This window comes from Mangifera indica, chromosome 1, assembly GCF_011075055.1.
Source record: "Mangifera indica cultivar Alphonso chromosome 1, CATAS_Mindica_2.1, whole genome shotgun sequence".
NCBI classification, from domain to species: domain Eukaryota; kingdom Viridiplantae; phylum Streptophyta; class Magnoliopsida; order Sapindales; family Anacardiaceae; genus Mangifera; species Mangifera indica.
In genome coordinates, this window is record NC_058137.1 from 14,104,985 (window position 1) to 14,177,073 (window position 72,089).

The 72,089-nt window shown below is 33.3% G+C and overlaps 1 pseudogene; it reads right to left on the bottom strand.

The window, feature by feature from the left end:
• Positions 1-11,495: 11,495 nt before the first annotated feature.
• Positions 11,496-46,437, bottom strand: LOC123217743 (annotated as a pseudogene).
• Positions 46,438-72,089: the final 25,652 nt, after the last annotated feature.

Consider the following 72,089-nt stretch of genomic DNA (forward strand, 5'->3'; position numbering starts at 1 on the left):
ATATACATGTGCCATGAATGTTTAATGCATGATTTAGTCGAATGTGATTAAATGATCAATTATGCATATATGTCAATTAGCATTTAATTGTGATTAAGTGTAAAATATGATTTTAAGTTGACATGAGATAAATATATTCATATAATATAAATAAGACATATAAAATGTTGCATGTAGCCTTATGTGAACATGGCGCAATTAAAATGTTTGATTTAAAATTGACATGATAAGAAATATGTTCATATAATATGAATTAGGCATATAAAATGTTGCATGTATGCTTTTTCAATCATAGACTAAAATTAAGTAAAAGTTACCTAAAATATATATTAGGAATATTTATATTATATACATTATGTCATTTGTGCTTGAATCAATGCATTTTATTATATTTATATTTGATTTGATCAAATTTAGTTGATTAATACTACAAAACCATGAATGAGACACATAGTGACTAACTGAGCAATCTTTATATTAACTAAAGTTTTCACTACGAACAGTCAGTAAATATAGATAAGTAGTTAGTACAATAATGTTGACTCTTGTTTACTTGGCACTTGACTTTGATCGAGTTGACTTGATGTGAGTAAGCACTATACCTAACATCTATCTCTTTCCATGCATAAAAATAGGTACCAAATGAGTGGTACAATTTTAATATTGGTTGTTCCTGTCCAAATGAAATTGTTCTAGAATTCTAGAAGCGTGAGTGATGAACGACTTAGTTATCGATTAAATATTTTCTTGGTACCAATTGCTCACCTTTGACTACTAATAATTTCTCATTCAATTCCTACATTTATCATATTTTGTCCAATTTGTAATGTTTTTCCATATTATTTGGGCTAGTTAGTATTTGTAACTTACGTTTTTATCATTATCAAAACAATAAGGGGTCTAACACCTGATATGAATCTAATCACTACCTATTTAGTAGAGAGTCTATAGGTCACACATTAAAACAGTTGATAAACTTTAGAGACATGGGATTGTCTAAGTCATATCCAATTTAAGTTCTAGATAGAGGATTTAAAGCCTTAGATAGATCTATGGGCCTAAAATTATATTTTGTAATACTTAGCGACCTTAGTGTAATAATCCTAAAAGGCTAGGGCATTTGTGAGAATTGATAAGATTGAATTTATCCAACAGGATAAATCCAAACCTAATTCAATTAATTTAAATTTTAAAATTTTTTTTGGAGAAATTAAAAGTTTTATAGAAAGAAAAAATATAAGATAAAAAAATACGAGGGGCATACCTCAAGCATAGTCAATTAAGTCTCAAACAAGACACAAAGAGAGCACATGCTCTCAAAAACAACAATACAAACAAACCATAAAATGACAAAGAGTCTAAGTGTAAGACAAGTGCTAGATAGCCTTATACTATGGCGAAATCATGAATCTGTGCTCCATGGAAGAGATCCTGGCTTGAACAATATCGCAGATATCTGAAACAACCTCTTTGCAGTACCTACGAGTCTAATAAAATGCTCGGTTATTCCTCTCATACCACAAAAAGTAGACAGTGGTAGACAAGGACAACCGAGAAAGAAAGTGCCCAAAGTCCCTCCTCTATCTAAGGTGTAAAGAAGCCCAATGTACAAGGGAAGACCAAGAGACATTTGGCCAAACTTGGAAAGTCCTAGCATTGATTTCCCCCCAAACTATAGTAGAGAAATCGCAACTGAAAAGAAGATGGTCATAGGTCTCTATAGCTGACTCGCATAGAACACAAACTGTTAATCCCCTAAAATTAGAGGTGATCCAAGGTACGAAGACTTCCCATAGTGGCAAGTCAAAGAATAAAAGAGTGTCATAGAACGTGACCAGGCAACCATAGCAAATAGTGCATAAAAGTAACATCTCTCTAAGCTTGTAGCATATTCCACGCTGAGTCTACTAAAAATCGACTAGAAGAATGCCCTTTCCAAATAAGGTGATCAAAGACCCCAAGATACGGATGAATACAGATGGAATCCTAGATCTGCTAAAGCTTCAAACTACTCAGTAGGAAAACCCATAATTCATTATAGATGATATCAGATACCTTAGCATCCCAAGGATGACTAGTGGTCGATAAGACCCAAAAAGAGAAAAGATCATATAAGTGGCCTTGCAAGAGCTAACAATTAAGCCAAAGAAAAGTGTCTCGACCATCACCAATGCAATTGACAAAAAGGCCTCTATACTAATCCCTACTCATAAGTATATTCCTCCATGCCTAAGAAGCCCTAGAGTTAACTTTGAAATGCCAAAATGAGCGACCTCTCAGAAGGACCTTGTGAACCCAAGAAGGCTAGATGAAGGTGTTATCTAATAGGAGCCTCTATATGTGTTTCAAAACTGTTGTCTTGTTCTAGTCCTTACAACTCTTTATCCCCAGACCTTTTTCCCTCAGAGGGTAACAAACAGATGCCCAGACTACCTTGGCTCCTAACGACGAGAAGAAGATGCCTCTCTATAAGACCCTCGAAGAATATCCTCAATCTTCATCATGGTAGTTATCAGGAGGATGAAGATAGATAACCAGTAAACTTGATTAGAAAACAAAACTAATTTGATCAATTGTAATCGTCCAGCATACGTGAGCGAAGCTGAAGTCCATAGTCTGATCCTAGCAAGAATTTGCTTAATCAAAGGCTGGCAATTAGAATGTGTAAGACGAGTGGTCACTAATAGTACCTTCAAATATCGGATAAGGAGAACACCTAATTGAAACCCCAGAATTGATTGAATCTACATCTGAACCTCTTCTGAAACCTCTGATATGAAAAATTGACTCTTTTTTGAACTAGTGACAAAGCTAGATACTCTAAAAAGGTAAACTCATCCAAAGCGGACTTGATAACTCCCACTAAAAAGGCATATGCGTGACAAAACACCATAAGATCATCAACAAAACAAAGGTAAGTGATATCTATTTGGCTGTAAAGCTAATGATACTAGAAAGTTGGATCGAAGGTTGCCTTCCGAAGAATACCACTAAGACCCTTCATGACCAGTACAAAAAGGTATGGTGATAATGGGTCCCCCTACTTACCCTTCGGGATGAAGAGAAAAATCATGTAACTCTCTATTTAAAGCCACTGAGAAATATGACATAGTCATGCAGTTCTCAAAACATTTAACTATCATCTCTAGAATACCTACAGTCCATAATGCTAATAATATGAAGTCTTAACTAACCATGTCAAAAGTCGTACGAATGTCCACCTTTGAAGCACACCAAGCTGGAGAACCCCTGGCGTGATAATTATGCAAAAGCTATTGAGTTAATAATATATTATTTGTAATCTCTCCCTAGAACAAAAGCTGATTGAGAGTTCCCAATGATATCTGGGAAAACACACTAACCAATTTACAATCACCTTTGAGATACACTTGTAAAGCACATTGCAACATTATATTGGTCTGAAGTCCCTTATGCTCCTAGGACTCTCCACTTTTGGAACCATAACAATTCGTGTGGCGTTGACATATCTAAGAAGTCTGCTAGTAGCAAAAAAATACCTCACTGTTGTGTTAAAATCAACCCCAATAATGTCTCATGACCTTTTAAAAAATAAATGCGTAAGATAAGATTTTATCTTATCTCTATCCATGTCCATGATTTAGGTTAATTGCTTGAAATCATGGAAGGGATTTAATTGGTGTACACTCGGTCCAAGCACCATGGACTTGACATATCAAACATGCCCAAGCATGATCGAATTCATGCACATGTATAAGTGAGAGATAAAAACAAAGATGTAAACTCAGGCTTGGTATAAAGACCGAGTGTATATGAGATGTATACCTAGGCTTGGTGCATGGACTAAGTGTACATGGTGATATACACCTAATTTTTGCACCTATACCAAGTGTACAATGCAGTGTACACCCGACCTTGCACTTGGACTAGGTGTACATTTGTGTATATTATAAATACATTTTTATCTCTCACTTTTCTCATGCATTCATATAACATACACAAACACTAATCATTCAAAAAGACTATCACCCTTTTTTCATAAACCATAAACCATTCTCAGGTTCTAGCAAGGCTCAAGCATAGTTCCAACCTTTATTGGAGTTGTTTTTTTGTCTGGACATGAAAGAGCAAATATATGCTTGGTTTTGAAAGCGTGACTTCACAACCTCTTGCCTTCAACAAAAGATGAAAGATCCACTAATGAAGGTATAAACAAATAAACAACCTATTTGTAAAATTTGTATGTTATGAAATAATTATACTAAAAGGGTGATCCAAAGTAAGATTTGTGGTGTTGTTTGAAAAAAATTTTGTAATTAATTCCACTGGCGAATGCAGCAAATTCCTACATCAATTTACATTGTTTGGTATAAGTCATTTGGGATGACATCACCAATAGAGTTATAACATAAGTATGCTGAAATAATTTAGATAGGTATTTGGGATGTCGGGAAAGCATTCAAGAATACTACATTGAGAATAAGTATTGGAACATAATGATTATGGTTTATGTTGTGTGCAAGGTGACGCAGGACAAACGCTAAAGGGGTTATGATATCATTCACAAAGACGTTTAGGGTTGATATCGTTCAGCAAATGTAAAGAGATATAAAAAATTCTTGCAAGTTGTGCGAAGGAACTCTTAAGTAAACTCAAATAAGAAGTTTTATTAATAACTTGAATTAAATAATTGAATGATTGAAAAACTACAAAGACTTGAGCTTTTTATTTACGCTAATAACACTCCTAATTAAAATATAAATCTTAACTCTACTAAAATAAAAAATTATTGAATTAGGATATTAGTTTAACTAGAATTAGGAATATTAATTAATTTCAAATTCTAAGAAATTATTATTATAGAAAATAATATTAATAGAGTCCTAATTTAAAATTGAGCTTTCCTAAACAATAAAGTCATAAAAGCTCTTTATTACCTAAATTAAAATAGGATACTTAAAATATTAGGAAAATTAAAATTAGTAAAAGACTTAATTAATTACATTGGATTAGGAAATTTGTTTTAAACCAAACTCCATAAGGAAACTTGATTTAAACCAAATTTCACTCAATTAGGAATCTTTATTCCACATGTATTAAGCTAAGACATTCAATTCGTGGAAGGAAAACAAGGCTGAAACATGGAGAGAAAAGATGTTGAAGGATAAGTTGAGGCAAGAGGGAGGTTGGGTGGAAGAGGTGAATGAAGAGGAGATGAATGGAGAACCACGCCAAGAGAGTGGTAGGGTGGAAAACATTAAACATGATAAAGAAACAAGCCAAAGTAAAGATGATAATGTTGCACATGATGTGGTAACTAAGGATGACATGGCATGTGGCATGACAATGTATTTGGAAACATGGCATGATGATATGGATATGCATGATGATGTGGAAGACATGTAAGAAGCTTAATACATGTGGAATAAGGATTCCTAATTGAGTGGAAGTTTGTTTAAATCAAGTTTCCTTATAGAGTTTGGTTTAAAACAATAATTGAGTCTTTTATTAATTTTAGTTTTCCTAATATTTTAAGTATCATATTTTAATTTAGGTAATAAAGAGCTTTTAAGACTTTATTGTTTTGTAAAGCTTAATTTTAAATTAGGTGTATAAAGGATGGTCTCAATTCTTCCTAAGCAAATGCAACCAAAAAGAGAAAACATTTCTATACAACCCGGGCAAGGAGTTGATGAATAATCGAAAAGTCATTTCCCGAAGCCACAATTAAAAGGGAAGAGAGCCTATCAAAATCATGAACCCTACAAAATCAAGGTTAATCTTCCTAGTTTTAATGGTGTAATGGATATTGAGCAATTTCTTGATTGGTTGTATAAAATGGAGCAATTTTTTGATATTATGCATATCGAGCTAGCACAAGTATGTTTGATAGCTTATAAATTAAAATGAGGAACTGGTGTGTAGTGGTAACAACATCAAGAACAACTGAGGATGAATGGGCAACCAATTGTGAGAGATTAGGAGCCAATGAAAGCTTTGTTGAAGTCTCGTTTTCTACCATTTGATTATAAGCAAACATTGTTCCAACAACTTCAAAATTGCTACCAAGAAACCAAAACTGTGGCTACCTATACGAAAGAGTTTCTACGACTACATTCTTGATGTAACTTGAGTGAGACCGAAGACCAACATGTTGCGAGGTATGTGAATGGGCTAAACTATTCTATTCAAGATCATTTGGCAATGCAAAGCATATGGTCTATAGATTAAGCACGAAGTTTGGCTTTACAGGTTGAAATAATTTTAAAGAATAGAAGGCTTCTGAGGAGTAACATAAATAGTCGACAAGAGATTGAAGTAAAGAACCCTATAATTCGAAGTGATGTGAAAACACAAGAAACCAAGCCTAAACCAATATAATTAAAGGAAAAAAAAAAGATACAACCAAACAAGGGTTTGAAGTGTAATGAAATTGGGCATAAATCAAGCAGTTAACCTAGAAGAAAATTCTTTAACATGTCACAACAAGAAAAGGATTGAGAAGAATTTGAGGAAGATAGTAGTGAAGAGGAAGAATAGATAAAGGAAGTTACAGAAAAGCAAGGTGAACACTTGGTATACATGGTAAGACAAATCTTATACTTTACTACTAAAACTAATGATTCACAACGTAAAAGAATAATTGAAGGGCAATGCTCTATTAATTCAAAGGTGTGCAAACTATGGATTTATAGGTGTAATAGTGAGAACTTAGTTGCATAGGGTGTTAGAAACCACCTAAAATTAAAAACTGAGCCACACCCTCACCTTTATAATATTGGTTGGATTAAAAAGGGTCGTAATATGAGAGTAGAGGAGCAATGTAGACTACTTTTGGCTTTGGGAAAAACTTATTAATTTGAGATCTTATACGATCTTATGGAGATGGATGCTTGTCAAGTGCTTCTAGAGAGACCATGACAATATAATATGGATGTTACATATAAGGGTGGAGATAATACTTATTCTTTCATGTAAGGGAAAAAGCGAATCATCGTACATAACAAGGTTGAAGGAAACACTTCAAAGTAAGAAGAGAGTTTTGATTTCTATACCATTGAAGAAAGATGAATTCAAACTTAGAGATGACAAAGAAGTTGAAAAATTGGAGGAAATTTCATGTCAAAAATATGTTCTCATCAATATAAAAAATTATAAAATCAAAGAAGATGATGAGGTCAGAGATATAGTTGCTAATCAAGGAGAAGAAATTGAGGCAAAGAAAGAAAAGTAACTTAAAGATGATGGAAAAATCAAAGAGATGAGTGAAATACCTTTAATTCAAGAAAATCTTCATTCCCTTCATGAGAGTTTTGAAATCAAAGGCATTGCTCCAGAAGATGATTTTAATGTTAATCAATGTAACTTCATGATATTTTTTAAAGACAATTATACGGTTGTCACTCAACTTAAAGAGAAATATTATGGAATAGCTACATCTTTGGAAACAAAATTTTCATCCCCCAATTAAGGTAAGATTCAAACCTTGGTTTGATCTCTTGCCATGGTCTTCTATTAATGTCCTTTTCATTTGCCTCTTCCATCTAACCTTTCTCTTGCCTTGGGTCATCCTTCAACATTTTTTCTCTCCATATTTCAACCTTGTTTTCCTTCCAAAAATCGAATACCTTGGTCCCCCATCACAAGATGTCAAGAAGTTGTCTACTTACTAAGTATTTTCACTCATCCTATTCCTTATTATGGTTTTACAAGTAGGCATATGAACCAATAAGGGTGACAGGGAAACCAACAGGTCAACTTAGGATGTTACATGAGGTAATGGGGCATTTTGGTCATTATGCTTTATGAACCTTATTTATGTATTTATTGATATTATTTTGTACACTATTGGATTGTATGTAGGATTTTCATACACTTAGTTATGTATGGATGATTATGAAGATGTTTATATTTAATGCGTTTATACCTTTTTCCATATTGCTTGATAAGTTAAGTATTTCCATCATGTGTTAATTTTTGTTATTTATCTAGGAAATGTTTTAAGTTAGCACGTCTCTTCAGGTCCAAACATTGGGTAAGGGCATGTATCTAGAAAAGGGTGTTATATGTATGCAACTTAAATTACTTGAACTCTAACTTATTGTCCACAGGTTTGACTACTTGGCCATATTCTTTTGTTGAAAATTAGCTCCTAATGGCTTGTGAAATTCTAAAAGGCAAAAGAATTCTTGTTTCTAAAAGTTAACTCCTTTTTAAATAGCTAGGGCTATGAGCTTACATAAATCTAGGTGTTCTTAGATTTCTTGGATTCTTAAAATCTCACCAAATACATATCTTTCTAGCACTTATACTAGAATCCTTGTAGGATTCAATTCTATATATGCCTAAGACTTTAAGTTTCCTAATCTGTTCCAGTTTACTCCTTATTTAACACTTCTCTTCAAATATATACTTCTATATGGAATATGCACCTAAAGAGATGTGTTCACTAAAACTTTTCCCCCAATCACACACAACGAATACTAAATGCATGGTAAACGCTTAACCATGGAATAACATGCAAAAAGGTGCATCAGATGAATTATCAAATCAAATCCACATAATCTACAATATTTGATGACTAAAATCCACAAATACTTTTCCCAAGTGCAAAATCATAAACATAAACACAATTAATGTCAAATGGTCTAATATGACCAAAATGCCCTTATCCTCATGCAACATCCCAAGCTGACTAGCTCCCTCGTCCATCACCTTGCTACTCTAAAAGCCTACTTATAAAATCACAAAGAAACATAATGAGTGAAAGCATTCAGTAAATAGGTGACCTCGACACCTTGCACACAACATCAAATATAATCATAAACCATATGTGTTCCATTCTTAATTATGTTATTGTATTTTTTTTTAATGTTTCCCCAATATTCCAAATACCCATCTCAATCATTTTGGTACCTAATGCCTCATCTCTAATGATAACATTATCCTGATGACTAATATGCTCAACATTAGTGCGTGTACAAGCATCCTAGATGCTAAGACACCTTATACCAGTGCATAATAAATATACAGGTATCAAGGTCATATAGATTAGCTCTAATGTCTTTACTATCACACTACATATAGCTTGGTGGCTAAAATAAGGATATACATCATTTTTAACTTCAAACTTGCAATTACTTTGGTTAGAGTCTATATCATCATGTACACAGTCAGACATCTTTAAAGTATCCTTCCTACCATCATACACATAGTCAGACACCTCTAAAACATTAACAAACTTATTTTGCTTTTGCTAAGGCTATAATCACTTTATTCCCCTAATTCATATCTCTTTGGGGTGAAATTTGTCATTTCATATCCATAGATGAGTGTGGCTATTCCACACATGCATGCCTCTAAAATCCCTAAAACACATGACTATGTTCCTTGATCAAACAAGCATGTAACCTAAGTTATTACATATAGTTGTGTGTCTCATATCATACAAGCGTGTATGCTTCCTTAATTCTAAACACTCGTTCACCCTAAACACACAAGGATTATTTAAGCGTAAAGATAAATGTGCATGTATCGTCACTCTATAAATATATGACTTTGTTTGAATCTGCATTCTTTGGCTAATACACTACAAGTAGTCCAAGGGTAAATCATCCTAAACTTGTCTCTAAACACTCTGAATTGATTTAACACTAAAAGAATCATCAAAGCATTCCTAATATTCAAGGTTTGATCAAACTTCATTTATACTTAAAGGTAACAATACATGAACATACTATTATGTCAATTCACATGGTTTCAATTCATCTCATGACTATTCAAAAACATATTTTTAGGCTTGGTCCACCCATGATAAATTGACTAGACCTATGCCTAATATAATTACATTTTTATAATACTGCCTATAGTATTTGAGACAGGTTGAGTGTGGTTAGGACTATATTTGAAGTCCCAAAACTGTTATTCTCAACCACTATTTCTTGTAAAAAAAAAAAAAGGAAACCAAAAACTCTCTTGCACTTTTTTATGTTTAGCATTTTTCACAAAATGCAAAATTCATAAGGTATAATGATATATAGTAGCAAATTGTGTTGTGGATACGTTTTGATACACTGTGTCAATTCTAATATAAAGAACAATAATCCAGAATCCATATTCATAGAACTTAAATCGAATATATAAATTTAATCACTGTTCAATCATTGTTTAATGGTCAAAAGTGACTAATTGAACCAACCGAGAGGTTAGGGTTCTTTACATACACGCGAGGTGTAATTGGGTTAAGAAAACTTGATTACCTAACTTACTAGTCAATGGGTTACCTAAACCCATTGGTTAATGGGTTAACCCACTTGGTCAACTAGGTGGCCTAACCTAGGTTAACATTCATGATCAATGACTGACCGGTTGATGGCAAAAAATCTAGCAATGATGTGTGGCTATGGGTTTTACACATATAGCGGCGTGTGAAGATCTTTTCTAACATGTAGGGGCACTTGTGACACTATTTTGACATTTAAAGGTGCATAAGGACACTATTTCGATGTATGAGAGCTTATCCCACATGTGAGAGCATATGGAAACATCCCACCAACATGTGGCAATGGATTAAGTCTCAAATTGGCACATTAACTCGAATCTAGTAGGTGATGCGAACCTTGATGATTTGACACAAGACCCAACACTCAAGAAGATATTTTCCCAGGATTGAATCGGTTTTGCCATGTAATTAAACCTTGACCCGAATCGATATAGAATCGAACGAACCTTGGTATTGAGAATGGTGAATGCCACAAGACAAGCTTGATAAGTTCAAAGATTGTAAACTCAATAGTAAGCAATCTATTTGTGAAAAATCAGCCAAAAAGTTTTTATTCATCATGAAATGTTTTGTTTTTATAGTATAATGCCAACTTAACCCTAAGCTACCCATGACCCAATGGACTTCCAAACTTCCCAAGCCCATTACCTAAGTAACTACCCAAAGCACTAATTAAATTAAAAAAAAGATGTCACTTGGGCTCAATAAAGTCTAGCCCAATCACAAAACTGAAAATCCTAAATTTGGGTAAACAAAAACTATGAAATACGGATTGAAATGACGTTATTTGGGCCTCTAAGTTAGGTGTAACCAGTAAAGCTAGTTGTGTTATAAAGCTCAAAACAAGTTTCGCGTTGATATATTACAGGCCTTGTAACTCCTCCCGGATCAAAAGTTATGGTCGTTCAAAGTTTGCTCGCGCATAAGCTTAGGCCTAAATCAAGTTGATCTCTCTGTTGGCTCCTTCAAGCATCCAATCGTCCTTGAGTGAGCTGATCTTAGTCTCCAAGCCCTCCACGAGTCCAACTAAGGCTTGTTGCATCTTCTTAGCTCTACTTCTCGTAGTTGGCCCAATTAAAATATGTAACAGATCTCTTTGATGGCTTGATACATCTACGATACCTCTATTATCCCCTCTATCTTGAAAAAGATTTGTCCTTAAATCTGCATCATCAAAAGGAGATAAGTCAGAAACATTAAAAGTAGCACTTATATTATACTCACCTGGAAGATCCAATCTATAAGCATTATCATTGATCCATTCGAGTACTTGAAATGGACCATCACCTCTTGGATGCAACTTAGATCTGCGTTGGGATGAAAACCGTTCCTTCTGCATGTGCACCCAAACCCAATCACCAGGTTGGAAGACCACTTTGTGCCTTCCTTTGTTAGCTTGTTTGACATATTGCTCAGTCCTCCTCTCAATATTTTGTCTAACTTTCTCATGAAGCTGGCGAACTAACTCTGCCTTCCTTTTGCCATCTAAACTAGTACGTTCCTCAATAGGCAAAGGTAACAAGTCAAAAGGTGTAAGTGGATTAAAACCATAAACAACTTCAAAAGGTGAATAACCAGTAGCTGTATGCACCACCCTATTATATGCAAATTCTACATGTGGCAAGCTATCCTCCCAAGTTCTCAAATTCTTTTCTAATACAACACACAATAACTGAGATAAAGTTTTATTAACTACCTCTGTCTGCCCATCTGTCTGTGGGTGACAAGTTGTAGAAAATAGTAGTTTAGTACCTAACTTACCCCACAATACCTTCCAGAAATAACTTAAGAACTTCACATCACGATCAAATACAATACTTAAAACTCCATGCAAACGCACGATCTCCCTGAAAAACAAATCAGCAATGTAAGTTGCATTATCAGTTTTACAACATGGAATAAAATGTGCCATTTTTGAAAACCTATCAACTTCGACAAAAACCGAATCACTACCCTTCCTAGACCTAGGTAATCCTAAAACAAAGTCCATAGAAATATCCTCCTAAGGTACAGTAGGAATCGGTAAAGGTGTATATAAACCATGGGGTAAGACTCTAGACTTGGCCTGTTTACACTTAATACAATGAGTGCAAATACGCTCTACATCTTGTTTCATATGTGGCCAAAAAAAATGCTCTTGTAGTATGTGTAAACTCTTAGCTATACCGAAATGACCCATTAATCCACCCCCATGTGCTTCCCTCACAAGCAATTCACGTAAGGAACTCATAGGCACACATAATCTATTTTCACGAAATAAATAACCATCATGCCTATAAAATTTACCAAATGCAGTCTTCTCACAAGTTTCATAAATACTAGAAAAGTCAGAATCATTCACATACAAATCCTTTATGTACTTCAAACCAAGTAATTTAGTATCTAAAGTTGAGATTAGAGTATACCTGCGAGATAATGCATTTGCCACAACATTTTCCTTACCTTGTTTGTAATGAATGACATAAGGAAAAGATTCGATGTATTCAACCCACCTTGCATGTCTTTTGTTCAACTTACCTTGTCCCTTTAAATGTTTTAAGGACTCATGATCTGTCCTGATGACGAACTCACGTGGCCAAAGGTAATGCTGCCATGTCTTTAACGTTCTCACAAAAGCGTACAACTCCTTGTCATAAGTAGGATACTTCAAAGCAGGTCCGTTGAGTTTCTTACTGAAATACACTATGGGTCTATTTTTCTGCATCAAAACAGCTCCAATACCAATACTTGAAGCATTACACTCAAGCTCAAATGGTTTAGAAAAATCAGGTAGCACAAGTAAAGGTACAGAACTTAACTTATCCTTAATTAATGCAAATGCACGCTCTTGATCCTCACCCCACCTAAATCCTACATTCTTTTTAATAACTTCAATTAGTGGTGCTGCTAGTGTACTAAAGTCTCTTACAAATCTCCTATAAAAACTAGCTAAACCATGGAAACTCTTAACCTCAGTCACAGAAGTAGGTGTTGGCCACTCTCGGATAGCTTTGACCTTCTCCTTATCTACCTTAATTCCGTTAGATGAAACCACAAATCCTAGGAACACAACTTGGTTAGTGCAAAAAGAACATTTCTTAAGATTACCAAATAACCTCTTTTTCTTAAGCACAAGCAAAACATCATGCACATCTCTTATATGCTCATCTAGACTACGACTATAAATGAGAATATTATCAAAATAAACAATTACAAACTTGCCAATAAATGCACGCAAGACATGGTTCATTAATCTCATAAACGTACTAGGCACATTAGTAAGCCCAAATGGCATTACCAACCATTCATATAGTCTATGCTTGGTTTTAAAAGCAGTTTTCCATTCATCACCCTCTTTCATCCTAATCTGATGATACCCACTTTTTAAATCAATTTTGGAAAAGATATAAGATCCATGCAACTCATCAAGCATGTCATCTAACCTAGGTATAGGATAGTGATACTTTACAGTGATTTTGTTGATGGCTCGACAATCAATGCACATTCTCCATGTCCCATCCTTCTTAGGTACTAGAATCACTGGTATGGCACACAGACTCATGCTCTCTCTCACGTATCCCTTCTTCATCAACTCCTCCACTTGCCTTCGAAGCTTCTTTGTCTCCTCGGGATTACTTCTATAGGCTAGTCGGTTGGGTATCGTTACTCCAGGTATAAAGTCGATCTGGTGCTTGATCCTATGAATACGTCTTCAAACTCCTATAAAAGAGAAACAAACACACTAGGAAGAGAATTGTCAACATTAGTGAAAAATTCAAAACTTTCCTTGTAAACTAACAATAATGGACATTGTTTAGTTATAAAGGTAGTCCGCACATCACTCATCTTCCTATAAAAACTCCATTTTTTTTGCTCTTTGTTTTCTCTCTTGTTTTTTCTCTCATGGCCAAATTGCTCACCCTTTTTTTCCTCTCCCCTCTTTTCGGCCTTACTTTTTCTTCGCTTATTTTCATTCACATTTTCTCACTTTTTGTTTTCACTCTCACTTTCTTTTCTCCCTTCTTTCATCTTTCTTCTCCTCACTTGATCCTTAAAAACTTGCTTTGGTGACAATGGTACAAATGTGATAAGTTTATGGCTCATCATGAAAGAGTATCTATTCTTAAATCTGTCATGTGTCACCTTTCTATCATATTGCCATGGTCTCCCTAACAAGATATGTCCAGCATGCATGGGTACTACATCACACAACACCTCATCTTAATACCTACCCACAGACAAAGCCACCACTACTTGTTTGTTCACCCTAATTTCTCCACAGTCATTCAACCATTGAAGCTTATAAGGTATAGGGTGTTTGTTTATGGTTAAACTAAGTTTTTCTATAAGTTCGGTATTGGCTACGTTCGTGCAACTACCCCCATCTATAATTAAAGTACACACCTTACCCTTCACATGACATCTAGTATGGAAAATATTTTCTCTTTGCTCATCATTTTCTTCCTTATAGTGTAAACTCAAAGCTCTCATAGACACTAATACCTCACCCTCTACTGTATACTCCAACTCTACATCACTAGCATCCTCTATTAGTGGCATAGACTCATCACTAGACTCTTCCTCTGTCTCATATTCTCCATCCTCTCTTAACACCATGGTTCTTTTGTTAGGACAATGGGAAGCTATGTGACCCCTACCCAAACACTTAAAACATTTTATCTCATTATTCTTCTTTGATGGTTCGGGTTTAATACTAGACTTTTCTCAGCTAGACTCCTCTCTTTTAGGTTTAGAGTACTCAGTTTTTGGCTTAAAAGGTGGCTTATCATCTCTCTTTGACACACTCGGTTTTCTAATACTAGCATAGGAAACTACATCCCTTTTACCCTTACGCTGTAATTGTCTTTCTACCTTCATCGTCATATGTACCAAATCCTCTAGCTCTACATAGTGTTGGAGCTCTACAACATTTGCTATTTCCCTATTCAACCCATTTAAAAACCTAGCCATAGTGGTTTCCCTATCTTCCTCTATATTAGCCCTAATCATGGTTATCTCCATCTCCTTGTGATAGTCCTCCACACTCTTGGTCCCTTGCCTAAGCCTCTGTAACTTCTGAAATAAATCCCTATGGTAGTGACTAGGAACAAAACGCTACCTCATTACACTCTTTATATCATCCCAAGTATCTATGGGTCTACCCAAGCTCCTACATCTACTTTTCAACAACTGGTCCCACCAAATGCTAGCATAATCAGTGAATTCTATAACAGCCAACTTCACCTTTTTCTCCTTGGAATACCTATGTATATCAAAAACCTGATCTACTTTTCGCTCCCAATCTAAATAGGCTTCCAGATCGTTTCTACCCTAAAAAGGTGGAATTTTCATCTTAATGCTACTGAGGTTACTATCACTCTGCCTACCCTCTCTATACATACTATTTATATGACTTCGATGTCCTCCTTTACTCCTTATATTATTCAACCTATCACTTATTCCATCATCCTCACTATCGGTAACTATCCTATCCTCATCCCTCACTACTGGTGCTTTTCTCCTACCTTTAGTTGTACTACTTTCCCCTTTATCAATCTGTTGCTGCTCTAATTTGTCTAATCTATCGTTAACACTCCCTATTACATTAAAAAGTCACTCAAACTGTTGTTGGATTGCTTGCACCGAATTTCTACCATGTTATAATTTTTTAAAACAAAATGTGTTTGTGAACAATAATCCTCACATGCTCCCTCACGTGTTTACACTCGCGCTCATGTTTTCACTCTAATGTTCTCACCAACTCTCTAATCAAAATGGTACTTGTGACAAACGACCACCAGTCAATCTAGGTTATGTTACGATTACTGACAACTAAAAGAAAGAGACTAAGAAGAAAGAAGAAAGAAAATTTTTAGAATCGGAAAAAAAATGAGCACAATTTCAAGAATGAATAGTCAAGGGAAAGAGATTCAAAAGAGATGACAAGAATAAAGGAAATCAAATTCAAAGGAGGTAAGTGTGCTAACTTTCTCCTTGATCTCTCCCTTTTTTTTTTCTTTTTTTTTACGTTTTTTTTTCTTTTTTTTCTATTTTTTTTTAAGCTACTTGGTCGAAAATAGGAAAGAAAATAACTTCTTTAGATCACACAAAATCCCCTCCTAAAAAAAAATTCAAAGCAGTTAAGGGAGTAACTAAGGTCTAATCCCCTAATTTAGGACTACCAAAATTTTCAAGGAAAAATTAAATTTTTAGGAACAAATCAAGAACTCAATCTCCCAACTTAGATAATTACAATGCTTCTCCTAAAGATTAAAGGAAACAAGACAATCCTAATCCAAGATTATTCTCCCCAATTTCGGAATCCCACTGTTTTTTTTTGCTACTTTTTTTTTCTTTTTTATTTTGACAATCAAGGCAATTTAAACCAAGGCAATCAAACAATAATTTCCATCAAGAACTACCTTTGCACTTTCGACAATAACAAAATCTTTCCCAAGAGGTCAAGAATCCCATACAAAGCCAATCCCTAATTCACTCCCCAAAGGATATATATTTTTGGCCTCAACAATATATTTATTTCTTTTTTTTTTTGTTTTTTTTCTTTTTTGGATCAATCAAGATGACAATTAAACACCCACACAACCTAGAATTTGACTATTCCAAGGTTAATCCAAATTCAAGAATTTGATGGAAACAAAGACACTAAAAACACAATCAAGAATTTAAGAATCTGATGAAAACAAGGACACCAAAACACAATCAAGAATTCAAGAATTTGACGAAAACAAGGACACCAAAACACAATAAAAAAACGAAAATGAACTTACCAAGAGAACGAAATCACGACTAATGAAGAAGAGAATTCCTACTCGAAAACATAAGAAAGATAGATACGGAACCTGATTCGACTCGGCTCTGATACCAACTGATGCAAACCTTGACGATTTGACACAAGAGCCAACATTCAAGAAGATATTTTCCCAGGATTGAATCGGTTTTGTCACGTAATTAAACCTTGACCTGAATCGATATAGAATCGAATGAACCTTGGTATTGAGAATGGTGAACGCCACACGACAAGCTTGATAAGTTCAAAGATTGTAAACTCAATAGTAAGTAATCTATTTGTGAAAAATCAGTCAAAAAGTTTTTATTCATCATGAAATGTTTTGTTTTTATAGTATAATGTCAACTTAACCCTAAGCTACCCATGACCCAATGGACTTCCAAACTTCCCAAGCCTATTACCTAAGTAACTACCCAAAGCACTAATTAAATTAAAAGAAAAGATGTCACTTGGGCTCAATAAAGTCTAGCCCAATCACAAACAAGCTCAAAATCATAAAACTGAAAATCCTAAATTTGGGTAAACAAAAACTATAAAATACAGACTGAAATGACGTTATTTGGGCCTCCAAGTTGGGTGTAACCAGCAAAGCTAGTTGCGTTATAAAGCTCAAAACAAGCTTCATGTTGATATATTACAAGCCCTGTAACTCCTCCCGGATCAAAAGTTATGGCCGTTCAAAGTTTGCTCGCGCATAAGCTTGGGCCTGAATCAAGTTGATCTCTCTGTTGGCTTCTTCAAGCATCCAATCGTCCTTGAGTGAGCTGATCTTAGTCTCCAAGCCCTCCACGAGTCCAACTAAGGCTTGTTGCATCTTCTTAGCTCTACTTCTCGTAATTGGCCTAATCGAAATATGTAACCGATCTCTTTGATGGCTCAATGCGTCTACGATGCCTCTATCAGTAGGTCTCATTACATGTAAAAGCTTGTTTAACCTATTTTAATCTTAAGCAAACATGTAATGGTGTTTCAGGGCACATGTTTCAAATTATACAATGTTAAATAACATGTCAACTTACGTTTGTTTATGTTATTGTGCATGTGCAATTTATTTTTATCCATTTTTTATGTATAGGAGGAATTTGTTGACTAAAAACTATTATTTGAACTATAAGATGAGGTTATCCCACAATCAATTAACACACATTGGGACTATAGATGGTAGATATAAAGACTTTAAACATGATCATGTATTCTTAACTAGAAAGTAGCTGATAATTAGTCTTCTTGAGTCAATGTCAAACCATTGACTCCCATAATAATTAATCTTGTTCGGGATAAGAATGTTAAGAGTTTTTGGGATTATGTGAAAGAATTACAACTTTCTAAAAAATGAAGCATTCTAATGAATGTAAGAAAATCCGCAGGTCCATTTATTTTCATAAATCAGTGAAGTGCAAAACATGTGCGCTATCACAAACAACATAGGAACTTTATCATGGATCAAGTTACTCCAAGAATTATAGGGTTAGAAGAAATGGTCTTTCTCGTTCCAAGTGCAGACCAAAAAATAGATATAAAGAACAGTTGACAAGACCACAAAGATTAGCAAAACTGGTGGAGCCTTACAATCCCTAGAGTGGAGGCCCTTGGTTTGAGAACAAAACTATCATTATTAGTAAAGCCTTGACTTACTTGGTGCAATGATTGTAACATCCGAATTTAGGTGTGTCAGTAAACTCCACTTCCAAAATTACCCCTATAGTTGATTTTATAACTTGTTGTGTAAAGAAATTGCAAAAGAATTATAGAAAACTACTAAATGAGCAATATTTTTCAAAGGGGGTAAAATGGTCATTTTATAAAGATTCAAGGGACAAAGTGGGAATTAAAATTGAATGGCACACTTGAAATTATATGGTGGTGCTAAGGGTTTTTGGTAATTGGCTAAGGATAAAATAGTAATTTATGGAAAAGATTAAGGGCAAAATGGTCCAACAGGCTTATAAACTTAAGCCTACTCATTTCCTTCTTCATTTTAGCCGAGAACTCCATGATTTTTGCTAAAGCTTTTTCCCTTAACCAAAATTCACCAAAAAACCTAGCTAAACCACCTAATTTCCAGAGGCTCCAGTTATAAAAAGTGTAGATCTGTTAATTCTAGTCAGTTATAAGATAAGAAATTTAATTTTTAAGCGATGTGAAGTTTAGGGTTTTGATGGATGATTATATTTTTGGTTGATTAAGGTTGCCAGAAAGAAGAAAAGAAGATGAATAAGCTTAAATCATCTATTTAGCAAATAAAATGTAAAAATTTCATACTTTACATACTTGAAGTAAATTTGAGTTAGGTTATTTAAATAACTTTTACTTATATAAGTGTGTAAGGTATTAGAATTAAGGTGATTTATGCTTAAAAGGATAAAGAAATTCATTAGGATTCATGATGTAATTTTTGGCCATAAGGGTAAAAAGGTAATTTTGGCCATAAGGGCAAAAATGTCATTTTATGTGATATAGGTTAATTTTACTTAATTATGTGCATAAAACGTGTGATAACCCTTATATTAAGCCTACATTGTATATTTTGAAATTAATTAAATGTATGAGATATATAAATGCATGAGAGGAGAATATGATGTTTGATAAGGAATGAAAAGAATAAGAGAAAACAATGAATGAGCATATTTCATATTATGATTATATATGTATACATGAGAAATCATAACATATGCATGATTTAGAAAAATATATATATATATAAAGAAAGAGGAAAAATATTTTCTAAGTCATGCATGCTTTCAGAAAATGGAAAACAAGTGTTTTTGGTTTTATAATGACGCATATGATACAGGAAAGCAGAAAACATACTTAAAATCCTTACACGCGAGCTGTACTGTGTGGACAGCAAAGAAAATAATTGGTTGTACTGTGTAGACAACCAACTGTACTGTGTGGACAGCAAAGAAAAATATCAGTTGTACTGTGTGGACAGCCAAAGAAAAAAATATCAGCTGTACTGTGTGGACAGCAAAGAAAAAAAAATATGCGTGTAAGAGAGAATTATACTTTGTATGGTGACTGCAAGTACTGTCATATGTAGTCTAGACCGGTCAATGAGAAAGAGAGAGAAACAAATTAGTAAATATTTTATGAAGGTCATTTACATTAGAATTATGCATACAAGCCTGTGTGGCTGATAAAGAGTTAAGAAAGATGTACGATCAGAAAATAGAAATGTCATGATACTCATACATGCATAAATCATAACGAGTGAATCATATCTGTATAGTAAGGAAATGAATAAATGTGTGAATGAAAAGAATTATGATATGTGTTAAATCGTGTTTTGTGTCAATTATTTTGTTGTAAATAGTTCAGACATGCTGAGTATGGAAAAGATTAGAAAAAGATTAGTACTGGTATAAAATGCTTTAAGTGTTGAGTATGATTTTCTTACTGAGCCATAGTCGCTCACTCTGTTTAATTTAATATTTTACAGGTAAAGAAATGCAGCAAAGGTTCCGGGGGAGCACTAGTGAGACATGAGGCTAAGGGAGGAAGGCACCATAATTTTGTTGATTTAAATGTTATGATGTATATGTAATATATAATATATATATATATATATATATATATATATATATATATATATATATATATATATATATATGACTAGTTTTGAAAATTGGTTATAAAATTTCTGTGGGTGATAATTTTTTTATGATAGTTATTATTATGTACTTATTTTATTTATTATATTATGTGATGAAAATCCAGTCGATTGGTAGGACTGGTTTATGTGAATTGCTAATTGGGAGTGTTACAGGGCATAATAAAAAAAAAAAAATTCCCCGGGCCCTCTAAAATAGGGGAACTCATGCCGTTTTTTTGTAACACACCTATTAGTTGGGAGATGTTACATTTTTGGTATCAGAGCGCGATTTAGGGCGCTTAAAGGAAGATATAATATAATGTGTGGTAATATAATACAATATATCTATGGTTTTGCATTCTAATATTGCACAGGTGCCCCTCATGTCTCACAGATTAGCTCCCGAGAATCGACTGCAGTAAGTTGTTTTCTTTACCTGTATTCAAATAATAGAATATTATGTAATTACACTTATGTAGTTATTAGATGAGGAGTACCACAAGACGAGGACGAGGACAGGGTCGTGGAAGGGGTATTCAGAGAAAGCCGGGAGAACCATGTAACCCTTCCCCGTCAGTTGGTTCAGGATTTGGGCTAGCAAAAATAAGAGATATAGTCCGTTAGGTGTTGACTGGAGTCAAGATAGACCCACACCTGAAAATATAGCCAGAGATGCCATCCGAGATGAGATTAGAAGTGAGATTCGTGAGGAAGTCATAGAAGAAATCAGAAATGAAATGAGGAATGAAGGGAGAGGAGAAATTAGAGCTCAAAGGCGACTTGAGCCCATTTATTCCTTACCTAATCAGCATACCCCTCCTGAATTTAAAGATACTAAAGATCCTTTAATGGCTGATGACTAGATCAAGCAGGTGGAATATACTATGGATTTATTTTCTATGACTGATAGAGAAAAAGTTCGGTATGCCAGTTTCTTGATGAGGGGAGGGGCCCGCGTATGGTGGGATCTAGTTAAAGAAATCAGAAATGTGGATTTGATAACCTGGCAAGACTTTAGAAGGGTATTTGAGGCCCAATACAGAACAGCTAATGTGGTAGCAGTTAAAGTTCAAGAGTTTATTTCTTTACAGCAGGGAGAGGGTTCAGTAAAGGATTACTCTTCCCGTTTTGATGTCTTAGCCAGTTTTCCTCCAGGTATGGTGAGTACACCTAGTCTCCGGTTGGACAGATTTCTTCAAGGCCTTAGACCGGAGATAGCCTTGCATGTGCTAGCTGGACCACAACCTCCTCAAACTTATGAAGAGGCATTGGAGAGAGCATTGAGGTTGGACGTATATGTTAATAAGCTACCCAGGAATACACCTTCCATGTCAACACCTCTATCAGTGACAGTACCCTAGATAGTGATGCCAAGTCAGTCAGCTTTACCTGCTTCATTGACTATTTCAACACCTGTTACAACATCAGGGGGTAGTTCAATTGGCTCCAGTTTCAGAAACAATAAGGGAAAAAGAAAATTCCAGTCAAAAGCAAGTAGAAAAGGCTGGAAGAATGACAAAAAGCCTAGAAAAGAAAATATTCCCTAATGTCAGATTTGTGGGGAATGTTGGTACTAGCACAAACAGGTGATTTGTTATAGATGCCGACAACCAGGGCATATAGCAAAGGATTGTCAGAGTACCGAAGTGCCAGTTCAGATACAGCCACAACAAAGCCTAATTTCGCCAGTGCAACCAGGGAGAGGTACTAATACACGGGTTTATATAGCTACCCATAGTCAGGCGGAGGCTAGTCCATCTGCAGTTACTGGTCAGTTCTTTCTCCACTCTGTTTCCTTATATGCATTGATTGATTCAGGAGTTACACACTCCTTTATTATACCAGGGGTTATTGAAAGGGTAGGTTTAGTGCCTGTTAGATCTACCCATTCCATTAGAATTGAGATGCCAGATGGTTGGAGTGTGATTACTGATAAGATGTTAAAAGACTAGAGGGTAGTGATACATGAGAGAGAGTTAAAGGTGGACTTGATTGTCTTTGATATGCCTGATTTTGATGTTATCCTGGGCATGGATTTCTTAGAAAGATATGGAGTTGAGATTGACTGTAGAAAGAAAAAGGCTCGATTTCAACTTGACAATGGGGATTACTTTAATTTCGGAGAGGGCTATCAACCTAGTATGATGATCAGTAATGTAAAAGCACAAAAATTATTGAAAAAGAGGTGTACAGGATATTTAACTCATGTGGTACATGAGCATGATGTTCAAAGATTGGGTGTTCAAGATGTCCCAATAGTACAAGATTTCCTAGATGTCTTTCTTGATGAGCTACCAGGTTTACCTCCAGAGAGAAAGTTGGAGTTTAGTATCGAGTTAGAACCTGGCTCAACCCCAATTTCAAAAGCCCCTTACCGAATGGCTCCAGCTGAATTACAAGAATTAAAGAAACAGTTGCAAGAACTTTTAGATAAGGGTTTTATTAGACCTAGCCACTCTCCTTGGGGAGCACCCATACTATTTGTCAAAATGAAAGATGGGTCGCTCCGTATGTGCATAGATTATAGAGAGTTGAATAAATTGACAGTGAAGAATAAATACCTGTTGCCTCGAATTAATGATTTATTTGATCAATTGAAAGGAGCTTCTGTGTTTTCCAAAATTGACTTAAGATCAGGTTATCACCAAGTGAGGATTACAGAGCAAGATATTCCAAAGACAGCTTTTCGGACTCGCTACGGGCACTACGAGTTTGTGGTGATGCCCTTTGGATTGACTAATGCCCCAACAATCTTTATGGATTTAATGAATCGAGTATTTCATGATTGCCTTGACAAATTCTAGGTGGTATTTATTGATGATATCTTGATATATTCTAGATCAGAAGAAGAACATGCCGAACACTTGAGATTTGTACTACAAAGATTAAGAGAAAAGGAATTGTATGCCAAATTTTCTAAGTGTGAATTCTGGTTGGATCGAGTAGTATTTTTGGGACATGTGGTTACTAAGGAAGGTATAGCTGTGGACTTTTGTAAAGTAGAAACAATACTTGAATGGGCGAGGCCAAAGACTGTGAAAGAGATCAGAAGCTTTTTAGGGCTAGCCGGCTATTACAGAAGATTTGTTCAAGGTTTTGCCCGGTTGGCCAAGCCACTTACAACTCTCACTAGACAAGGAACTCCTTTTATATGGACTGATGGTTGTGAAAAGAGTTTCCAAGAGTTAAAAAGGCAGTTGACTACAACTCCTATTTTAGTATTACCAGAGGAAGGTGTAGATTATGATATTTATTGTGATGCCTCGCATAATGGCTTGGGAGCCGTGCTGATGCAAAGGGGTAAGGTGATAGCGTATGCCTCTCGGCAGTTAAAAGATTATGAAACATGCTACCCTACCCATGATTTAGAGTTAGCAGCAGTGGTTTTTGCTTTAAAAATTTGGAGGCATTATTTATATGGAGTTAAATGTAATATATACACCGACCATAAAAGTCTAAAATATTTCTTCACTCAGAAAGACTTGAATATGAAACAAAGGAGATGGTTGGAGCTAGTTAAAGATTATGAATGTGATATTAAATATCAGCTGGGTAAAGCAAATGTGGTAGCCGATGCCTTGAGTAGAAAGATTGCCATAGCTCACCTCACTATTCAGATAGAGTTACAAAAAGAGTTTCAGAAGGAACAGATTGAGGTGATAAGAAGTCAAATGGCCAGATTAGAAATTCAACCGAATCTCTTCAATGAAATAAAAGAGAAGCAAGTAGAAGATTTATGGTGCCAGAAAATAAGTCAACAGATATGTGAGGGGAAAGCAATTGAGTTTCAAATGATAGATGGAGTGCTTAAGTTCAGAAACAGGGTATGTATTCCCCAAGATCTGGAATTGAGAAAGAAAATCTTAAATGAAGCACATGATACACTTTACACTGCCCACCCTGGGGGAGTAAAAATGTACCAGGATTTAAAGAAAACTTATTGGTGGATAGGTATGAAGAAAGATATTGGAGACTATGTAGCTAAGTGCTTGGTATGTCAACAGGTCAAGGCCGAGCATCAGAGACCTTCAGGTTTGCTTCACCCACTTAGTATTCCTGAATGGAAGTGGGAAGATATTTCAATGGATTTCATCATTGGCCTACCTCGAGTACAAAAAGGCTATAATGCATTATGGGTGATTGTAGATAGATTGACTAAATCGGCCCATTTTATTCCAGTGAAAGATAGTTTTACTTCAGATCAATTGGCCCAGATTTATATACGAGAGATTGTGAGATTACATGGTGCACCCAAAACTATTGTGTCAGATAGAGACCTTAGATTTGTTTCAGCTTTTTGGGGTAGCTTACAAAGAGCATTGGGTATTAGGCTGGCATTTAGCACAGCATATCATCCTCAAACAGATGGCCAAACAGAAAGGGTGAATCAAATACTAGAGGATATGTTGAGGGCCTGTTGTTTAGATTATAAAATGACCTGGCATGAAATACTTCCATTGATAGAATTTGCATACAATAATAGTTACCAGTCCACCATTAAAATGACACCATATGAGGCTCTTTATGGACGAAAGTGTAGATCTCCATTACATTGGGATGACATAGGAGAGCGAGATGATTTAAGTCAAGTTCTTGGGCCTAAGTTAACCCAAAGGATGGTGGAAGAGATAACGACTATCAAGACTAGAATGAAGCAAGCTCAAGACAGACAAAAGAGCTATGCAGATTTGAAAAGGAAAGAAGTAGAGTTTCAACCGGGTGACAAAGTTTTTGTGAAAATAACCCCTTATAAGCATGTGATGAGATTTGGAAGAAAAGGGAAACTTGCTCCAAGATTTATTGGCCCATTTGAAATTTTAGAAAGAGTGGGCAAGGTGGCTTATAAACTTGCACTTCCACCTAGTATGGATCTAGTTCATAATGTATTTCATATTTCTTTATTGAGAAAGTACATTAGCGATCCTTCACATGTTTTAAAATCAGATGATGTGGAATTAAAAGAAGATTTAACTTATGAGGAGCAACCGATGCAGATATTAGACAGAAAAATAAAAGAGCTCCGAAATAAGACAATTCCATTAGTGAAAGTATTATGGAAGAATCATAAGGTGGAAGAAGCCACATGGGAGGTTGAGCAACAAATGAGAGAGAGATTTCCCAACTTATTTGTTTAAATTTCGAGGACGAAATTCTTTTAAAGGGGAAGAAATGTAACATTCGAATTCAGGTGTGTCAGTAAACTCCACTTCCAAAATTACCCTTACAGTTGATTTTATAACTTGTTGTGTAAAGAAATTGCAAAAGAATTATAGAAAACTACTAAATGAGCAATATTTTTCAAAGGGGGTAAAATGGTCATTTTATAAAGATTCAAGGGACAAAGTGGGAATTAAAATTGAATGGCACACTTGAAATTATATGGTGGTGCTAAGGGTTTTTGGTAATTGGCTAAGGATAAAATAGTAATTTATGGAAAAGATTAAGGGCAAAATGGTCCAATAGGCTTATAAACTTAAGCCTACTCATTTGCTTCTTCATTTTAGCTGAGAACTCCATGATTTTTGCTAAAGCTTTTTCCCTTAACCAAAATTTACCAAAAAACCTAGCTAAACCACCTAATTTCCAGAGGCTCCAGTTATAAAAAGTGTAGATCTGTTAATTCTAGTCAGTTATAAGGTAAGAAATTTAATTTTTAAGCGATGTGAAGTTTAGGGTTTTGATGGATGATTATATTTTTGGTTGATTAAGGTTGCCAGAAAGAAGAAAAGAAGGTGAATAAGCTTAAATCATCTATTTAGCAAATAAAAGGTAAAAATTTTATACTTTACATACTTGAAGTAAATTTGAGTTAGGTTATTTAAATAACCTTTACTTATATAAGTGTGTAAGGTATTAGAATTAATGTGATTTATGCTTAAAAGGATAAAGAAATTCATTAGGATTCATGATGTAATTTTTGGCCATAAGGGTAAAAAGGTAATTTTGGCCATAAGGGCAAAAATGTCATTTTATGTGATATAGGTTAATTTTACTTAATTATGTGCATAAAACGTGTGATAACCCTTATATTAAGCCTACATTGTATATTTTGAAATTAATTAAATGTATGAGATATATAAATGCATGAGAGGAGAATATGATGTTTGATAAGGAATGAAAAGAATAAGAGAAAACAATGAATGAGCATATTTTATATTATGATTATATATGTATACATGAGAAATCATAGCATATGCATGATTTAGAAAAATATATATATATATAAAGAAAGAGGAAAAATATTTTCTAAGTCATGCATGCTTTCAGAAAATGGAAAACAAGTGTTTTTGGTTTTATAATGACGCATATGATACAGGAAAGCAGAAAACATACTTAAAATCCTTACACGCGAGTTGTACTATGTGGACAGCAAAAAAAATAATTGGTTGTACTGTGTGGACAACCAACTGTACTGTGTGGACAGCAAAGAAAAATATCAGTTGTACTGTGTGGACAGCCAAAGAAAAAAATATCAACTGTACTGTGTGGACAGCAAAGAAAAAAAAATATTCGTGTAAAAGAGAATTATACTTTGTATGGTGACTGCAAGTACTGTCATATGTAGTCTAGACCGGTCAATGAGGAAGAGAGAGAAACAAATTAGTAAATATTTTATGAAAGTCATTTGCATTAGAATTATGCATATAAGCCTGTGTGGCTGATAAAGAGTTGAGAAAGATGTACGATCAGAAAATAGAAATGTCATGACACTCATACATGCATAAATCATAACGAGTGAATCATATCTGTATAATAAGGAAATGAATAAATGTGTGAATGAAAAGAATTATGATATGTGTTAAATGCGTGTTTTATGTCAATTATTTTGTTATAAATAGTTCAGACACGCTGAGTATGAAAAAGATTAGAAAAAGATTAGTACTAGTATAAAATGCTTTAAGTGTTGAGTATGATTTTCTTACTGAGCCATAGTCGCTCACTCCGTTTAATTTAATATTTTACAGGTAAAGAAATGCAGCAAAGGTTCCTGGGGAGCACTAGTGAGACATGAGGCTAAGGGAGGAAGACACCATAATTTTGTTGATTTAAATGTTATGATGTATATGTAATATATATATATATATGACTAGTTTTGAAAATTGGTTATAAAGTTTTTGTGGGTGATAATTTTTTTATGATAGTTATTATTATGTACTTATTTTATTTATTATATTATGTGATGAAAATCCAGTCGATTGGTAGGACTGGTTTATGTGAATTGCTAATTGGGAGTGTTACAGGGCATAATGAAAAAAAAAAAATTCCCCGGGCCCTCTAAAATAGGGGAACTCATGCCTTTTTTCTGTAACACACCTATTAGTTGGGAGATATTACAATGATTATAAGTCTAGTCACTATACTCTAGGTTTACTAGCCTAACCAAGTTGGGCTAGGTTTTTTCGGTCTAACCAAGCTAGGCTGGGTTTTCTTAGTTATAAAATAAAAACGAAAAAGTATGGTTGGCAATTAAAATGCCCTCTTTTAGTGATTATAAGTATTAGATTAATAATATTTCATAAGTTAGTCCCAGTCATAATTGAAATGTTTACATTTCATGTGTACAATTCTATACACTAGAAATGCTATTTGTAATGAACGTTATTGAATTTTATATATATATATTGCATCATTATTTTTGTTTGTTCGTTCATTCAACCATTCATATGTTGTTTTATAAGAATTCTGAACATTGTCACAATTGGATTAAATTTTAAAAAAAATTGAACATTTGAATCACAGAAGATGATTAGGAACATAGTAAACTTTTAGTTATATGCCTTATGTAAGATATTTTTTAATTTTAATGAACAAATGTGAGAATCGATATGTATATATCTCCATTTATTAATGTTGTGTTTAATATGTCTCTATAGTCTTATAAACAATAACATCCAAAAAATATTATTGTTGATTTGAACAAGAGAGAGAAATTGAACGACGACAATTATAATATCTAGCATTTGAAATGCATTATGTCTTTGATGAACAAGAGGCCTTAAAAGTTATGAATCAATAGATGGAAGATTTTCAACTAGTTAAGGGGCAACCTCCTAATAATGCCCAACACAAGCGTGATATGGAGGCATATCACACATGGAAAAAGAAAGACTCGATTGCTTGAGGAATTTTAATCAGCTCCATGAATGTCTGACCTATTATATGAGTACGAGTAATATAAGACTATACATGCCATGTGGATGGCATAAAAGAAAAAGTTTAGAGGATCCACTATCTCCAAGCTCAGGTAGTTAATTATCAAATTTGACAGTTACAAAAAGGTTCCCAACAAAACAATGAAGTAACATCTTAGAGAAATATCAAGTATGATAACGAAATTGAAAACTACTAAGCATAACATGATGGATAAGGAGTAAATACAAGCTATTATACGATCCTTTCCTGACAATTGGGTACACATGAAAGTCAACATGACTCATAATGAAACATTAAGAATTTTTCAAACATTTCTCGCCACCTTAAGCTAAAAGATGAGCACTTGAAAGTTGTTAGACTCAGTACTCATGCATATGTTGTTGAGTCTAATTTAATGAAATTCTTTGGCTTTAAGCGAAAATGGATTAAATCCAAGAAAGGGAATAAGATCATTCAAGGACCCGTTAATTAGAACAAGCAATTCAAATGCAAAAGTGATAAGCACACCAAAAAAAGAGATAAGACCAAAATGACCTGTTATAACTGTGGTAAGAAAGGTCACTTCACTCGTAAGTGCACAAAGTTGAAAAAGATATTGTCTTATTCTATCTCAAATTATGAAATTTATGTTTCTAATACTGTTTTATTAAATAAATCTTATGTTATGTGGATGGTAGACTTAAGAGCCACAGACCATGTAGCTTACGATAGAGGAGCTTTTGTAAAGTTTCATTGTATCCTAAAGGAGACATAATGGATTTATGTAGGCAATAATACAAAAGTTGAAGTGAAAAAGGTGGACTACATGAAGTCTTATATGTTTTAGAAATTCTATGAAATTTGCTCTCTGTACTTGTTTTATTAAAGTTGGGATATAATTTACATCTCTCTCAAAACTCTGTTTAAATTTATTATGGTACTACATTTTGTGGATTTGGTTTTCTTTCGAATAGTTTCATGGTGTTAGGCACTTTGTTTTATGATTATGATAATAATGTTTGTTTTTTAATTATTTGTAACTCCTAATAGTATGGATGTAGATGCAAGTACATGATATGTTGTATTAGAGCATATTGGCCAAGATAGAATGAATAGTTTGGCTTGTGAAGCTATTAAACCTGTTGGTTTGTAAGCATTGCCTAATAAGAAAAACTATAAGAAAGCCATTTAGTAAAACTTTAAGAGCTTAATTTCCTTTTCAACTTGTACACTCAAATATTAGTGGTCCTATGAATGCTAAGGTGAGGCATTGTGTCTCATATTTCATTACTTTAATAGATGACTATACATGATTAGGTCATGTCTATTTGATCTCTCATAAGTTAGAAGTAATAGATAGTTTTAGACTTATATAAATGAGGTTGAGAATCAACTAGATAAAAAAATAAAAGCTTTAAGAATTGATTGAGGTTGTGAATATTTATCTACCAAATTCAAGGAATTATATAGTAAAAAAGGAATAGTGAGGCAAATAACAATTTCAAGAACTCTACAATAAAAATGTGTAGTGGAAAAAAGAAATCGAACTCTATTGGAAATAGGTAGGTCGATAATGGTGTAGACAAATCATCCAATATTATTTTGAGGTGATGTGTTATTAATTATTGCCTAGGTACTTAACTAAGTGCCCACTAAATCAATTGCTTTTACTCTTAATGAGTTATGGACAGGTAGAAAACCTGATTTAAATCAATTGCAACCTTGGGGGTTAGCAACATATATCCATGACTCTTTTAGGTCGGGTTATTTTCCTATGCTTTAAGCCAGGTCACCCTAATTGCCACATTTATATTTAATTAACTAAACCACTCACATTTATTCCTAATAAGTTGTTAAATCAATTTAACCATCAAATGCACTTTAAAATTCACGAATCACCAAATATTCAGTTGATTATTTACGTATCATCAATCTTATCAATGAACATATAAATTCATATTGTAAACCAATACATAATCATGGCCTCAAATTATAAAGCCCAAATAGATCGATCACTATCATCATTATTTATCATAATTCACCAAAAAATACCAAACCATTAAGTAGTCAATTCAACCAAGAGTGGACATCGTACTTACCTCTCTTCCGACAAATATGTAAGTGTTTTCATGGCAAAGGAATAGCTTTTAGTAACCTTTGACTCCGTGCTCCTTAAGCTCTCTTAATCTTCTCTTTTATTCTCTAAAAGTATAATGAATGAATATACACACGAGTGTGTAAGTCATTATCCATTAGTGATAGTTTTCTAAAACTGCCATAAAACTACTCTTTATCGAAAATTAAATTTATTGATCACATATCAGCATGTAGTTCCTCATACACAGGTGTGTATTTCTCCCAAACTTTGCCATTTTCATGTACCTTATAAGAAACGACTATTTTGCCCTTACCAACACACAAATGGGTGTATGAAGCCTGTCACATGACTGTGCACATCTAAAATCACAAAAACACAAGCAAGCATAATCATGAGGCAAATGACAAAATTAACCTTGGACGTACCTATAGGTATTACACCTTATTTCTTTAAACTTTTCCATATCACTTACAACAATAGGTATAAGAACTTAAATGAGAAAAATATTATGAAATTAACTTGAAATTATTCATAAACAAAACTAAATCTACCTAAACTGCTCTTAATTTACTAGTCTAGTCCATAAAATGTGTGTAAAATGTGCACATAACAAGTTTATACAAGGCACATTATCAGTGAATTAAGGATATTTTAATCCATTTTCTGACTTTGTCCTCATCCACTAAAAAGAGAGAGTTTTAAGTGATATTTCATTCATTGATTGTAACGAGTTTTGGAAAGGATTGATAACAAATAATGTGTTCCCACCCTCACATACATCTTACTTAACTGATTTGTAGGAGTGGTGTTTTTAATTGGTAGGGAATGCGCCAACTTGGTTGATTTGTCTATAATCACCCATAGTACATTATATCTACCCTAAACTCTTGAGAGCCTATATATGAAATCCATCTAGATATGCTCTTATTTCCATTTTAGTACACTCAGAGGCTGAAACAACCCTGATAGTCCTTGGTGATCAACATTAACCTATTGACAGGTCAGAAACTTAGGTACGTATTCCCCATACCTTTCTTTATACCCAACCACCAAAAACTCCTCCTCAAATCTTGATACATCTTTACACCCTTGATGTGGACAAGTAAAGAGAATTGTGAGCCTTTGATAAAATCTTTTGCCTCAACTCACTGACAAGTGGAACACATACCCTACCTTTGAATCTGACCACACTATCCACTATTTAGACATCTATGTCGAGACCATCTAGAAATTTACGTACCATTTTTTTTTTATAGTAATCATCCTTTAACTATGCAACTTTACTTATCTTCACTAACGTGGATTTTAATTTATAACCTTGACAAAGCCCCAATAATTAACTCTATCTAGATATGCCTGAATCTCCCTTTGAGTTGAAAGTTGTGATAAAAACATCTTTCTACTAAGGGCATATGTGTAACGCCTATAGGTATGCCCAAGCTTATTTTCATCTTTTTCCTCTTAATTTGTATTTGTTAATTTTAGTTTGTGATTTTGGGGTTCACATTCTTGTGAGGGCGTTCCTACATCCGTGTGTGTAGACAAGGATAAAATGGTTATTTCTCATAAAATATATGAAAATTGTAACCTCTTATAACCAATAGGTGTGTTGCAAAAAAAGGGCAAGAGTTCCCTTATTTTAGAGGGACCGAGGAAATTTTTTATTATTATTTTTAATGCCCTATAACACTCTTAATTAGCAATTCACACAAACCAGTCCTACCAACCGACTAGATTTTTATCAACCTAATCACAATTAACAAAATAAATACCTAATAATAACCATCATAAAAATTACCACCCACAAAAACTTTATAACCAATTTCAATGACTAGTTATATATATATATACATATATAGATATAGATATACATAATCACATATATACATATAGGAAACAAAATATATACATATCCACCAATATCTATATTAAGTATGTTTATATATATATATATTCACATATACATCAAAAACATATAAATCAATAAAAATATGGTGTCTTCCTCCCTCAGCCTCACGTCTCACTAGTGCTCCCCGGGAACCTTTACTGCAACTCTTTACCTATAAAATATTAAATTAAACAGAGTGAGCGACCATGGCTCAATAAGAAGATTATACTTAATACTTAAAGAATTTCATACCAGTACTAATCTTTTTATACTCAACATGTCTGAGCTATTTACAAAAAAATAATTAACACGGAATACACATTAAACACATATCATAATTCTCTTCTTTCACCTATTTATTCATTTCTTTACTATACAAATATGATTCACTCGTTATGATTTATAATGTAAGAAAGCCATGACTTTTCTATTTTTTGATCATATATCTTTTTTAACTTTTTATCAGCCACATAGGCTTGCATGCATGATTCTAATGCAAATGACTTTCATAAAATATTTGCTAATTCTTTTTTTTTTGTCAAATATTTTTATTAACCGGCCTAGACTATATAGGATAGTACTCGCATATTTCTCTTACACGTATATTTCTCTATTATTATTATTTTTGTTGTTGTCCACATAGTACAACTGACATTTTTCTTTGCTGTTCACACAATACAGCTCCCGTGTAAGGATTTTAAGTATGTTTTCTGCTTTCTTATATCATATGAGTCATTATAAAATCAAAAACACTTGTTTTCCATTTTCTGAAAACATGCATAACTTAGAAAATGTTTTTCCCCTTTCTTTATTTTTCTGAAATCATATATATGTATGATTCTTCATGTATACATGTATAACCATAAGAGGAAATATGCCCATTCATTGTTTTCCCTTATTCTTTTCACTCCTTATCAAACATCATATTATTTTCTCATGCATTTGTATATATCTCATGCATCGAATTAATTTCAAAATATATAATATAGGCTTAATATAAGGATTGTTACACATATCATGCACATAATTAAGCAAAATTAACCTATATCATATAAAATGACACTTTTGTCCTTATGACCAAAAGTTATATGTCTACCCTTAGTGTAAATTATTCCATCAATTCATCATTTCTTACATACTCAATACACAAAATCCACTAAGCTAACCCCAATAATATGAAATGTCTAAAATATCCTTATGGCAAAAAATTACTTCATAAGTCCTAATGAATTTCTTTATTCTTTTAAGCATAAATCACCTTAATTCTAATACCTTACACACTTATATAAGTAAAGGTTATTTAAATAACCTAACTCAAATTACTTCAAGTATGTAAAGTATGAAATTCTTACTTTTTCTTTGCTAATTAGGTGATTGAAGTCTATCCTCCTTCTTTTCTTCTTCCTAGTAATCTTAATCAACCAAAAACATAATCATCCATCAAAACTCTAAACTTCATATCTCTTAAAAATTAAATTTTTTGCCTTAGAACTTACCAGAATTAATAGATCTACATTTTTTATAATTGGAGGCTCTGAAAATTAAGTGGTTTAGCTAGGTCTTTTGATGAATTTTTTCTTGAAGAAAAAGCTTTAGTAAAATTATGGAGATTCTCAGCCAAGGAAGAAGAAAATGAATAGTTGGTTGGTTTTATAAGCATTTTAGACTAATTTACCCTTAACCTTTTCCAAAAATAACTATTTTATCCTTAACCAATTACCAAAAACCTTTAGCACCATTATATAATTTCAAGGGTGCCATTCAATTTACATTCCCACTTTGTCTCTTAAATCCTTCTAAAATGACCATTTTACCCCTTTTGAAAATTATTGCTTATTTAATAGTTTTCTATAATTCTTTTACAATTTCTTTAAACAACAAGTTATAAAATCAACTTTAGGGGTAATTTTGAAAGTGGAGTTTACTGACATACCTGAATCCGAATGTTATACTTCTTCCCCCCTTAAAAGAATTTCAACCTCAAAATTTAGACAAATAGGTTGGGAAATCTCTCTCTCATTTATTGCTCAACCTCCCATATGGCTTCTTCCACCTTATGATTCTTCCATAATATTTTTACTAATGGAATTGTCTTATTTTGGAGCTCTTTTATTTTTCTGTCTAGTATCTGCATCGGCTGCTCTTCATAAGCTAAATTTTCTTTTAATTCCACATAATTTGATTTCAATACATGTGAAGGATCGCTGATGTACTTTCTCAATAAAGAAATATGAAATACATTATGAACTCAATTCATACTAGGTGGAAGTGCAAGTCTATAAGCCACCTTGCCCACTCTTTTTAGAATTTCAAATGGGCCAATAAATTTTGGAGCAAGTTTCCCTTTTCTTTCAAATCTCATCACGTACTTGTAGGGGGCTACTTTCACAAAAACTTTGTCACCCGGTTGAAACTCTATTTCTTTCCTTTTCAAATCTGCATAACTTTTTTGTCTGTTCTGAGCTTGCTTCAATCTAGTCTTAATAGTCTTTATATCTTTCACCATCCTTTGGGTTAACTCAGGCCCAAGAACTTGACTCAAATCATCTCGCTCTCCTATGTCATCCCAATGTAATGGGGATCTATACTTTCTTCCATAAAGAGCCTCATACGATGCCATTTTAATGGTGGACTGGTAACTATTATTATATGCAAATTCTATCAACAAAACCATTTCATGCCAGGTTATTTTGTAATCTAAACAACAGACCCTCAACATATCCTTTAGTATTTGATTCACCCTTTTTGTCTGACCATCTGTTTGAAGATGATATGTTGTGTTAAATGCCAGCTTAGTACCCAATGCTCTTTGTAAACTACCCCAAAAAGCTGAAACAAATCTAGGATCTCTATCTGACACAATAGTTTTGGGTATGCCATGTAATCTCATAATATCACATACATAAATCTAAGCTAGTTGATCTGAAGCAAAACTATCTTTCACTGGAATAAAATGTACTGATTTAGTCAATCTATCTACAATCACCCACAGTGCATTATAACCTTTTTGTACTCGAGATAGGCCAATGATGAGATCCATTGAAATATCTTCCCACTTCCATTTAGGAATACTAAGTGGGGGAAGCAAACCCAAAGTTCTTTGATGCTTGGCCTTAACCTGTTGACATACCAAACACTTGGCTACATAGTGACCAATATCTTTCTTCATACCTATCCACCAATAAGTTTTTTTAAAATCTTGATACATTTTTGCTCCCCCAAGATGGGCAGTGTAAAGTGTATCATATGTTTCACTAATGATTTTCTTTCTCAATTCCAGATCTTGGGAATACATACCTTGTTTCTAAACTTGAGCATGTCATTAATCATTTGAAACTCAGTTACTTTCCCCTCACATATCTGTTGACTCATTTTCTTACACCATAAATCTTCTACTTGCTTATCTTTTATTTCATTGAGGAGATTAGGTTAAATTTCCAATCTGGCCAACCGACTCTTTATCACCTCAATCTGTTCCCTCTAAAACTCTTCCTGTAACTCTATTTGAGTGGTGAGATGAGCTATGACAATCTTTCTACTCAGGGTATCAGCTACCATATTTGCTTTATCGGGCTGATATTTAATATCACATTCATAATTTTTGACTAGCTCAAACCATCTTATTTATCGCATATTCAAGTCTTTTTGAGTGAAAAAATATTTTAGACTTTTATGGTTAGTGTAGATATTACATTTAACTCCATATAAATAATGTCTTCAAATTTTTAAAGCAAAAACCACTGCCGCTAACTCTAAATCATGGGTAAAGTAGCGTGTTTCATAATCTTTTAACTGTCGAAAGGCATACGCTATCACCTTACCCCTCTACATCAGCATGACTCCTAAGCGATTATGCGAGGCATCGCAATAGGAGCTGTAGTCAACCATCTTTTTAACTCTTGGAAACTCTTTTCACAATCATCAATCCATAGAAAATGAGTTCCTTGTCTAGTAAGAGTTGTAAGTGGCTTGGCTAACCGGGCAAAACCTTATACAAATCTCCTGTAATAGTCGGCTAGCCCTAAAAAGCTTCTGATCTCTTTCATTGTCTTCAGCCTCACTCATTCAAGTATTGTTTTCACTTTACTAAGGTCTACAACTATACCTTCCTTAGTAACCACGTGTCCCAAAAATAATACCCGATCCACCCAGAATTCACACTTAGAGAATTTGGCATACAATTTCTTTTCTCTCAATCTTTGTAGCAAAAATCTCAAGTGTTCAATATATTCTTCTTCAGATCTGGAGTATATCAAGATATCATCAATAAATACTACCAAGAATTTGTCAAGGCAATCATGAAATACTCGATTCATTAAATCCATAAAGATTGTTGGGGCATTAGTCAATCCAGAGGGCATTACCACAAACTCGTAGTGCCCGTAGCGGGTTTGAAAAACTGTCTTTGGAATATCTTGCTATGCAATATTCACTTGGTGATAACCCAACCTCAAGTCAATTTTGGAGAACACAAAACCTCCCTTCAACTGATCAAATAAATCATCAATTCGAGGCAATGAGTATTTATTCTTCATTGTTAGTTTATTCAACTCTTTGTAATCTATGCACATACGGAGTGACCTATCTTTCTTTTTGACAAATAGTATGGGCGCTCCCCAAGGAGAATGACTAGGTCTAATAAAACCCTTATCTAAAAGTTCTTGCAACTGTTTTTTTAATTCTTGTAATTCAGCTGGAGCTATCCAGCAAGGGGCTTTGAAATTGGGGCTGAGCTCAGTTCTAACTCTACACTGAATTCCAACTCTCTCTCTGGAGGTAAACCTGATAGCTTATAAGGAAAAACATCTGGGAAATCTCATACTATTGGGACATCTTAAACACCCAATCTTTGAATATCGCGCTTATGCAACACATGAGCTAAATATCCCGTACACCCCTTTTTCAATAATTTTTGCTTGAAGAAAATGCTTTAGTAAAATTATGGAGATTCTTGACCAAGGAAGAAGAAAATGAATAGTTGGTTGGTTTTATTTGGACTAATTTACCCTTAACCTTTTCTAAAAATGACTATTTTATCTTTAACCAATTACCAAAAACTTTTAGCACCATTATATAATTTTAAGTGTGTCATTCAATTTACATCCCACTTTGTCTCTAATACAAAAAAATGTAACCTTTTCTAACCAATAGGTGTGTTACAGAAAAATGACAAGGGTTTCCCTATTTTAGAGGGTCTAGGAAAATTTTTTATTATTATTTTTAATGCCCTGTAATACTTTTAATTAACAATTCACACAAACCAGTCCTACCAACCGACTGGATTTTCATCAAGTATGTAAAGTATGAAATTCTTACGTTTTCTTTGCTAATTAGGTGATTTAAGTCTATCCTCATTCTTTTCTTCTTCCTAGCAACATTAACCAACCAAAAACATTATCATCCATCAAAACTCTAAACTTCACATCTCTTAAAAATTAAATTTTTTATCTTAAAATTTACCAGAATTGATACATTTACACTTTTTATAATTGAAGGCTTTAGAAATTAGATGGTTTAGCTAGGTTTTTTGATGAATTTTTGCTTGAAGAAAAAGCTTTAGTAAAATTATGGAGATTCTTGGCCAAGGAAGAAGAAAATGAATAGTTGGTTGGTTTTATAAACATTTTGGACTAATTTACCCTTAACCTTCTCCAAAAATGACTATTTTATCCTTAGCCAATTACCAAAAACCCTTAGCACCATTATATAATTTCAAGTGTGCCATTTAATTTACATTCCCACTTTGTATCTTAAATCCTTCTAAAATGATCATTTTACCCCATTTGAAAATTATTGCTCATTTAGTGGTTTTAAATAATTCTTTTATAATTTTTTTAAACAACAAGTTATAAAATCAACTCTAGGGGTAATTTTGGAAGTAGAGTTTATTGACATACCTGAATCCGGGTATTACAAAAACGACTAAATTTGGAAGAAACACAAACTCGTGTATAAGGGAATATACGTCTGTGTGTGGTCAACAAATTTAAATTTTGGATAAGGATCAAATTTAAATTAATATTTATCTCATTCAATCCTTAATCTCTTGTACTTAATATGCAAATAAGTAGAGAAGAAAAGATGCATTATTAACTTAATATTCTTTAATTATTTGAATTCTTAATTTATTGTCCTATTCTAATGCAAGTATATATAACCAGACAAAAATTTTGATCTTGCATGAGCAGAAAACACAAAATTCAAATTAAACTAAATGATGTGAATCACAATACACATCACTTTCCTTTATAAAGGCAACAAACCCAATGTTAAAAATTAAACTATTAACAATGATTTTTGGCTTCCATCTAAACACAAATTAGTATAAATAGAAGCGGTTGTGCAAGGGATTTTGTATCTCAGAAAAGAGAATTAATTTAATTATTTGAGAAAGAATAAGAAAAGATGGCAAAGGCAAACAAAACAGTCATGCTTTTGAACTTGATTTTATTGCTTTCTCTTTTACTTGTCATCTCCATGGTTGAGAGTAGAAAAGCTAATGGTAAGTTTTTGTATTTTATTACTTAAATAAGATGGCCAAATGACTATTTCCCACCTAAGGTTTGATGTTTTCTCAAGTTTCCACCTTTTAACTATGGAAACACCAAATACCTACCCATGGCCGGTTAGATTTAACAAAACCCTAAAAGTGGCAAGGGTAAAATCATCATTTTCTCTGTAATATTAAAAATAAACTTAAATAGAATCTATTTTGCCCCCTAAACTTTAAAAACTAAAACTTTCCCCCAGCCTAAGTTTTAAAAAATCGCAGTTTCACCCTAGGGTTTCTTTTTGAAATCTCTGATGACATTGCCGATGGTCTCTCCCTCCCGAAGCATCCTCTCCTTCCGATAATCTCTTTCCTCCCATTTGGACCCCCATCGGAGTCGGAGAAGCCGTGGAAGACGAAGTTCTTCGTCTTCCCAGTCGTCGTCATCGTCATCGTCGTCTTCATTTTCCAACTGCGATCGAGCTTAATCTTCGTCTTCATCTTCCAACTACGATGAAGAAAACTGCAATTAGCATCGTCGGATAAGTCGTCTGGGAAGACGATCGCCTTCCCAGACGATGAAGACGAGATCTCGTCTTCGTCGTTTGGGAAGAAGATTTCTCTTCCCAAACGACTTATCTCTGCGTCGGATGAGTAGTGCAAGAGTTTAGGGCAGCCGTCAGTGAAAGAGAAACCGTCGGGAGGGGAAGACGGCCGATGATGGCAATGGAGAGATAAACCCTAGGGGGAAAATGCGATATTTTCAAACCCTAGGAAGGGAAATGCGATATTTTCAAACTTAGCTTAAGGAAAAAATATTAGTTTTTAAACTTTTAGAGGGGAAAATGAGATTAAATTTACCACCGTTAGGGTTTTGTTAAATCTAACTGGCCATAGGTGGGTGTTTGGTGTTTCCATAGTTAAAGGGTGGAAACTTGAGAAATTATCAAACCTTGGGTGGGAAATAGTCGTTTGGCCAAATAAGATTGTCTTGTAATTGAAGTTAATGATTCTAGTTTTAATTAATTACCATTGTATACATAATAAGTATTTTTTGTATATACGTATTTATTAATTCTGTTCTACGAATTAAAATTTGGATGCCTTTTCCTGACGACAGGTTTCTAAAGTCTTGTCGTATGGAATAAATATTTGGATTTGATACCTATATAAAATTCAAAAGCACAAAAAACATTAATTGTTTTATCTAATTTTTTAATTGAAGGGGCTAGTGTTGAAAGCAAAGACCGCAAAATGGAGACCAATGTAACCTCTCCTAACCAATAGGTGTGTTGCAGAAAAATAGCAAGAGTTCCCCTATTTTAGAGGGTCTAGGGATTTTTTTTTTTATTATGCCCTGTAACACTCTAATTAGCAATTCACATAAACCAATCCTACCAACCGACTAGATTTTTATCAACATAACACAATTAACAAAATAAATACTTAATAGTAACCATCATAAAAATTACCACCCACATAAACTTTATAACCAATTTCAACAACTAACCATATATATATACAAAATCACATATATCCAATAATCAGAAAGATATATATATATATTCCCATGAGTATATACTATCTATTAGATAAAGGTATAGACACATCAATACAATAACTACATATATACATATAAGAACCAAAATGTGTATATATATATATATACACACATAAAGTCACATGTACATATATATAAGCACATAAACACCAAAACCATATAAATCAATAAAAATGTGGTGCCCCCCTCCCATAGCCTTATGTCTTATTAGTGCTTCCCAGGAACCTTTGTTACAACTTTTTACCTGTAAAATATTAAATTAAATGGAGTAAGCAACCATGACTCGGTAGGAAAATTATACTAAATACTCAAAGCATTTCATACCAGTACTAATCTCTTCCATACTCAGCATGTCTGGGCTATTCACATATAAAATAATTGACACAGAACACGCATAAAACATATATCATAATTCTCTTCTTTCACCATTTATTTATTTCCTTACTATACAAATATGATTCACTCGTTATGATTTATGCATGTATGAGTGTCATAACTTTTCTATTTTCTGATCGTATATCTTTCTCAACTCTTTATTAGCCACATAGGCTTGCGTGTATGATTTTAATGCAAATGACTTTCATAAAATATTTTTTTTTTGTCAAATATTTTCATTGATCGATCTAGACTATATAGGATAGTACTCGTAGTCACCATACAAGGTACAATCCTCTCTTACATGCATACTTCTCTATTTTATTTTCTTTGTTGTCCACACAGTACAGTTGACATCTTTTTTTACTTTCCACATAGAACAACTAATATCTTTCTTTGTTGTCCACACAGTACAATTGATATCTTTCTTTATTGTCCACACAGTACAACTCACATGTAAGGATTTTAAGTATGTTTTCTGTTTTCTTGTATCATATAAGTCATTATAAAACTAAAAACACTTGTTTTCCATTTTCCAAAAACATGCATAACTTAGAAAACGTTTTTCCTCTTTCTTTATTTTTTAAAATCATGCATATGCTATGATTTCTCATGTATACATGTATAATCATAAGATGAAATATGCCCATTCATTGTTTTTCCTTATTCTTTTTAAGCCTTATCAAACATCAAATTATTTTCTCATGCATTTACATATATCTCATGCATTCCATATGAATATACATATTTATTATAATGGTTTTAACACATATCATGCACATAATTAAGCAAAATTAACCTATATCACATAAAATGACACTTTTATCCTTATGGCCAAAATTTATATGCTACCCTTAGTGCAAATTATTCTATCAATTCATCATTTCTCATATACTCAATACACAAAATCAACTAAGCTAACCCTAGGAATAAGAAATGTCTAAAATACCCTTATGACAAAAAAATTACATCATAAGTCCTAATGAATTTCTTTATTCTTTTAAGCATAAATCACCTTAATTCTATACCCTACACACTTATACAAGTAAAGGTTATTTGAATAACCTAACTCAAATTACTTCAAATATGTAAAGTATGAAATTCTTACCTTTTCTTTGCTAATTAGGTGATTTAAGCCTATCCTCCTTTTTTTCTTCTTCCTAACAACCTTAATCAACCAAAAACATAATCATCCATCAAAATTCTAAACTTGACATCTCTTAAAAATTAAACTTTTTACCTTAGAACTTACCAGAATTGATAGATCTACACTTTTTATAATTGAAGACTCTGGAAATTAGGTGGTTTAGCTTGGTTTTTTGTAAATTTTTGTTTGAAGAAAAACTTTAGTAAAATTATGGAGAGTTCTCAGCCAAGGAAGAAGAAAATGAATAGTTTGATGGTTTTATAAGAATTTTGGACTAATTTACCCTTAACCTTATCCAAAAATGACTATTTTATCCTTAGTTAATTACCAAAAACCCTTAGCACCATTATATAATTTCAAGTGTGCCATTCAATTACATTCCCACTTTGTCTCTTAAATCCTTCTAAAATGATTAGTTTATCCCCTTTGAAAATTATTGCTAATTTAGTGATTTTAAATAATTCTTTTACAATTTCTTTAAACAACTAGTTATAAAATCAATTCTAGGGGTAGTTTTAAAAGTAGAGTTTACTAACATACCTATATCCGAGTGTTACATTTCTTCCCCCTTTTAAAGAAATAGGTTGGGAAATCTTTCTCTCATTTGTTGCTCAACCTCCCATGTGGCTTCTTCCACCTTATGATTCTTCCATAATACTTTCACTAATGGAATTATCTTATTTCAGAGCTTTTTATTTTTTTATCTAGTATCTGCACCGGTTGGTCCTCATAAGCTAAATCTTCTTTTAATTCCACATAATATGATTTCAATACATGTGAAGGATCGTTGATGTACTTTCTCAACAAAGAAATATGAAATACATTATGAACTCGATCCATACTAGGTGGAAGTGCAAGTCTATAAGCCACATTGCCCACTCTTTCTAAAATTTCAAATGGGCTAATAAATCTTAGAGCAAGTTTCCCTTTTCTTTTGAATCTTATTATGTGCTTGTAAGGGGCTACTTTTACAAAAACTTTGTCACCCGATTGAAACTCTATTTCTTTCCTTTTCAAATCTGCATAGCTATTTTGTTTGCCTTGAGCTTTCTTCAACTAGTCTTGATAGTCTTTATGTCTTCCACCATCCTTTCGGTTAACTCAGGCCCAAGAGTTTGACTCAAATCATCTTGCTCTTTTATGTCATCCCAATGTAATAGGGATCTGCACTTTTTTCCATAAAAAGCCTCATATAGTGCCATTTTAATGGTGGACTGGTAGCTATTATTATATGCAAATTCTATCAATGGAACCATTTCATAATAGGTCATTTTGTAATCTAAACAACAGACCCTTAACATATCCTCTAGTATTTGATTCACCTTTTCTGTCTGACTATCTGTTTGAGGATGATATGTTATGCTAAATGCCAACCTAGTACCCAATGCTCTCTGTAAACTACCCCAAAAAGCTAAGACAAATCTAGGGTCTCTATCTGACACAATAGTTTTGGATACGCCATGTAATAAGGTCTCTATTCGTACATAAATCTGGGCCAGTTGATCTAAAGCAAAACTATCTTTTACTGGAATAAAATGTTCCGATTTAGTCAATCTATCTACAATCACCCATAGTGCATTATAGCCTTTCTATACTTGAGGTAGGCTAATGATGAAATCCATTGAAATATCGTCCCACTTCCATTCATGAATACTAAGTGGGTGGAGCAAACCTGAAGGTCTCTAATGCTCGACCTTAGCTTGTTGGCATACCAAGCACTTGGCTACATTGTCACCAATATCTTTCTTCATACTTATCCACCAATAAGTTTTCTTTAAATCTTGATACATTTTTACTCCCCCAATATGGGCAGTGTAAAGTGTATCATGTGCTTCACTCATGATTTTCTTTCTCAATCCCAAATCTTGGGGAATACATACCCTGTTTCTAAACTTAATTATGCCATCAATCATTTGAAACTTAGTTGTTTGCCCCTCACGTATTTGTTGACTCATTTTTTGGCACCACAAATCTTTTACTTGCTTCTCTTTTATTTCATTGAGGAGATTAGGTTGAATTTCCAATTTAGCCACCTGACTCCCTATCACCTTAATCTGTTCTTTCTGAAACTCTTCTTGTAACTCTATCTGAGTGTTGAGATAAGTTATGACAATTTTTCTACTCAAGGCATTGACTACCATATTTGCTTTACCTGGCTGATATTTAATATCACATTTATAATCTTTTACTACCTTTAACCATCTTCTTTGTCGCATATTCAAGTCTTTCTGAGTGAAAAAATATTTTAGACTTTTATGGTCAGTGTAGATATTACATTTAACTCCATATAAATAATGCCTCTAAATTTTTAAAGCAAAAACCACTACCGCTAAATCTAAATCATGGGTAGGGTAGCATGTTTCATAATCTTTTAATTGTCGAGAGACATACACTATCACCTTACCCCTCTACATCAACATGACACCCAAGCCATTATGCGAGGCATCGCAATAAATATCATAGTCTACACCCTCCTCTAGTAATACTAAAATAGAAGCTGTAGTCAACTGTCTTTTTAGCTCTTGGAAACTCTTTTCACAAGCATCAGTCCATAGAAAAAGAGTTCCTTATCTAGTAAGAACTGTAAGTGGCCTGGCCAACTGGGCAAAACCCTGTACAAATCTTCTGTAATAGTCGGCTAACCCTAAAAACCTTATGATCTCTTTCATTGTCTTCGACCTCGCCCATTCAAGTATTATTTCCACTTAACTAGGGTCTACAACTATACTTTCTTTAATAACCACGTGTCCCAAAAATACTACCTAGTCTAACCAAAATTCACACTTAGAGAATTTGGCATATAATTTCTTTTCTCTCAATCTTTGTAACACAAATCTCAAGTGTTCGGTATGTTCTTCTTCTGACCTGGAGTATATCAAGATATCATCAATAAATACCACCAAGAATTTGTCAAAGGAATCATGAAATACTCGATTCATTAAATCAATAAAGATTGTTGGGGCATTAGTCAATCCAAAAGGCATCACCACAAACTCGTAGTGCCCATAGCAGGTCCAAAAAGTTATCTTTGGAATATCTTGCTCTCAATCCTCACTTGGTGATAACTCAACCTCAAGTTAATTTTGGAGAACATAAAAGCTCCCTTCAACTGATCAAATAAATCATCAATTCGAGGCAACAAGTATTTATTCTTCACTGTTAGTTTATTTACCTCTCTGTAATCCATACACATACGAAGTGACCCATCTATATTTTTGACAAATAGTATGGACTCTCCCCAAGGAGAGTGACTAGGTCTAATAAAATCCTTATCTAAAAGTTCTTGCAACTATTTCTTTAATTCTTGTAATTCAGCTGGAGCCATCCGATATGGGGCTTTTGAAATTGGGGTTGAGCCAAGTTCTAACTCTATACTGAACTCTAACTCTCTCTCTGGAGGTAAACCTGGTAGATCATTAGGAAAAACATTTAGGAAATCTTGTACTATTGGGACATCCTGAACACCCAATATTTGAATATCACGCTCATGTACCACATGAGCTAAATATCCCATACACCTATTTTTCAACAAATTTTACGCCTTTATACTACTAATCATCATACTAGGCTGATGACCCTCTCCGAAATTGAAGTGATCCCTATTATTAAGTTGGAATCGAGCCTTTTTCTTTCTACAGTAAATCTTAACTTCATATCTTTCTAAGAAATCCATGCTCAGGATAACATCAAAATCGGCCATATCAAAGCAATCAAATCCACCTTTAACTCTCTCCCATGTATCACTACCTTCTAGTCCCTTAACATCTTATCAGTAATCATACTCCTACCATCTGGCATCTTAACTCTAATGGAATAGGTAGATCTAACAGGCACTAAACCTACCTTTTCAATAACCCCTAGTGCAATAAAGGAGTCTGTAGCTCCTGAATCAATCAATGCATATAAGAAAACAGAGTGGAATAAGAGCTGACCAGTAACAGCAGATGGGCTAGCCTCCGCCTGACTATGGGTAGCTGTATAGACTCGTGCATTAGTACCTTTCCCTGGCTGTACTGGTAGAATCAGGATTTATTATAGTTGTATCAAGACTAGTACCTCGATACTCTAGCAATCCTTTGCTATATGCCCTGGCTGTCGACATCTATAAAAAATCACCTGTTTCTGCCGGTACTAACATTCCTCATTATGACGTCTCCCATAAATCTGACATTGGGGAATATTTTCTTTTCTAGGGCTTTTGTCACTTTTCCCACATTTTCTATTTGCTTTCGACTGAAATTTTCTTTTTCCCCTGTTGTTTATTAAATTGAAGCCAATTGAACTGCCTCATGATGTTGTAGCAGGTGCTGAAACAGTTAACGAAACAGGTAGAGCTGACCGACTTAGCATCATTGTTTGAGGTGTTGTCACTGATAGAGGTGTTGTCATAGAAGGTGTATTCCTGGTTAGCTTATTAATGTATACCTCTAACCTTAATGCTTTCTCCAATGCCTCTTCATAAGTTTGAGGAAGTTGTGGTCCAGTTAGCACATGTAAGGCTGTCTCCAGTCTAAGATGTACCATCTCCTGACTAATAGGTGTGTTACAGAAAAACGGCAAGAGTTCCCCTATTTTAGAGGGCCCGAGGAGTTTTTTTTTTAACCATGCTCTGTAACACTCCTAATTAGCAATTCACACAAACCAATCCTACCAACTAACTGGATTTTCATCATCTCAATCACAATTAACAAAATAAATACATAATAATAACCGTTATAAAAATTGCCACCCATAGAAACTTTATAACCAATTTCAATGACTAATCATATATATATATACATATATAGAAATATATATATATATACAATCACATATATACATATAGGAAACAAAATATATACATATCCATCAATATCTATATCAAGTATATATATATATGCATATATTCACATATACATCAAAAACATATAAATCAACAAAAATATGGTGCCTTCCTCCCTCAGCCTCATGTCTCATTAGAGCTCCTTGAGAACCTTTGCTGCAACTCTTTACCTGTAAAATATTAAATTAAACGGAGCGAGCAACCATGGCTCAGTAAGAAGATCATACTCAATACTCAAAGTATTTCATACCAGTACTAATCTCTTCCATACTTAGCGTGTCTGGGCTATTCATATATAAAATAATTGACACGAAACACGCATTAAACACATATCATAATTCTCTTCTTTCACCTATTTATTCATTTCCTTACTATACAAATATGATTCACTTGTTATGATCTATACATATATAAGTGTCATGAATTTTCTATTTTCTGATCGTATATCTTTCTCAACTCTTTATCAGCCACATAGGCTTGCATACATGATTCTAATGCAAATGACTTTCATAAAATATTTGCTAATTCTTTCTCTTTTTTTTTTTTTTCAAATATTTTCATTGACCGATCTAGACTACATAAGACAGTACTCGTAGTTACCACACAAGGTACAATCCTCCCTTACACGCATATTTCTCTATTTTTTTTCTTTGTTGTCCACACAGTACAACTGACATTTTTTTTCTTTGCTGTCCACATAGTACAACTAATATCTTTTTTTACTGTCCATACAGTACAGCTTGCGTGTAAGGATTTTAAGCATGCTTTCTGCTTTCCTGTATCATATGAGTCATTATAAAACCAAAAACATTTGTTTTCCATTTTCTGAAAACATGCATAACTTAGAAAATGTTTTTCCTCCATCTTTTTTTTTTTTTTCTGAAATCATGCATATGTTATGATTCCTCATGTATACATGTATAACCATAATATGAAATATGCCTATTTATTGTTTTCCCTTATTTTTTTCACTCCTTATCAAACATCATATTATTTTCTTATGCATTTATATATATCTCGTGCATTTCATATGAATATACATATTTATTATGATGGTTTTTACACATATCATGCACATAATTAAGCAAAATTAACCTATATCCCATAAAATGACACTTTTATCCGTATGGTCAAAAATTACATGCTTACTTTTAGTGCAAATTCTTTCATCAATTCATCATTTCTCACATATTCAACACACAAAATCCACTAAGCTAACCCTAAGAATATGAAATGTCTAAAATACCCTTATAACAAAATTTACATCATAAGTCCTAATGAATTTTTTTATTCTTTTAAGCATAAATCACCTTAATTCTAATACTTACACACTTATATAATTAAAGGTTATTTAAATAACCTAACTCAAATTACTTAATGTAAAGTACGAAATTCTTACATTTTCTTTGCTAATTAGGTGATTTAAGCTTACCCTCCTTCTTTTATTCTTCCTAGCAACCTTAATCAACCAAAAATATAATCATCCATCAAAACCCTAAATTTGACATCTCTTAAAAATTAAACTTTTTACCTTAGAACTTACCAGAATTGATAAATCTACACTTTTTATAATTAGAGGCTCTGGAAATTATGTGGTTTAACTAGATTTTTTGATGAATTTTTGCTTAAAGGAAAACTTTAGCTAAAATTATGGAGATTCTCGGCCAAGGAAGAAAAAAATGAATAATTGGTTGGTTTTATAAGCCTTTTTGGACTAATTTACCTTTAACCTTTTCTATAAATGACTATTTTATCCTTAGTCAACTACCAAAAACCCTTAGCACTACCATATAATTTCAAGTGTGCCATTCAATTTTCATTCCTACTTTGTCTTTTAAATCCTTCTAAAATGACCATTTTACCCCCTTTGAAAATTATTGCTGATTTAGTAGTTTTCTATAATTCTTTTACAATTTTTTAAACAAGAAGTTATAAAATCAACTCTAGGGGTAATTTTGGAAGTAGAGTTCACTGGCATACCTGAATCCGGGTGTTACGTAAAACCCTAAAGAAATCTGTCCAACCGAAGACTAGGTGTACTCACCATACCTAGAGCAAAACTAGATAGGATATCAAAACGAGTAGAATAATCCTTTACTGAACCTTCCCCCTGCTGCAAAGAAATGAACTATTGAACTTTGACTGCTACCACATCAACTATTCTGTATTAGGCCTCAAATGCCCTTCTGAAGTCCTGCTAGGTCATCAGACCCACATTTCTGGTTTCTTTAACTAGGTCCTACCATACGCGGGTCTTTCCCTTCATCAAGAAAGTGGCATATCGAACTTTTTCTTTATCAGTCATAGGAAACAAATCCATGGTACTTTCCACCTGCTTGATCCACTCATCAGCCACCAAAGGATCTTTAGTATCTTTAAATTCAGAAGGGGTATGTGACTAGGTAAGGAATAAATGGGCTCAAGTAGCCTTTGAGCTCCAACTTCTCCTCTCCCCTTATTCCTCATTTCATTTCTGATTTCTTCTATGACCTCCTTACGAATCTCACTTCTAATCTCATCTTGGATGGCATCTCTGGCTATATTTTTAGATGTGGGTCTATCTTGACTCTCAATCAACACTTGATGGACTATATCTCTGATTTCTGCTAGCCCAAATCTTGAACCATCTGACAGGGTAGGGTTAGACGCTCTCCCTTCTCTTTCTGAATACCTCTTCCATGATCCCGTCCACGTTTTGTGGTACTCCTCATCTAATAACTGCATAAGTGTAACTACATAAGTATTTTATCATTCTGTTATTTGAATACAGGCAAAGAAAACAACTTACTACAATCGATTCTCGGAAGCTGATCTATGAGACATGAAGGGCACTTGTGCAATACTAGAATGCAAAACTATATATATATATATATATATATATATATGTATATATAAATGTATATATATATATGTATATATAGATATATATGTATATATATATACATATATATGTGCATATATATATATACATATATATACATATGTATATATATATATGTATATATATGTATATATATATGTTATATATATATGTATATATATATGTATATATATTATATTACATTATAACATATTTTATTATATCTACATTTAAGCACCCAAAATCATGCTTTGACACCAAAAATGTAACCTTTCCTAACCAATAGGTGTGTTACAGAAAAATGACAAGAGTTTCCCTATTTTAGAGGGCTTGGGAATTTTTTTTTATTATGCCCTATAACACTCCTAATTAGTAATTCACACAAACCAGTCCTACCAATCGACTAGATTTTCATCAATATAACACAATTAATAAAATAAATACTTAATAGTAACCATTATAAAAATTACCACCTACAGAAACTTTATAACCAATTTCAATAACTAACCATATATATATATATATATTAGTTATACATACACAGTCACATATATCTAATAATCAGATAGATATATATATATTCCCATGAATAAATACTATCCATAAGATAAAGGTATAGGCACATCAAAACAATAACTACATATATACATATAAGAACCAAAATGTATATATATATATATATATATACACACACACACACACACACATAAAGTCACATGTACATACATATATGCACATAGACACCAAAACCATATAAATCGATAAAAATGTGGTGCCCTGCTCTCATAGTCTCATGTCTCGCTAGTGCTCCCTGAGAACCTTTGCTACAACTCTTTACCTGTAAAATATTAAATTAAATGGAGTGAGCGACCACGGCTCAGTAAGAAAATCATACTAAATACTCAAAGCATTTCATAATAGTACTAATCTCTTCCATACTTAACATGTCTGGGCTATTCACATACAAAATAATTGACACGAAACATGCATTAAACACATATCATAATTCTCTTCTTTCACCCATTTATTCAGTTCCTTACTATACAAATATGATTCACTCGTTATGATTTATGCATATATGAGTGCCATGATTTTTCTAATTTCTGATCGTATACCTTTCTCAACTCTTTATCAACCACATAGACTTGGATGCATGATTCTGATACAAATGACTTTCATAAAATATTCGCTAATTCTTTTTTTTTTTTGTTTGTCAAATATTTTCATTGATCAGTCTAAACTATATAGGACAGTATTTGTAGTCACCATGTAAGGTACAATCCTCTCTTACATATATATTTCTCTATTTTTTTTCTTTGCTATCCATACAGTATAACTGATATTTTTCTTTGTTGTCCACACAATACAATTGATATCTTTATTTGCTGTCCACACAGTACAACTTACGTGTAAGGATTTTAAGCACGCTTTCTGCTTTCCTATATCATATGAGTCATTATAAAACCAAAAATACTTGTTTTCCATTTTCCAAAAACATGCATAACTTAGAAAATGTTTTTCCTCTTTCTTTATTTTTTAAAATCATGCATATGCTATGATTTCTTATGTATACATGTATAATCATAAGATGAAATATGCTCATTCATTGTTTTTCCTTATTCTTTTTAAGCCTCATCGAGCATCAAATTATTTTCTCATGCATTTACATATATCTCATGCATTTCATATTAATATACATATTTATTATAGTGGTTTTAACACATATCATGCACATAATTAAGCAAAATTAACATATATCACATAAAATGACACTTTTATCCTTATGGCCAAAAGTTATATGCTACCCTTAGTGCAAATTATTCTATCAATTCATCAGTTCTCACATACTCGATACACAAAATCAACTAAGCTAACCCTAGGAATAAGAAATGTCTAAAATACCCTTATGGCAAAAAAATTACATCATAAGTCCTAGTGAATTTCTTTATTCTTTTAAGCATAAATCACCTTAATTATATACCCTACACACTTATACAAGTAAAGGTTATTTGAATAACCTAACTCAAATTATTTCAAGTATGTAAAGTATGAAATTCTTACCTTTTCTTTGCTAATTAGGTGATTTAAGCCTATCCTCCTTCTTTTCTTCTTCCTAGCAACCTTAATCAACCAAAAACATAATCATCCATCAAAATTCTAAACTTGACATCTCTTAAAAATTAAACTTTTTACCTTAGAACTTACCAGAATTGATGGATCTACACTTTTTATAATTGGAGGCTCTGGAAATTAGGTGGTTTAGCTTGGTTTTTTGGTGAATTTTTGTTTGAAGAAAAACTTTAGTAAAATTATGGAGAGTTCTCGGCCAAGGAAGAAGAAAATGAATAGTTTGATGGTTTTATAAGCATTTTGGACTAATTTACCCTTAACCTTCTCCAAAAATAACTATTTTATCCTTAGCCAATTACCAAAAACCCTTAGCACTATTATATAATTTCAAGTGTGCCATTCAATTTACATTTCTACTTTGTGTCTTAAATCCTTCTAAAATAACCATTTTTCCCCCTTTGAAAATTATTGTTCATTTAGTGGTTTTAAATAATTCTTTTACAATTTCTTTAAACAACAAGTTATAAAATCAACTCTAGGGGTAATTTTGGAAGTAGAGTTTACTGACATACCTGAATCTAGGTGTTACAACCAAAATGTGAGTTAGTGTTCAATGTTGAAAGAGGAGACACTTGCTTTGAGATAACAAAATTATTCAACTTGACTTCAGAGTTCTTTTATCAACTAGTGAATTGACCTTGCATGTCCCTAATTACCATATTTATAGCATGTTAAGACTCCCCTATTACATCAAACCTTGCTCTAGGACGTTATTGTAGGGAATTTATGGCTTTCAGGCAATGGAATAACAATTAAAAAATTTTCAAGAAATAAGCAAACATACCGCAAAAGCCCCTTATGGATCGATCTTAGGGGATAATTAATTTATAAACATGCTATTAACATTTATATGGTGTTTGCTAAATATAATTGTGCAAAAATGGTTCTTTTGACTTTCATTGATTGAGACATATTGTGAAGTCATTCCCATAACCAAGTATAGGTCTAAATCTTGGTATCTATAAAATGCACAAACTGAATTAGAGACAAAAACCATACCCAAAGGTTAACTAACCTTTCTTCTTGTCAATTTAACAAGGTGAAATCACTAAAGTGTGCAATTAGACCGTTTTATGAGGCTATGACTCCATTAAACACTTGTTTGGTACTAATAGTAGCAAATCAAAGATGTTGAAGCCAATTTTATGATCTAATACACCTTTTAAGACCTTGCATTTTGAATGTCTCATACTCAGTTTTCTAGAATGTCAATTGACATAGATCTAGTCTAGAAAGATGAAGAGTTTTATCGAGAGACAAAGCTTTTCGTCTTCTCAGACGTATTTTTCTAGGAAGATGAAGAGCTTCGTCTCCTAACAAAGCTCTTCTTTTTTACAAACTAGATCTGTATTGATTGACATTTTAAATGAGGGGAGAAAGACAATCAAAGCATGATGATGCATTGGGGAATCTTCGTTACTAGTGATGACACCAGATTTGGTGATAGGAGGGGAATGCCATTTTTTAAAATTTGGTCTATAGGGGAAATGGTTAGTTTTTAGGGTTTATGAGGGGAAAAAAGATAAAATTTTAAGGGGTTCTATTAATTTTAACCGCCTATGAAGGGGTAAATAGGATTTTTAAAGTTAAAGGGTGGGAACTTGAGATTAGAGGATACTTTGGGTGGGAAATAGTCTTTTGGCCTTTTAAGAAATCAAAGATATTTCCTAGTGTGTCGTCTAATGATTCTTATTTGGATGCAAATGGTATTTCTAAAAGATTGATATATCAACTTTAAGTGTATATCACGATATTCATGGTCATTATAATAACTAGTGCTAATAAAAATCTAATCATCTTTGTCTCTCAATTTATGTGTTTAATAACACATAATCCAAGGAGGCATATATCATCATAAAGAAAGAGAATCTTTTCAAATTCTTATTTGTTGAATCCTTCTAAAATCGTCTGTTATAAACACTCTACTTTAAAATCAATAGTCCATACGTTATACAATAATAGATTAGATGAGTACATGGCTACTTAGTTTAAGTTCTTTTGTGAAGGATTACTTAGTTTAAGTTCTCAATTTATGGTTTTTTTTTAATAAAACTCATTAACTTGCATACCCAACAAACTCTCTTTCAATGTTAATACCATTGGTTATGATTTGATCACAACCATTCTAGGTTTTATCCATTAGAGTTGCTCTTGATAATTAATTGTCAAACTTTTAATGTTATGTAACAACTATAAATGCATCTAGATTTTAATGTCATAAATGATCGGTGCTTTTATCAACAGTTGTTTTAATTCTTATGAACTTATAACGCAACTCATCCTTCTTATATTATTTTGTATATGTAGGTTGGTTACTTGTTTTCCTCTAAGAATAATGTAACACCATATCTCCCTATTATACCTCTAAAAGTAATTAACTGGGATGATATGTCACATATGTAGCAAAGATTTTCATAAATATGCATTATGAGAAAACAATTTCATGAAATACCTCGATGATTTTATTAAAATAAAATATAAGACCCAAATATGTCATAAGATGCTAGATAACCAACTGAAAGCCATAATTAAGAAAACCATAACAATGTATAAAATAATTCCAAAATGACTTAACTAAGCAAATGAAATAAAATGTCTGCGATGGTAGTGGTGTCATCACTAAGCTAATCTGCTAGCCTCCCTACCTCGTTACCCTCATGTCTACCTGTAAGTTAAAACAAAACACATGAGTGATAATTCACCTAGTAAGCCCACAATCAAATGGGTGCCTTATGCCTCTTCCATAAATAACTCATTACTCATAATATGCTCAGGTAGAACATCTTAGACATCTCTTAGACCTTGTCAAAAATCAGGATGAACATTATAAATGCCTTTTATACCTGGTATAACTTGAACGAATGTCTCAAACACCTCTTACTTTGAACCCATATTGAAATAGATAACTCGAACATCTCTTACATCCCCAGACATTACACAGAGGGTTATAACATCTTTTCTCAAGCCCTCAATATGGCATACTTTCATACTATAAGAGATGACTATTCCTTCCCTTTATGAGGGATAACCATTCCAAAAAGTGATGAGATAACTATTCCTCCTTAACTTAGTTCCCATGTATCGAATAGGCTATGCTTTGAAGTTACTGATCCAACTATTACACATAATGAAATTAGTCATCTACTACCTTATGATGAGACAACTGTCTCATTCTTATTAGGAACAAATGTCTTCTGTCTTTGTAATTATCAAAATTATGCAAGTTCCAATGGTGATTCAGCAACCTAAAAGCCTAGACTTATCCTAACACTTCGTTACTCTATTCCATTCACCTAAACAATCTAAATACACTTATAACATAATAACCGCAACAACCCATAACAAAACTCAAAGATCTCATTTATACATTCTTAGTCTTCTAACATCATTATGACCATATTCATGTACAATCAAATGTATATACATTGAAAACACCATCGTATAAGTATTCTAATTACATATTACATATCATGCTAGAACAAGGCATCAAACATGAGAGAAAGAAATAAAGAAATTCGCCTACCTTTTATCTAACGATGCTTAGTCTTTGCGTGGCAAGAATCTGGAGGCCTTCCTCTACTCTGGTAGCTCTCCAAGACTCTTAATCCTGACTACTTCCTTTGTGAAAAATGAGTTTAAGGTTATAATGTGTAACCTTAAATGTAACACCAAGAGGAGTTTTATAACTATTGGAGAACACACTTAGGACGGTCTTCCCTTGAATGGGACAAACGTCGCCCAAGATGTGCATCACAAAAATCATGCAAGCACAATTTGAAATTACCAACTCAAAAGGACGGGTATCCTATAAGTTTGACTTTTCTTTGACTTTGATAATGTAACACAATTGAACCTCTTGGGAGACCTGAATCATGCCAAAAAACTCAGTTACCCCTAAACATACCTGAGGTTGCTATATTTCCTCCCTCTTAAAAGAATTTCGCCTTAGAAATTCACTTGAACAACTAGGGTATTTCTGTCTCATATATTTCTTGATCTCCTATATAGCCTCTTCGATTTGATGGTTCTACCACTACACCTTTATCAAAGGTACTTATCGATACTTAAGTGTTTTAATTTGCCTATCCATAATTTGCATCGGGTGCTCCTCATAAACTAAGTTATCTTCTAACTCCACATCCTCAAACTGAACTACTTGGGGTGGCTCACCCAAACACTTACACAACAATAATGCATGGAACACATTGTGAATCCATCCCATATTCACTAGTAATGTAAGTCTATAAGCTATCTTGCCAATTTTCTCCACTACCTCATATGAACCAATATAACGAGGTGTTAACTTCCCTTTTTAATCGAATCTCATCACATGGTAGTATGAGGCAATCTTTACAAAAAGGTGGTGACTCACCTCGAATTCTAAATCACGTATCCTCTGATCAACAAAACTTTTTTGTTAATTTTATGCCTATCTCCTCCTCTCTTGAGTAAGCCTGACTTGGTCAATCATCTGTTGGGTCATCTTAGGTCCCAAAGCCTTTACGAAATTATCTTTATCTTTTATGTCATACCAATACAGTAAGGATTAGCACCTTCTCCCATAGAATGCCTCATAAGAAGCCATCTAAATAGTTGTTTGATAATTATTGTTGTATGCTAACTCTTTTATAGGTAAAACATCAATCCAATTTATCCCATGTTTAACCACCATGCCTTCAACATGTCCTCAATTATCTGGTTAACCTTTTTTGTCTAACCATTTGTTTGAGGGCGATAGGTAGTACTAAAAGATAGGCGAGTACCCAATACCTTTTGTAGTCTCTACTAGAAAGTTAAAACCAACCAAGTGTCTTTATCTAACACAATCCTACTAACTACCCTATAAAATTTCACTATTTCTCTAACATAAATCTACCTCAATCGATCTATATCCATTTGTCATTTACTATAATGAAGTGTACCGATTTGGTCTTTTACTAGAATAAAATGTTGTTTTTCAAACTTATTGGGTTAAGCCAATTTTTTCACCAAAGTTTATTAAGTCATTTAAAATGATGAAGTTTTGTGAACTACATTTTCATATCTCAAAGTTGGTTTTGAAAGAATTTTCAAATATGGGTTAAATTGTCACTTTTCAAAGGTTTAGGGGGCAAATTGAAGTTTTCAAATGTAATAAAATTTGGTTGACCGAATTTGACCAACTGAATTCTTCGATGGCAGCTTTCGAATTATCCAGAAGCCATGCATTTTGGCTTTCAGAAATTTGATTGACCGAATTAAATTTGGTCGATTGATTTTTGGTTTGAACTTTTTAACGGCTAGTGCCACATAGGCACCATGGGAGTGTCATGTCATATCTAGTTGACCAAATTTGTAACCTCTCCTAACCATTGGGTGTGTTACAGAAAAAACGGCATGAGTTCCCCTATTTTAGAGGGCCCGGGGAATTTTTTTTTTTTTCTTTTTCATTATGCCCTGTAACACTCCCAATTAACAATTCATATAAACCAGTCCTACCAACCGACTGGATTTTCATCAACTTAATCACAATTACTAAAATAAATACATAATAATAATAATTATAGAAATTATCACCCACAGAAACTTTATAATCAATTTTCATAACTAGTTGTATATATATATATACATATCCACCAATATCTACATCAAGTATATATATATATATATAGACATATATTCACATATACATCAAAACATATATATATCTATAAAAATATGGTGCCTTCCTCCCTTAGCCTCATGTCTCATTAGTGCTTCCCGGGAACCTTTGCTGCATTTCTTTACCTGTAAAATATTAAATTAAACGGAGTGAGCGACTATGGCTCAGTAAGAAAATCATACTAAACACTTAAAGCATTTTATACCAGTACTAATCTTCTCTAATCTTTTTCATACTTAGCGTGTCTGAACTATTTACAACAAAATAATTAACACAGAACACGCATTTAACACGTATCATCATTCTTTTCTTTCACACATTTATTCCTTTCCTTATTATACAGATATGAATCACTCATTATGATTTATGCATGTATGAGTGTCATGACATTTCTATTTTCTGTTCGTACATCTTTCTTAACTCTTTATCAGCCACACAGGCTTGTATGCATAATTCTAATGCAAATGACTTTCATAAAATATTTACTAATTTGTTTCTCTCTCTTTCTCATTGATCGATCTAGACTACATATGATAGTACTTGCAGTCACCATACAAAGTATAATTCTCTCTTACACGCATATTTTTTTTTTCTTTGCTGTCCACACAGTACAGCTAATATTTTTCTTTGCTGTCCACACAGTACAGCTGATATTTTTTTCTTTGTTGTCCACACAGTACAGCTGGTTGTCCACACAGTACAACCGATTATTTTATTTGCTGTCCACACAGTACAGCTGGTTGTCCACACAGTACAACCGATTATTTTACTTGCTGTCCACACAGTACAGCTGGCGTGTAAGGATTTTTAGTATGTTTTCTGCTTTCCTGTATCATATGAGTCATTGTAAAAACATGCATGACTTAGAAAATATTTTTCCTCTTTCTTTATTTTTTTTAAATCATGCATATGTTATGATTCCTCATGTATGCATATATAACCATAATATGAAATATGCGCATTTGTTATTTTCCCTTATTCTTTTCATTCCTTCTCAAATATCATATTATTTTCTCATGCATTTATATATATATCATGCCTCAAATTAATTTCAATTATACAATATAGGCTTAATATAAGGGTTATTTCACACATTTTATGCACATAATTAAGCAAAATTAACCTATATCACATAAAATGACATTTTTACCCTTATGGCCAAAATTACCTTTTTACCCTTATGGCCAAAAATTACATCATGAATCCTAATGAATTCTTTTATCCTTTTAAGCATAAATCACCTTAATTCTAATACCTCACATACTGATATAAGTAAAGGTTATTTAAATAACCTAACTCAAATTTACTTCAAGTATGTAAAGTATGAAATTCTTACCTTTTCTTTGCCAAATAGGTGATTTAAGCTTATTCACCTTCTTTTCTTCTTCTTGGCAACCTTAATCAACCAAAAATATGATCATCCATCAAACTCCCAAATTTCACATATCTTAAAAATTAAATTTCTTACCTTAGAACTGACCAGAATTGACAGATCTACACTTTTTATAACTGGGGCCTCTGGAAATTAGGTGGTTTAGCTAGGTTTTTGGACGAATTTTGGTTAAGGAAAGTTTTTAGCTCAACAATGGAGGTTCTCGGCAAAAATGGAAGAGAAAATGAATAGAAATAAATTTATAAGCCTATTGGACCATTTTGCCCTTAATCTTTTCCATAAATTACTATTTTATCCTTAGCCAATTACCACAAACCTTTAGCACCACCATATAATTTCAAATGTGCCCTTCAATTTTAATTCCCACTTTGTCCCTTGAATCTTTGTAAAATGACCACTTTACCCCCTTTGAAAAATATTGCTCATTTAGCAGTTTTCTATAATTCTTTTGCAATTTCTTTACACAACAAGTTATAAAATCAACTCTAGGGGTAATTTTGAAAGTGGAGTTTACTGACACACCTGAATTCGGATGTTACATTTCTTCCCCCCTTAAAAGAATTTCGTCCTCGAAATTTAAACAAATAAGTTGGGAAATCTCTCTCTCATTTGTTGCTCAACCTCCCATGTGGCTTCTTCCACCTTATGATTCTTCCATAATACTTTCACTAATGGAATTGTCTTATTTCGGAGCTCTTTTATTTTTCTGTCTAGTATCTGCACCGGTTGCTCCTCATAAGCTAAATCTTCTTTTAATTCCATATCATCTGATTTCAAGATATGTAAAGGATCGCTAATGTACTTTCTCAATAAAGAAATATGAAATACATTATGAACTCGATCCATACTAGGTGGAAGTGCAAGTCTATAAGCCACCTTGCCCACTCTTTCTAAAATTTCAAATGGGCCAATAAATCTTGGAGTAAGTTTCCCTTTTCTTCCAAATCTCATCACGTGCTTGTAAGGGGCTACTTTCATAAAAACTTTATCACCCGGTTGAAACTCTACTTCTTTCCTTTTCAAATCTGCATAGCTCTTTTGTTTGTCCTGAGCTTGCTTCAATCTAGTCTTGATAACCTTTATATCTTCCACCATCCTCTGGGTTAATTCAGGCCCAAGAATTTGACTCAAATCATCTCGCTCTCCTATATCATCCCAATGTAATGGAGATCTACACTTTCGTCCATAAAGAGCCTCATATGGTGCCATTTTAATAGTGGACTGGTAACTATTATTATATGCAAATTCGATCAATGGAATCATTTCATGCCAAGTCATTTTATAATCTAAACAACAGGCCCTCAACATATCCTCTAGTATTTGATTCACCCTTCTGTTTGGCCATCTGTTTGAGGATGATATGCTGTGCTAAATGCTAGCCTAGTACCTAATGCTCTTTGTAAGCTACCCCAAAAAGCTGAAACAAATTTGGGGTCTCTATCTGACACAATAGTTTTGGGTACGCCATGTAATCTCACAATCTCCCGTATATAAATCTGGGCCAATTGATCTGAAGTAAAACTATCTTTCACTGGAATAAAATGGGCCGATTTAGTCAATCTATCTACAATCACCCATAATGCATTATAGCCTTTTTGTACTCGAGGTAGGCCAATGATGAAATCCATTGAAATATCTTCCCACTTCCATTCAGGAATACTAAGTGGGTGCAGTAAACCCGAAGGTCTCTGATGCTCGGCCTTGACCTATTGACATACCAAGCACTTAGCTACATAGTCACCAATATCTTTCTTCATACCTATCCACCAATAAGTTTTCTTTAAATCCTGATACATCTTTACTCCCCCAGGGTGGGCAGTGTAAAGTGTATCATGTGCTTCACTCAAGATTTTCTTTCTCAATTCCAGATCTTGGGGAATACATACCTTGTTTCTGAACTTGAGCACTCCATTTATCATTTGAAACTCAGTTGCTTTTCCTTTACATATCTGTTGACTTATTTTCTGGCACCACAAATCTTCTACTTGCTTCTCTTTTATTTCATTGAAGAGATTAGGTTGAATTTCCAATCTGGCCACTTGACTTCTTATCACCTCAATCTGTTCCCTCTGAAACTCTTTTTGTAACTCTATCTGAATGGTGAGGTGAGCTATGGCAATCTTTCTACTCAAGGCATCGGCTACCACATTTGCTTTACCCGACTGATATTTAATAGCACATTCATAATCTTTGACTAGCTCCAACCATCTCCTTTGTCTCATATTCAAGTCTTTCTGAGTGAAGAAATATTTTAGACTTTTATGGTCGGTGTAGATATTACATTTAACTTCATATAAATAATGCCTCCAAATTTTTAAAGCAAAAACTACTGCTGCTAACTCCAAATCATGGGTAGGGTAGCGTGTTTCATAATTTTTTAACTGCCGAGAGGCATACGCTATCACCTTACCCTTTTGCATCAGCACGACTCCCAAGCCATTGTGCGAGACATCACAATAAATATCATAATCTACACCTTCCTCTGGTAATACTAAAATAGGAGCTGTAGTCAACCGTCTTTTTAGCTCTTGGAAACTTTTCTCACAAGCTTCAGTCCATAGAAAATGAGTTCCTTGTCTAGTAAGAGTTGTAAGTGGCTTGGCCAACCGAGCAAAACCTTGTACAAATCTTCTGTAATAGCCAGCTAGCCCTAAAAAGCTTCTAATCTCTTTCACAGTCTTTGGCCTCACCCATTCAAGTATTGTTTCCACTTTACTGGGGTCTACAGCTATACCTTCCTTAGTAACCACATGTCCCAAAAATACTACTCGATCCAACCAGAATTCACACTTAGAGAATTTGACATACAATTTCTTTTCTCTCAATCTTTGTAGCACAAATCTCAAGTGTTCGACATGTTCTTCTTCTGATCTGGAGTATATCAAGATATCATCAATAAATACCACCAGAAATTTATCAAGGCAATCATGAAATACTCGATTCATTAAATCCATAAAGATTGCTAGAGCATTAGTCAATCCAAAGGGCATTACCACAAACTCGTAGTGCCCGTAGCGAGTCCGAAAAGCTGTCTTTGGAATATCTTGCTCTGCAATCTTCACCTGGTGATAACCCGACCTCAAATCAATTTTGGAGAACACAGAAGCTCCTTTCAATTGATCAAATAAATCATCAATTCGAGGCAACGGGTATTTATTCTTCACTGTCAATTTATTCAACTCTCTGTAATCTATGCACATACGGAGCGACCCATCTTTCTTTTTGACAAATAGTATGGGTGCTCCCCAAGGAGAGTGGCTAGGTCTAATAAAACCCTTATCTAAAAGTTCTTGCAACTGTTTCTTTAATTCTTGCAATTCAGCTGGAGCCATTCGGTAAGGGGCTTTTGAAATTGGGGCTGAGCCAGGTTCTAACTCGATACTAAACTCCAACTCTCTCTCTGAAGGTAAACCTGGTAGCTCATCAGGAAAGACATCTGGGAAATCTTGTACTATTGAGACATCTTGAACACCCAATCTTTGAACATCATGCTCATGTACCACATGAGCTAAATATCCCGTACACCCCTTTTTTAATAATTTTTGTGCTTTTACATTACTGATTATCATACTAGGCTGATGACCCTCTCCAAAAGTAAAGTAATCCCCATTATCAAGTTGGAATCGAGCCTTTTTCTTTCTACAATCAATCTCAACTCCATATCTTTCTAAGAAATCCATGCCTAAAATAACATCAAAATCGGGCATATCAAAGACAATCAAGTCCACCTTTAACTCTCTCCCATGTATCCCTACCCTTTGGTCTTTTAGCATTTTATCTGTAATCACACTCCCACCATCTGGCATCTCAATTCTAATGGAATGGGTAGATCTAACAGGCACTAAACCTACCCTTTCAATAACCCCTAGTGCAATAAAGAAGTGTGTAGCTCCTGAATCAATCAATGCATATAAAGAAACATAGTGGAAAAAGAGCTGACCAGTAACTGCAGATGGACTAGCCTCCGCCTGACTATGGGTAGCTGTATAAACCCGTGCATTAGTACCTCTCCCTGGTTGCACTGGTGGAATTAGGCTTTGTTGTGGCTGTATCTGAACTGGCACTTCGGTACTTGGGCAATCCTTTGCTATATGCCCTGGCTGTCGGCATCTATAACAAATCACCTGTTTCTGCTGGTACCAACATTCCCCACTATGACGTCTCCCACAAATCTGACATTGGGGAATATTTTCTTTTCTAGGCCTTTTGTCACTCTTCCAACCTTTTCTATTTGCTTTTGACTGGAATTTTCTTTTTCCTCTATTGTTTCTGAAACTGGAGCCAATTGAGCTACCCCCTGATGTTGTAGCAGGTGCTGAAATAGTCAATGAAGTAGGTAAAGCTGACCGACTTGGCATCACTGTCTGGGGTACTGTCAATGATGGAGGTGTTGACATAGAAGGTGCATTCCTAGGTAGCTTATTAACATATACCTCCAACCTTAATGCTCTCTCCAATGCCTCTTCATAAGTTTGAGGAGGTTGTGGTCCAGCTAGCACATGCAAGGCTATCTCCGGTCTAAGACCCTGAAGAAATCTGTTCAACCGGAGACTAGGGGTACTCACCATACCTTGAGCAAAACTGGCTAAGACATCAAAACGGGTAGAGTAATCCTTTACTGAACCCTCTCCCTGCTGTAAAGAAATGAACTCTTGAACTTTGACTGCTACCACATCAGCTGTTCTGTATTGGGCCTCAAACACCTTTCTAAAGTCTTTCCAGGTCATCAGATCTACATTTCTGGTTTCTTTAACTAGGTCCCACCATACGCGGGCCTCTCCCCTCATCAACAAACTGGCGTACCGAACTTTTTCTCTATCAGTCATAGAAAATAAATCCATAGTACTTTCCACCTGCTTGATCCATTCATCAGCCACTAAAGAATCTTTAGTACCTTTAAATTCAGAAGGGGTATGCTGATTAGGTAAGGAATAAATGGGCTCAAGTCGCCTTTGAGCTCTAATTTCTCCTCTCCCTTCATTCCTCATTTCATTTCTGATTTCTTCTATGACTTCCTCACGAATCTCACTTCTAATCTCATCTCGGATGGCATCTCTGGCTATATTTTCAGGTGTGGGTCTATCTTGACTCTCAGTCAACACCTGACGGACTATATCTCTTATTTCTACTAGCCCAAATCCTGAACCAACTGACGGGGCAGGGTAAGACGGTTCTCCCGTCTCTCTCTGAATACCCCTTCCACGACCCCGTCCTCGTCCTCGTCTTATGGTACTCATTATCTAATAACTGCATAAGTGTAATTATATAATATTCTATTATTTGAATACAGGTAAAGAAAATAACTTACTGTAGTCGATTCTCGGGAGCTGATCTGTGAGACATGAGGGGCACCTGTGCAATATTAGAATGCAAAACCATAGATATATTGTATTATATTACCACATATTATACTATATCTTTCTTTAAGCGCCCAAAATCATGCTCTGATACCAAAAATGTAACCTCTCCTAACCATTGGGTGTGTTACAGAAAAAACGGCATGAGTTCCCCTATTTTAGAGGGCCCGGGGAATTTTTTTTTTTTTTTCTTTTTCATTATGCCCTGTAACACTCCCAATTAACAATTCATATAAACTAGTCCTACCAACCGACTGGATTTTCATCAACTTAATCACAAGTACTAAAATAAATACATAATAATAATAATTATAGAAATTATCACCCACAGAAACTTTATAATCAATTTTCATAACTAGTTGTATATATATATATATACATATCCACCAATATCTACATCAAGTATATATATATATATAGACATATATTCACATATACATCAAAACATATATATATCAATAAAAATATGGTGCCTTCCTCCCTTAGCCTCATGTCTCATTAGTGCTTCCCGGGAACCTTTGCTGTATTTCTTTACCTGTAAAATATTAAATTAAACGGAGTGAGCGACTATGGCTCAGTAAGAAAATCATACTAAACACTTAAAGCATTTTATACCAGTACTAATCTTCTCTAATCTTTTTCATACTTAGCGTGTCTGAACTATTTACAACAAAATAATTAACACAGAACATGCATTTAACACGTATCATCATTCTTTTCTTTCACACATTTATTCCTTTCCTTATTATACAGATATGAATCACTCATTATGATTTATGCATGTATGAGTGTCATGACATTTCTATTTTCTGTTCGTACATCTTTCTTAACTCTTTATCAGCCACACAGGCTTGTATGCATAATTCTAATGCAAATGACTTTCATAAAATATTTACTAATTTGTTTCTCTCTCTTTCTCATTGATCGATCTAGACTACATATGATAGTACTTGCAGTCACCATACAAAGTATAATTCTCTCTTACACGCATATTTTTTTTTTTTTTTGCTGTCCACACAATACAGCTAATATTTTTCTTTGCTGTCCACACAGTACAGCTGATATTTTTCTTTTGCTGTCCACACAGTACAGCTGATATTTTTTTCTTTGTTGTCCACACAGTACAGCTGGTTGTCCACACAGTACAACCGATTATTTTATTTGCTGTCCACACAGTACAGCTGGTTGTCCACACAGTACAACCGATTATTTTACTTGCTGTCCACACAGTACAGCTGGCGTGTAAGGATTTTTAGTATGTTTTCTGCTTTCCTGTATCATATGAGTCATTGTAAAAACATGCATGACTTAGAAAATATTTTTCCTCTTTCTTTATTTTTTTTAAATCATGCATATGTTATGATTCCTCATGTATGCATATATAACCATAATATGAAATATGCGCATTTGTTATTTTCCCTTATTCTTTTCATTCCTTCTCAAATATCATATTATTTTCTCATGCATTTATATATATATCATGCCTCAAATTAATTTCAATTATACAATATAGGCTTAATATAAGGGTTATTTCACACATTTTATGCACATAATTAAGCAAAATTAACCTATATCACATAAAATGACATTTTTACCCTTATGGCCAAAATTACCTTTTTACCCTTATGGCCAAAAATTACATCATGAATCCTAATGAATTCTTTTATCCTTTTAAGCATAAATCACCTTAATTCTAATACCTCACATACTGATATAAGTAAAGGTTATTTAAATAACCTAACTCAAATTTACTTCAAGTATGTAAAGTATGAAATTCTTACATTTTCTTTGCCAAATAGGTGATTTAAGCTTATTCACCTTCTTTTCTTCTTCTTGGCAACCTTAATCAACCAAAAATATGATCATCCATCAAACTCCCAAATTTCACATATCTTAAAAATTAAATTTCTTACCTTAGAACTGACCAGAATTGACAGATCTACATTTTTTATAACTGGGGCCTCTGGAAATTAGGTGGTTTAGCTAGGTTTTTGGACGAATTTTGGTTAAGGAAAGTTTTTAGCTCAACAATGGAGGTTCTCGGCAAAAATGGAAGAGAAAATGAATAGAAATAAATTTATAAGCCTATTGGACCATTTTGCCCTTAATCTTTTCCATAAATTACTATTTTATCCTTAGCCAATTACCACAAACCCTTAGCACCACCATATAATTTCAAATGTGCCCTTCAATTTTAATTCCCACTTTGTCCCTTGAATCTTTGTAAAATGACCACTTTACCCCCTTTGAAAAATATTGCTCATTTAGCAGTTTTCTATAATTCTTTTGCAATTTCTTTACACAACAAGTTATAAAATCAACTCTAGGGGTAATTTTGAAAGTGGAGTTTACTGACACACCTGAATTCGGATGTTACAAAATTACATCCGAACGATCGAATTGTGCGTTTTCTAAGAAATTAAAGCGGCTAATTTTTGTCCATAATAGTAACTTTCCTTATTTTTCCCTATATAAAACCAATCAAATTCATTTGGAAAGAACTTTTGCCACTAAGAACTTTCATATATTTGAAAGCAAATTAGTTTTTGAGTTATTCACTTGCAAATTCTCTTCTCAATTCAAAACCCTTGCTTAACACTTTGTATTTCCATTTGCATTGGGTTGTACTAAGCTTAAACGTTCATATACACTTTTTGAGAGAGATTATAATTCGAATTCATACCAAAAAATTCGTATTATAAAAGAGTAAGGTTCACTCTTGGAGAGATTGGAAAATTTTTTGTAAGAGAAATTGAGTTCTAGCATTTGTAAAGGTTAATAGCACTTTGGAAGCTATTTTGTTGTGAAGAAAGGCTTGGTTGAGTTTTTATCAACCAAGGATTAGTAGAATACTCCAATGGAGATAGCTTGAAGAAGTGGATATAGGTCGGGTCGAGCCGAACCATTAGATATCACGTGTTTTATTTTCTCTTCCCTTAAACTCATACTTTGTGTCATGTTCTTTTGATTGTATTGATTATTTGAAATATTTTTGTTATTCACATAAATTACATTAAAAATAGGCAACATTCATTGATTTGAATAAATTGGTTTAATTCTTTAATTTGGTCAAGATTGTTTTAAATTGCCTAATTTGGTAAAGCTTCTTCTTCTCTATTTTCTATTTCGAAACTTACTTTTGTGCATAGTTAAGCTTTTGTTAGCTTGTGTGATATATTTATGCATTTTACATGAATTTGCACTTTATATTGTCTAAGCATTAGTACTTTTACTTTGATGATTATGATTGTTTGGACTTTTTGTCATTGGTTTAGCCTTGATAATCATATCTTCTGTGTATGTGTTAAGATATTTTCATCTTCCTTTACCTTATTGGTTATATACTTTGCATTTTTCTTTTTTTTTTTAAATAATGACAAAGGGGGAGAATTTATACATGTTATATTCTATATTTGATTACGGATATATTTGATTATGATTATGGATGTAATATTTAATGTTTATGGACTTTACGCATGTTTTGATGTTTTATCTTGTTTGAATTGTTAATGCTCTTATTTTGATGCTTATACTTATTTAGACATTATATTCATGCACTAAGCCTTGATGCTTATTTTTGGCCATTTTGGTGATCATTTTTCCATTATTCATACATGTTAGTCTTCTTTTGTCCCCTTGATTATATCATTTTTATACATTGCCTCATTCTTTTTGATAATGACAAAAGAGAAGAAAAGTTTGATTGACGTTGTAGATATTTTGATGTGGTTATGGAAGATTATGAATATATATTTGACTATAATTACAGATGAGATATTTGATGTTATGGATATTTTGATAAGGATATATTTGATCAACATTGTAGATATTTTGATATTGATCTGAGTTGGATATATGATATTGATTTGAGTTATATTATTATTTACATATATTCAGGGGGAGGAAACTTGATTTTTTAAGGCAAACTCTTGTAAAATTTTCTTAAAAATCAAGTGTTTCTTAACTTCAAGTAAATACATTTATTGATATATTTTATAAAATTTCTTAAAGTGCATATGTGTTTATCATCATCAAAAAGAGGGAGATTGTTGACTCAAAGAGTCATTATGTTCTTATTTTGATAATAACAAACTAATATATCTCTAAGCATATTGACTAATGAATTTATCTAATGCACTTGAAGATGTTTCAAAATGGAAATGAAGACAAGACTCAAGTAAAGAATTCTTGAAGATTTGAAGAAAAACTGAAGTTTAGGTAGATATATTTGTAATTTGGAACATTCATTTTGATTAGAATATTTATTTGCATGTGATAGCTCACTTAAAAGCTTATTTTCATACTTTCACATTTTGGGTTAAAATGTTGTTTTTCAAACTTGTTGGGTTAAGCAAATTTGTTCACCAAAGTTTATTAACTCATTTAAAATGATAAAGTTTTGTGAACGACATTTTCATATCTCAAAGTTGGTTTTGAAAGAATTTTCAAATATGGGTTAAATTGTCACTTTTCAAAGGTTTAGAGGGCAAATAAAGTTTTAAAAAATTTTGGAGGCAAAATGTAATAAAATTTGGTTGACTGAATTTGACTAGTCGAATTCTTTGATGGCAACTTTCAAATTATCTAGAAGCCATGCATTTTTGCCTTTTAGAAATTCGGTCAACCAAATTTTGATTTGAATTTTCTAACAGCTACTGTCATATAGGTACCACAGGAGTGCTACGTCACATTCGATTGATTAAATTACATCCGATCGATCAAATTATACGTTTTCTGAAAAATTAAAACGGCTAATTTTTGTGCACAATGGTAACTTTCCTTATTTTCCCCTATATAAACCCATCCAAATTCATTTGTAAATGACTTTTACCACCAAAAATATTCATATATTTAAAAGCAAATTAGTTTTTGAGCTATTCACTTGCAAATTCTCTTCTTAATTCAAAACCTTTGCTTAACACTTTGTATTTTCATTTACATTGGGTTGTACTAAGCTTAAACTTTCATATACACTTTTTGAGAGAGATTATATTTCGAATTCATACCAAAAAATTCCTACTATAAGAGAGTGAGGTTCACTCTTGGAGAGATTAGAAAATTTTTGATGAGACAAATTGAGTTCTAGCATTTGTAAAGGTTGATAGCACATTGAAAGTTATTTTGTTGTGAAGAAAAGGCTTGGTTGAGTTTTTATCAACCAAGGATTAGTGGAATACTTTAAGGGAGATAGCTTGAAGTAGTGGACGTAGGCCGGATTGAGCCAAACCACTATATATCACGTGTTTGATTTTCTCTTTTCTTAAACTCATACTTTGTGTTATGTTTTTTTTATTGTATTGATTATTTGAAATATTTTTGTTATTCACATAGATTACATTAAAAATAGGAAACATTCATTGATTTGAATAAATTAGTTTAATTCTTTAATTTGGTAAAGATTGTTTGAAATTGCCTAATTCACCCCCCTCTTAGGCCATTCGATCCTTCACATTGTGTACCTCGGTCAAGATCTAAGTCTTTAAATTATCATCTTAAGGAATACAAACACTATCTCAAAATTTTAAAACCCCATCCTTCACATTAGGATGAGTGTCCTTCAAGATGTGCACTGTAAAAATCATGCAAGCATGATTTGAAATTGCCAGCTTAGAAAGACAAGTATCTTAGGGACAGGGAAAGGCATCCTACAGGTTTGAGTTTTCTTTGACTTTGACAATTCAACACAGTCAAACCTCCTAAAAGACTTAAATCATGCCAAAAGACTAAATTACCCCAAAACATACCTAAGGTTGCTACAAATAAATCATCTTTGTTATGATGTTCAACCATACTTACTATTAGACCATTTATTTATTTATTTTTATCTTTCTTGTGAATTAGAACTTGATTGAGTTATATTATCCTCCCACTTGTTCTTTTAAAGAATGACATATGAAAGAATCTTTCAAAATAGATATTAAAACCTATTTGGTACTGAAAGAGTAATATTATTAAGTTTCCATTAGAATATCATACAAGATAATCTATTTAATATATGGCTTCAATAACTCAAGTTAATTGTTCAACACTAGTGCCATTACCATTGTTAAATAAATCATTGGACTTCAATCCAATGCGTACAACACATATAAAATGTGTTATACTTATAGACATAAATGTAGGTTACAATCACTAAGGTATTACCTTGGAAAATTTAATGGGTATTAAAACTCTCACTATACCTCATACACTAAATTGGACCATCTGTTTTTTTGATTCACCTCCTTGGTTTAACCCAATTGATTGAATACATGCATTAACAAATTCTTTATTTCATTCTTGAATTTCTTCAAGGTATTCAAATTCATATTTTCAAAAATTTACAAATCATATTCTTTGGAATTTCCAATAAATCAAATGAAATTCAAAATTTGTCATATTTGACACTAACTATTAATTTTTGTTATTTAAATGAAACTCAATAGTTGAATAATGCTCCCACTGAAAACAATAAAAGACTGACATGGTCATCTTTATTTAAAAGATATAACTAATATCCATCATCCAACAACAATCAAATGAATCAAAATTCCAGTCATGACTTAGTCTTTTGTGCCAAATTATTGGTCCAAGTTAATTTATATGATTATTCTTGAAATAATCATAACAATAAATCTTTTAGAAAGTTTTATTTATGAAAGATACTACAACTAGTTTTTATTTCTTTTCATCTTACCCACAGGCTAGAATGAATATATAAATCCTATAGCTAATGTGGCATGTAAGTGTTACATTTCCAACTTGTAGGCCACTTTTACTCTTGGCAAACATCCACTATGCCTTTTCAACCATACATATCAAACAAATGTGAGAATTTAAATCTTGTGTTAAAAAGTCTAAGATTTCAGAAAAATGTTCAATTCTCAATCTTACCTAAAGTTGAAGACCTAGTCTTCCTTCTTTGATTAACTAGAAAGGTTTTGTAGTGTTTACTTTAGTGGTTAGGCTTACCACATTAAAAACAAATTACCTTACTTTTTTCAACTATGCCCTCATGAGAGTTTAGTGTGTTCTGACTATTGGCTCAGATTCAGAATTTAGCTAGGTGTTAACCTTACTTCTTTCTTCCTTTTTTTCAAATTGGCTATTGACTTCAACCTGTTTAGCCATTTTAATATCTATATTAGGATTCACTACCATCCTTATCAAACCTTAGATGGATTCTCCGTTGTTATCCTTCAAAAAATCCATATCATACTTAGTGTAAGATTCGGGTAGAGATGAGACAACAAGGTTAAAGGCTATATTATTCCTCATACGTGAGTCTAAAGTTTTGGCCCTTTTAATCAATTTAACTATATTAAACATGTGAGTTTCATTCTCCATTTCATCATCCATTTTTACATTTCTAAGTAAACATTAAATTCCCTCATTTCGACACTAAGTTTGGGCACAATAAGTAAATCTTGTATGATAACATATAAGATTTTCCTTTTTTCTAGTACAATCCATAGACATTAATACTAGTTGAGTTGTTTTGCATATAACCCAAACTCATTTTCGAATATCTTTTAAAATGATGAGTCATGTGTTAAGTTTATTTTATAAAAA